Below are 68,362 nucleotides of genomic sequence, written 5' to 3'. Positions count from 1 at the left end.
TCCCAAAATAACTACTAGAGGGGCAAAAGGGGCTTGCTCCATTGATAGAATAAAGTTGGGAGCTAAGGTATGGGTAAAACGGAAGCCACATGATATTCCAAAGGCTGCAGAAGTCATAGCCCATGGGAAGAACAACACTGTAACAGTTGTCTATTCAGGGGAAGATAATTACCAAACCGTGCCCCTGAACCATATATTTTACCGTGAATAGGGCTATAATGTTAGATTCACGGACCCCACAGGTATGGCTGATGCTGGTAATTGACACAAGCCACTCAGAGGGAAGGTGACTTTGTGTGATTAACGGATGAAAGCTTGTACATCTGGGGAAAGTCTGGGAGGACAATCCTAGTCTATCTAGGATGGGATCCTCCTGGTTTCCCTTGTACATCTGGGGAAAGGCTGGGAGGACAATCCTAGTCTATCTAGGATGGGATCCTCCTGGTTTCCCTTGTACATCTGGGGAAAGGCTGGGAGGACAATCCTGGTCTCCATCTAGGGTGGGATCTTCTTGGCTTAGTTTCCTCATTGTGTTCCGTTTAAAAAGAAACATTTCCCATCTGAGTTTGGCTCTGATATTGGATCTCTGCATAACTGAAATTTCAACTAAACTGGAGATGATTTTATTTAAAGGATAATAGCCCATACTTGCCTACTCTTTTTGTTCTCTGTTTTAGTTAACCTTGTCGCTAGTTCTGTCTCCTGCAGGTTTAAGCACCCTGCAGTTTCCGGTGACTGCCTAAGTAATTAGCATTCTTGGAATTCCTGCCAGCTCGCTAAAGAACAGAACTCTGGAATGGGACTCTTTGGGGCAGGCACACCTCTACATCCAATTTCAGCAAGAAGAAGCTATAGAAAATGAGAACTTCACCCATTACCCCAAGATTTTGAGCCCCAATTGTTGGAGGGGGGGAATGATGATAGTGTTCTGTGTACTTATTTTGTGTTATCCTTGCTATATTGTTTTATTGTTGTTATTTATTGATATTATTGGTCCTATGTAATGGATACAAAGATCTAGGGGTGGACATTTGAATTATTAATAATTATTTTGGGATGATTGATTGAAGAGATTATCTGGCTGGGATCTAGGGGTGGATCACATTTGAATCGTAAACCAACATTTGGGAATGTCACTGAATGATATGTTTTGCTTTATTGTGAATGTTTTAGTTTCCTGCATAGTTGGATCACAATGTTCTAGGATATATAATTTAATTTGAATTATGATTGGATTGTGCATCCTAGAACATTGTGAGGGGTGGAGTTTAGCCAGAATGGCTTTGTTTTCTTTGAATGACTCAGCTTGCCTCGTTGAGCTTCCCTGGACGCTGGGGCTTGCTCTTCTGGGGCAGGACCAGAGCTTCCTGTGTGATGAGTCATGGGGCTGGCTGAGGGGAAGTGTGTTAATGTGGTCTACGCTAGGGGGAAGGGCCAAGTCAAGAACCAATCGGCCCTGGTCGTTCAGGCGGCGCTTGATGATGTCAAAAACTCTATAAGAGGGGAGAGGACAGCTTGAAGATCCTCCTTTCCTTTTCAGGTTGGAGCCAGAGACACCTACAGCCGAAGCTGAGCTGCCGGTAGCAGAGCTGACTAGAGGCTAATGGGTAATCTTCTTACCGTAGAGGGGAAGCATGTATACAATTTTGCCTTATACCATCTTGCTTCTCTGTGGCCTCCTGGTTACCCTTATAAGGCAGACTGATTGGGCCTGGAAGCTTTTGATGAAAATATCAAAATGGGGACGCTGGTTTGTGGACTTGTTATTGTGGAGTGTAAATACATGCTTTAGTTCTCCTGCCTTCTGCCTAGAGAATTCCTTATATCCTGCGGTTCCGGACCTTTTAAGCACATATGAGATTCTCTTTGAAATCATAAATTCTGCCTTCCTAATATACGTGGGCCAAAAGAAGTAGTTAGAATACTGGCCCAGCACATTTTAAACTGACCTAATTATAATACATGATTCCAAACTGTTTGTAAAACTTTCCCAAGAAAAATATGAATGGAACTTAGAATTTATATTTGAATAATTAAAAAGGGGTGTATATTGTTATTTGGCATTGAGAAATTTATTAACTATATAGCCCCAGGAAAATTCTATTGTGGTGATATTGGAGATCTATTGAGACTTACTGACTATGACATACTTATTGAGATTTACCGATTGTGACACAATTATTGTAATTTACTAATTGAGACCATCACTGTTATCGTTACTATAAATACTACTAATATATGTATACATATATGTAAAATTTGAGATTCTGCATTGTCAGAAAAGCAACTTCTTTTATAATCTAAATGTTGTTAAGCTAAGAATTGTACTGAGTTAGAAAACTTTTAAATCATTCTAGTTAACTATGTCATAATATTTTGTAGTGTTATAATTTAAAAAATCATAAATTACCAAATTTTGTCTTTGATTGTTTTACTATCATTTAGAGAATTTGTGAGATTGTTAATTAAGCCTAAGTCTACTATTTACAAAACTATATTTAGTCTTATTTTTTTTTCTCTTCAATTATGTAGAAAAGATTTGGTGATCGAATTTAAGAACTGTTTAATACTTAGAAATTAATAATAATATCAGGATAAATTGTAAGCTGTTTCTGAAAAAGGGATATAAGTTTATGGAGAAAAGTTTTGTAAAATCCTTTGCATGATTTTTAGAAAGCCTCGACCTTGAATAAGTGTGCTAAAAGAAAAGGCAAAAGATAGCAGACAGGCCCAAGGTTTTTCTATTAACCCCTTCCTGATATCCATGTTACTGCTCCTTATTTTGTAAAATTGCCAAGGCCCCTGGAAACTATCTGTATGGGCAAGGTCATCAGCTCCAGAGAGAGAACCTGTTTGATTTATGTAGGTCCTTAACTACGAACTTAGCTTGCGAAGAAGCTGCAAGTTTATGTATTATAGATAGAAAGGATTCTAACAATTGGCTTTTTCACCAGGACAAATTTAAATTTGAGAAGGAAAGATATTAAATGAAAGCCCTTATGCATGTGAGTCCTGATAAATCTTCATTGCTTACTGCAACTCTGTCTCTAACTCCAAGCTGTGATTGGTCAAACTTACTATTTTCGGCAAAAGGCACTTAGGACTATAACTAATTTTATTTTGAGTTTGGATTTGGGTATAGTTATCAGCATTGAAGATCTGTAACTAAATTTGAGCTTACACAGAGCAAGAATGTTTTATTCTATCATACTGGGTATGACACCTGTCTCTGCTTTTTCCTTCTATAGCAAATTTCTGTGATCAGAACAAGTAGTTAGTATAAGATATAAGCTCTTTTGTGTTATCTTACTAGGCAATCTAATCTTATTTTTATCTAGAACTAGAACATGTGCAGAAATTTATACAAACTGCTTAAGACTCACTTTAAGATGTTCTCTTTGTTTATAAGGATTCTAAGAGCAGTATACAACATCCTTTTGACTTAGAAACTTGTGATATTTAGGAATTCTACAATAACTAGAAACTTTTTTTGCTATAATGCTTTGGAATTAGTGTTACTCATGGACTTTTGCACCAATTTGGTAAAGCTTTATGAAGAAGGGTAGAAATGCATACGAGCCACAAAGGGCTCACTTTTTAACTGCTCCTTAAGCAATGTGAGAATGTTATTTTGTTATTTAATATCATGCTCATTGCTGGCTTAAAGTTTGTTGCAATTACTAATGATGACGATAGTAAGAAAAATCTTTTATGGTTTAGTTTGTAAATGCCATCAAAGGAACATAAAGATTGGGGATGGTGCTTTAACATTGTACTAAGATTGCTCTTGTAGGAGAATGGACAGAAAGCTGGTTCCTGCAAGAAGAAAAGGAGCTTCTGCAGAAGGGGGCCAAGGCCCAAGGGACCGGGGAGCAGCAGGAGTAGCAGCCGGCCCTTGAGGGGGGAGCAGGAGAGGCAGCAGGCAAGTGGGTGTGGCAGGAGGAGGAGAGATTACTGAGTGAACCAGAGGAGAAGAGGAGGAAGGAGGATTGTCAGCACCAGGAGCAGAAGGAATTGACAGAGGAGAAGGCCAAGGACGTTGCAGTGCCCCAGCTCAGCCCAGAGCTCATCAGTCAATTGTGCCAGTTTCTTCCCCCGAACCCGTACTTCGAGAGCTCCCGCAATCAAAGGGTCCAGGACATATTTGACAAAAGTAAACTGCAGGATCAAACACCTAAAACAACTCCAAAAGACTTATGAATGAAGCAGACCGTTGACTGTTTAAAAATATAAAAAAATAAAAAGGAGGGGGAGGGGAATTATGTGGAATATTGAAGTCCCTTCGCACTTGTAGGCATATCCCTTCTTGTACTCCTCCCTCTTTCTTCCACTTCCGTGCCCTGTCTGCATTCAACACATAGAACCAGGTTTCCCAAGCTCACACTCTCCAGGATCTTATGCATAACATCTCCTTAGGTTTTGAGAGCGCATTTAGGGTTAGGGCATTTTATCAGGCTATCAACACCCTTAGACAGGTGGTCATGAAACTAGGAGAGGATATAGAGCTGATAGAACTTAACCAACAATTGAAGTGTGATTATCGCTACCCCTCCTATTGTGTCACCCCCCCCAAATACTATGCCACTAAATGGGGCTGGGATAAGATCAAAAATCAATTACATGGGCTCAGGTACACTAATGTGTCCTTAGATATCACAGACCTCTATGAGCTTGCTACTTCCATGGGTGAGGCTAGTAACCAGGACCTGTCCCCTGATAGGTTTTCCAAAGAGTTCCTTAATTTCTTCCGGCATCCCTGGTCCCCATGGGGATGGCTGGAACGTACCTTAATCAGTGTTGCCTTAGGCACTGGCTGCATAGCTCCTTTTGTGTCTGCTGCCTTGCCTCCTGCATCAGCTCCTGAAAGTGCTGACATCCTCCGTCACCACTCTAAAGCATGATATTTGGAGACTACATGCTGAGCACTCGCCTCCTTCGGGAGGTGCTGCGTTGCAAATCGAAAGGGGGGAATTGTAGGGAGTTGCATCTTCCCTGACTCCCACCTCATCATTGCATACTGAGATAGGGATACTTGCTGGTCAAGGACCCCTAACAAGAAAGTGACTTGCTTGAGGTCAAAAGGAGAGTAAATAGTGGATGTGCACTTTGAGACCAGGTGCTCCCAGCTTCTAATCCAAGGCTATTCTCACTGTACCATGTTTCCATTCCCTTTCTGTAAAACCTGACCAAGGCCAGAAATGAATTTTTGCACAAAAATATTCATAAGAGTCATCTTTGGGGCAACAGAGAACTGGAAACGAACTGGATTCTCACCAGTAAAGGACAGCCAAAAAAAATGGTATAGGAATTATGTCATTTACTTACTTAAAAATGACAAATATGACGAATTCTGAGAAGCATTGGAAGATATGCATGAGCTAACACAATATAAAATAAGCAGGCCCAACAGAACATACAAAGTTTAAAAAGATATAATTATTTAATAAACAATGAAAAAGATGCCGTACTACGAGTAACTGGAAAAAAAAAGTTGAAATATTACTTATCAGACTTCTGGATACATAAACAATTTATGAATAAATAAGAGATAGGCAGAAGTCAGGAAAAAAATGGAGAATTTTGATGACATTGAATTAAAAACATTTTGTATTAATAAAACAAACAGAGCCAAGATTACAAGGAAAGGAGAAAATCAGGGAAAAATTTTTATACAGTTTATTAGATAAATAATACATAATATATAAAGAACTTTGTCATATCTATAAGGTTATGAATCATTCCCCAATTGATAAAATGGCCATAGGGTATGAACAGGAAGTTTTCCAATGAAGAAATCAAAACAATTCATAGTTATATGAAAATGCTCTAAATATCTGATATGGGAAATATCAACTAAAAACAACCTTGAGATATCACTTTACAGCTCCCAGATTGGCTAAAATGATAGAAAGGGAAAGTGAGAAATGTTGGAGGGGATGTGGAAAAACTGGAACATCATTTCATTGTTGGTGCAATCATAAAATGATCCAATTTTTTTGGAGACCAATCGGGAATTATATCCAAAGAGTTCCTAAACTACCTATACCTGTTGACCCAGCAATACCACTACACGTTCTATCTCCAAAAATGATTAGGAAAAGAACCTATATGTTCCAAAATATGTATAGCAGCTCTTTCTGGTGGTAATGAACTGGAAATTGCAGGGGTGCCCATAAATTGGCGAATGGCTAAACAAGTTGTGGTGTGTGATTGTGATGGAATACAACTCTAAGAAATGATGTGCCATATGATCTTAGAAAAACATGGAAACACCTGCATGAAATAGTGATGACCAAAAAGTGGGCAGAAGCAAGAGAACACTGTATATAGTAACAGCAATATTGTTTGTAGAACAACTTTGAGCAATTAAGTTATTTTATCTATTACAAATACCCAAATTAACCACAAAGGACACATGAAGAAAGACATTACTTGCATCCAGAGAAAGCCAATAAATTGATGCATAGAATACTTTTATATATATATATACATATATATATGTGTGTGTGTGTGTGTGTGTGTATATATATATATATATATATATATATATATATATACAGATATTATACACACACACCCCTACCCACCTCTATTACTTTCTAATGGTAGCCATCTTTAAGGTAGAAGGGAGATGGGAAGGAAAAAAAAGTGATAATTTTATTGTATTTTGAAAGGAATAGCAAGTTGTGCACAGCAGATACGCAGTTTCATGTGTCATCATCTTTTTTATTATACTGTGTTGTACGAATGCATGTTTTCTTCCTTAAGTTGAAAACCAAAATTTAAAAAAAAAATCACTTTTGATAGCAGAGAAGACAGAGATCGCTAGAGGATAATGTTCTATGAATTGTCAGGTAAAGTCACTATCACTGGTATTTTTACGCAACGACTTATTTGGTGCACAGGAGGTTTAATTCAGAGGGTGAATAAAAGAAGTCCTTTTCTGGAAACAACTGTGGTGAAATAGACAATGAAGAAACAGACAGGATGTGAAAATAATGAAGGCAATGTGTGGTGCAGATTGACGGACTGATCATAGACTTATCCTCTCCAAGGTAATATTCGAGTTCAACAAAAGCCAGGTCCCCAAAGCAAAATAACTACCAGAAGAATCAACGTCAACAGATCAGAGTACTTCTCTGGGCAGGAACAGTTTGCTGCTAACTTGGAGGGAAAGTTGAGTCAACACACAGTTGGCAACAGTAGAGCAGAAAAGGAGTGGGTAGCTTTTAGAGACTTGGTGCATAGCACTGCATCTACTCATCTGGATCAGAACACTCACAAACATCAACACTGGTTTGAGGAAAATGATGGAGAAATTCAGAAGCAACTAAAAGAAAAAAAAAAAGACGAGAACTCCAATAGGTTCTGTCTCCATTTACTTCCAGTATCTAATTCCTGGTGACAATTTTTGGGCTCTCATTCCTTGGTCCAAGTTCATCATTCTTCAATGGGAAAACAAAAGCCAAGGAAGATTTAACTTGTATAGCTTTCTCATAGGTATCACTTCTTATCACCATCATTCCATCAACTTTTAAACACGGTCTTCACTAATCTCTGATCATGCTTCCAAGCTAGGCTTTTAATATCTTTTTTGTAACATTTCTCACCAGAATAATTTCTTTCAGGCTTTGCTGTCTCTCCACTATGTTTTTTAATATTATTCTACTTCTTTTTTTATTCATCCTCAACTAAAAGTAAAAACATTTTTGGTCTCATGATTAGTTATGCTTCAAGTCAACTGCCTGTAAAAATCACACACAAATCTCAAATGCAAGCCTTCTGACACACAACCTAGTCTTCATTACTTTGTACTTGGCTGCCTCTTCACTCTCTAGTTTAATTCACTTTAACATAGCATTTACCAAAAAGCTGCTAGGAATCAAGAATTTGAGTCTTAAAGCCTTATCATACAATAGACAAAAAAGGTAGGACTTTTCAGGGAACCGGAAAGGAGGAATGCCCATATGAAGAGGGATTCTTCTCATCCTTCCTCCTTCAGTCTAAGGAAGGGGGGGCCACCCTTACCAATTATCTACTTTCTAGAACTCCCACTCCCCCCTCCACATTGAGGGTGATGAAATAGCAAAAGTCTTGTCATAACGAGTCCTAGACAAGGAAAACAAATTCCCACATTGGCCATGTCTGAAACATGAGGAAAGCTGAGTGCCACAGAATGGATACTTTTGAATTGTGGTGCTGGAGAATACTTTTAAGAGTCTCTTGGAAAGCAAAGAACTCAAATCTGTTAATATTTAAAGAAATCAATTAGGATTGTTTACTGGAAGGTATAATATAAAAGTCAATCACACAAATGTCAGAAGTTAGGTAGAATATATTGAATCACTTGAAAAAAATGGTCTGTCACTGTGTTGATCAGAGTTTTTAAGTCTTTCAGAGTTGTCTGTCTTGACAATGTTGTCATTTGATAAACTTTTCTCCTCCTCTGCTTACTTCATTCTGCAATGATTCATACAAGTCTTCCTTGGGTTCTATGAAAAAGTTCCTTGTGTGATTTCTTATATTAAAATATTTATCTATCACCTTTATATACCATAATATGTTCAGCCATTTCACAAATGGTGGGACTCTTCTCAGTTTCCAACTCTCTGCCACCGGAAAAAGAGCTGCCAGTAATGTTTTTGTACATATGGGAAGAATACTCTTTCTTTGATCCCTTTGCACTTAGTAGTAGCTTTACTGCCTTTAGGTAAACAGAAAACAGTGATGGTGACGATAAGGTCACAAGATGCACAAGTCTTCAGTAGTAAGTGACCATCGCTGTTGCCGTTTCCAACTCCATTCCTCCCTAGGACTCCCTGCCAATCTGGTCATCTGAGCCTACTCTAGCATTAAAGTCACCCAGAACTATGAGCTTGTCTTCTTTTGGCACATTGATGATACGAGTCTTCATAAAATTCTTCTTTGACCTCATCAGGGTTCGTCATGGTGGGAGCATAGGATGATGGGGGCTTGACATTTTCCTGCAAGTGGCAATCTCATTGTCCTGAGCCTGTAGTTCACTCTTTCTGGCAGTGGAATGTGGAACCATCAAGTTATAACAAATGGAGAAGTTCTGAATGTTGCGGATAAGTTCATTTATCTTGGTAATGTACCTTCCAGGGATGTACCATTGATAATGAGGTTGACGCACACATTGCCAGAGCTAGCTTAGTGTTTGGGAGGCTCCAAAGAAAAGTATGGGAGAGAAGAGCTATTACACTGACTACCAAAGAGAAGGTCTACAGAGCTATGGTGCTGACCTCATTGTCATATGTCTGTGAAAACTAGATTGTCTACCAGTGCCATGCCAGGAAATTGAATCTCTTCCATTTAAATTGTCTTAGGAAGATTCTGAAGATCACCTGGCAGGATAAGGTACCAGATACTGAGGTCCTTGCTGGAACTAACCTGCTAAGCCTTCAAACTCTACTTCAGAGAGAGCATATTCTATGGGCGGATCACACTGTTCAAATGCAAAACGTACACTTGCCAAAGACTATTTTATGGAGAACTCATACAGAAGCATTCACAGGGTGGTCAGAAGAAACCATACAAGGACACTCTCAAGGTCTCTCTCAAGAACTTTGGAACTGACCTGATGACACGGGAGACGTTGGCCAAGGACCACTCAGCATGGCATTCCCACATCAGAGAAGGTGCTGTGCTTGATAGGCAAAGTAGAACTGAAATAGCTCAAAGGAAGTGTGCAGGGCGCACAAATTTGGAGAATCCACCCCAAATGTTCTCGGGGACTATTTGTGCCCCACCTGTAGTAGACAATTTCGAGCTCATATTGGCCTGATCAGCCAAAGTTGGACACAGTGAATCCTGACTCAAGCATAGTGACATCATTTTTGGTCCTCTTTTGAGAACAAAGGACAACAACCAACAATCACCAACATTCCTTTCACTGTTTGATGCTGCTCACTCCAGGCTACTTACCACCCCCTAAGCCCATCAAGACCCTTTCACTGCCCTTTTTGTACATAAGACTCAGTGTCACCCCCATTAAACTGCAGGTTCCCTAACAATCTCCACTCTATGTTGGCCTTAAAATAAAGGTTGTTGTTTGACTGGAAGAAGGTTGGAGTGCAAGAATTCTTTCAGGGAAGGCTTCCCTGTACTTCGACATTTTGGGGTTCCCAGCAAACACCTCAGAAATGTTTTCTTCACTTCAGGTGCAAAATGAGAATCCTATTGTTTGCCTTCTCAATGGGTGGGGAAAGGACTAGAAGAAGGAAGAGTATTTGGAACTGAAAAGTTTATTTAAAACACCAAAGTAACTGTCAGCTATTTTTGTGTGTGTGTAGAGAGAATAAATTGGTGTCTATGGTGTCATTTAGGTCTAAATACGTGATTCCTAACGCCCACACTTTCCCCAGATTATGGCACAGGAGAAGGAACCGGATCCCAAGGCCTGATTTCAGGGCAGCAGCACGTGGCACTCACCTGTCCTGGCTTGGCTGTCAGCACAGGAGCCATTCCCTCTCACTCCAGGATCCCACCTGCCGGGGCTGGACAGAAGCCACAGGAGGCAGAGCTGGGGAGGAAAGGAGAACGTGAGGAGGGGCCACTGGGGGTGCCCTGCTCTGTCCTGGAGGTGGGGGGGAAAGGGAGGGGTGCTGGTGGAGGGGAGGGAGAGGCCCAGAAGGAAACAGTCATTTCTCTCCTGCGGGGGCGGGGAGAAGAAAACACTCATATGGGGGTGCAAATGGCAGAAGGAAACAGTTCTCTTTCCACGGAGGTGGGGGCGTCCTCAATATTTCTTCAGAGAAAAATACTTCAGAATAGACGGGGGCGGGGCGGTGTGGGAAGGGGAAGGAGGCATTGCGGAAGGCTTCCCGGAGCATGGACGCACACCAGGAGCACACCTTCCCCTGGGCACAGGGGAAGGACTGAGGCCTGGAGACGCAGGACCTGACCAGAGTAATGTGACTCGGCCTTGACTGAAGGAGGATTATAAGCCGCCCCCAGATCCCCACATCCGCCTGCTCCTCCTCGAGCCACCCCGCCCCCCGCACCGGCCGCCCCCAGACCCCTGGAAGCTTTCGGGGGCTTCCTTCCTCACCGGACGGACGCCCTTCCCCTTCCCTGTGAGCCCCCCCAACCAGTCCCAGGGACCCCGACCCCGGCCTACTCACGCAGCCGGCCTCCGCCTATGCCTGGCCTAGCTCTTCTCTGCCCCTCAACAGGGCACACGTGAGCTCTGGAGAGAGGAGAGGAAACCACCACCAGCAAGCACGAAACAGGTGGGGGGGGAGGGGGAGAGGGGGCGGAAGTGACGCCATAAGACAGACTCCAATCCTCGGCTTTGGGCTTGGAAAATTCCCAGACGCGCGCACGGCCTTCTGGGACTGGTAGTCTGGAGAGCGAGGTGTCTTCTGCACATGGCTTGGGCTCGGCCCACTCACCCAGTGACGAATGGGGTCCAGAGTCCCTAGCTGCCACGCCCCTCCCTTCCTTGAAGTCCCTCCTCCCAAGCCGCTCCCCTAACTTCGGGTGTGGTGTTCTTAGCCCCAGAGGCCACCGGGAATCACCAGGATTTGCGTCCCAGACTCCACCCCGCTGACTCTCCCACTCTGACAGCCATTTCCGACAGGCTGCAGCTCTAATGAAATGCTTCTTCTTAGCCGCCATGTTTCTGGCAGAAGTGACGTGTATAGGAAGGAAGCTGCGGCTCCGAGGATGGAAACCATGAGCTTGGGACTGGAGTCCTGGAGCCCTCGCTCAGCCTCGGGATCAAGAGGGCGCGGGGCACCAGCGAAGACCCGAGGGAGGATGGAAGGCTCCAGTTGAGGATCCGAGAAGGGCCACGCCTTGTGTGGGCTCCATGAGACAAGGATCATGGACGAGGGGAGAAGGCTTTAAGTCAAGAAATCGTCCTAACACTTGCAGCTGTCCAAAAGGTAGGTGAGAGTAGCTATGTGGTACTGATCCTGGAGTCAGGAAGACAAGTTCAGATCGGCCTCAGACACTTCTTCCTGGGTGACCCTGGGCAAGTCCCTTAACCCTTTTGCCTCAGTTTCCTCACCTGTAAAATGAGCTGGAGAAAGGAAATGGCAAACCACACTAGGATCTTTGCCAAGAAAACCCCAAATGTGGTGACAGAGAGGTGGTTGTGACTGAAATGACTAACAAGAACAAGTTAGATCACAGAACTGGAGTTCCCTGAACGGGGGCAAACACCAGTAGGAAGCAGGTCCCAGTCGTGAAGCCCTGCTATGTATGGACTTTTTGTCACTGGGTAAACTTGCCTCTTTGTTGGGTCATACCCCACTGCTGCTGTTACAACTCACTGCTTGATTCTTTGTCTAGCCACAGCTATATACATCAAGGCTTAGCCTCTATGCCTTGGGTCTCCTCAGGCCTAGGGCAGACCCCAGCATGTGTTTGGTTTCTTTCCTCCAATGGAATAAAGAAGGCCTTTTGCCTAGAACCTCTTGTTTAAAGTTGCATGAACACGACCTTTATAGTTAGATATATTTTAGTTGTAAGGATAGTGTTCAAACAGTGGTAGCGAGCAAAGAAATGTGGTAGGAATTCTTATGACACATTTAAGAGACAGTGAATGAACAGTTTGGACTAGAGGAACAGTAGAGTTTTGTACACAAAAAGTCCCAAGCCATACTTTCTCCCCTCCTTCTGAAGCACAGGTGGCCAATACCTTTTGAGCCTGAGGAGATGAAAGGGCTGGAAAGTGAAGTGATTCTGTTTTGTTAAGCATTAAGGGCAACACACACCCCTGGGTCTGAATATTCTTCATGCTGTGACAGGGGACCGGTGAAGAAGAGGGTCCTATGTCATTGGCCTCAGCACTGGGCAGCTGATGTCCAGCTTTCCATGCAAGGGCCATCCTGCTTTGCATGTTCCTATCCCCCATCTCTGTCCTGACTACTCAGAGCCCTTATTATCCAGCTTGTCTCCCGGGTAAGGAAGGAGCATACACAGTGGTCATGGGATCACAAACATGATTGGAATCTCATTTTTATATCATTCAGAGCTCATTTGTGAGCTTTCTACTCATTCACTTGTTAAAGTTATTAAAATTGTTTGTTTAATATCTTCCTCTGAGTTTACAAGTCGAGCAATTCGAGTCAAGCAATTACCAGCCCCACTGGTTTTTCTTGAAAGCCAATGAGTTTTGGTGAACTTTGTTTTGTTTCTCATTTTACATGCCAGAGGAGAGATTGTCATGACTCAGTCTCGTGTCTCCTTCTCTGTATCTCCAGGAGAGAATCACCATGTCCTGCAGGGCCAGTCAGAGTATGCACCCTAGCTCATCCAGCACACCCAGCCTGGCCTCTGGGGTCCCTGATGGGTTCAGTGGTAGTGGGCCTAGATTTTTCACGATCAGCAGAGTGGAGGGTGAAGATGTTGTAGTCTTCTACTGTTAGCAGTGGGGTCAATACCCTCCCGCCATCATTGTACATAAGCCTTCCCAGGCAGTTTTAGCTCAGGGGAGCAGCTGCTTCCTCCAATGTATATGTGTGTGTGTATATATATATATGTATCCAAAGAGTACATTAATCATATTAAGGAAAGGTACATTTATTCATGTTTTCTAGAGTTTTTAATAGAAATAGTTGATTTATTAAAATTCTACATCTATTGGAAATAGTTACATTTTTTGTTATCTGTATGGTTTATTGTTTTCTCAATATTAATCTAATACAAAAAACATGGAATGAATCCATCCTGCTCATAAAAATCATCCTTGTATTATTTTGGGGCCATTCTTCCTAAGATAATATTTTAAAAATTTTGCATCAATGTTCATTGGTGATGTTGTGTTGACATTTTGTTTTTCTATTGACTCCTGCGTGTTAAGTCCATATTTATGTCACAGAAGGAGTTTTTAAGATAATTTCTTTTGCTACTTCTGCCAACAACTTCTGTAATTTTGGAACTAATTAATTTTGAATGTTTGATAGAATTCACTTTTGATTACATCGGGTCCTGCAGTCCCCATCCTCACCTCCCTACTCTGACCCCATTAGGAGTTATTTATGCCTTCTTCAATTTCTTCTTCTGAGACTGGGTGGTTAAATTTTTCTATTTCTTCTTGTGTTAATTTGATTTTATATCTTTATGTTTATTTCCTATAGATTGTTGTATTTGACATATAGTTGGGCAAAATCATTTTTTCCCTTTTTCTTTTAATTCTATCAGATTCTGTATTCTAAATTTTCTCCTCCTTCCCCTCCCCAAGATGGCTAATAAATACAATAAAATCCTGTATTTCTTTAATATAAATTCTTCTTTTTGATTTTTGTTAATACTAATGTAATTTCCCCTTTCTTCTTTTAAATCAAATTGGCCAATAGCTTATTTACTTGATTGTTTTTCCACCTGAAATGTTCATAGTTTTATGGTTTTCTTTTTACTTTTAGTTTTAATGTCTAACTAAATTTCAGCATTTCTGTTGTTATTTAATTAGCGTTTTATATTTTTTTTTGTTTTAGTTGCATTTCAGATGCATTAATCTATCAGTCAACTGTCATTTTTAAGCACCTACTATGTGCCAGGCACTTTGCTAAGTGCTGAGGATACGAAGCAAGGCATGAAAACATAGTCCTCATTGCCCAGAGTTCTGCCCTTTGCATCAAACAAGGCAAGACTAATCCTTCCCCCCCCCCCCCCCCCGACTCCAGCCCCTCACATGACAGCCTTTCAAATACTTGTGTGGCAAAAAATTGGATTAGAACCCAAACCACAGAACATAAGGGCAATGCTGCCACCAGCCTCAGGGCCCATTACCTGGAAGTCCTTGGATTTTTGGATTTAAGCACTGATTGTTTATAAAAATATAGCTAGCATTTCTATAGTGTTGTAGTCATCTCATTTTATTCTCACAGCAGCCTTGGAAGGTAGGTGCTGTTATTATCTCCATTTTGCAGATTTTTAGAGAAACAGAGAGTTAGGTGACATTTCATGTTTGGCAAAATGCAGTCCAGAACTGGAAAACCAGGTACAGTCAGCAGGTAAGGGAATTTTAAACAATCAAAAAGGTGGTTCCCTGGGATGTCAGGAGCTCCTCTGCCAATGCTGGTGTTTCAGTTTTTTTTTTTTAATTCTTCTTGCCCCAAAGAATCCCTAAGTGGGTCCCAAATCAACCCAACTGGGAGGAAACAACTCAAACTGCTCTTGGTCTGCTCTGTAGTACCTCCATTGCTCACAACAGCCCTTGTTGCTATTGTGGGAGTGGGGGAGTTTAACTCAACTCTCCTGGGCTCCTTCTTTGCTTCCAATTAAAGATCTTTAGGGATCATTTAATAAAGGTCTGCTCTTTTATAGATGAAGAGCTAAGATAGTGTAATGGCAGAAAGGGTGGGACTTTTTGCTGTTTTTCCTTTTGGAGTGCTCCTCAGCAGTAAGGCAATGAAGTGCCTTTGAGCCTTGCCTTTGTTTCAATCAAGAGTCTTTGATGACATGCTTAAGTCATGGGAAGGCCTAGGTCACATGGGTTTGGTTCACATGGTTGTGACACCCTCTGACCCTGAAGAGTGTGTGTGTGCATGTGTATACACACACATATAAATATATAGATTTATAAATATATACACATATTTATAAATATATATATATATATATGCATGCTGTGAGGTTAGCACTTCTCTTGGGGGCTCACTCACTGCAAGAGTGTCATGTGATTTGGCCAGGTGAGACTCTGGGTAGTCATTGGAGCCCCCTAGTTTTGAAAACTCAGGTGTTGGTGCTTCTTTCTCTGGTAACTATGTAGGTATTGCTATGGACAGACTGATGTTATTTACTGTTTAATCTCTGCTTGTAATTTCTGTGTGTGTTTCCTCTGAAGCTCAGGGTGCTTTTTCCCCTGAACTAAGTGAATGATATATATATATATACATATGTTTAATTAAAGTGAGATTGTAAACCCCTGAAAATTCCTTTCCTTAGAAAAGCAGAGTGAAGGACCTGTTAGTAGCCTTCCTGCGTGCTGATGTTATTGGCCTTACACAGCCACAGTAGTGGCAAGTCACATTGTTCTTATAGCTAGGTTAAAGTAATTTGTCCAAGGTTCCACAGAGCAAAGGGTTAGAACAACATTCCAAATTAGCTGTTATCATTCAAGACCACACAAACTGGGCAGTCAAGCAAGCTCAGGAATCACTTATATGAAGGATCAGGGACTTCAAGGAGAAAGCTCTGGGCCAAAGGGTATTGTCCTCTGGATTTGTCAGGACAGAAATCTCTGCAAAGCGGATCAGGAAGGTAGGATAACAGTACAGATGTTACTAGATCTGCTAATCTCTCCAACCCATCACTCATTGTCAAGGTTATACCATGAAATCTCTTATCTCACCCATCTCCTTCTCCTCCCAAAGAGCTAAGGCATTATCCAACTAAGCTGAAGGGTCTTGAGTCTGAACTGGTTTTAAGATTTTCCAGAACAAGATATTCTAACAGCCTTTTATCCCCACTTAATATAATTTTATTTTACTTTTCAATTAAATGTAAACAGATTTTTCAACAATGACTTTTTTAAGGTTTTGAGTTCCATTTTTTTTCTCCCCCCACCCCCAAGATGATAAACAATCTGATATAGGCTATACATGTACAATTATATTAAACATATTTCCACATTAGTCATGTTGTGAAAGAAAAATCAGAACAGAGGGGGAAAACTATGAGAAAGAAAATACCAAAAAAGGTGAAAATAGTATACTTTGATCTGCATTCAGACTCCATAGGTTCTTTCTTTGGATGAGGATAGCATTTTCTATCATGAGTCTTTTGGAACTGTATTAGATCACTGCATTGCTGAGAACAGCTAAGTCCATCAAAGTCAGTCATCGCAAAATGTTGCTGTTACTGTGTACAAATTTTCTCCTGTTTCTGCTCACTTCATTCAGCATCAGTTCTTGTAAGTACTTCGAAGTTTTTCTGAAATCTACCTGGTCACCATTTCTTACAGCATGATAGTATTCCATTAAATTCATATACTACAGCTTGTTCAGCATTCCCCAGTGGACAGTCATCCCCTCAATTTCCAATTCTCTGCCATCACAAAAAGAGCTCCTATGAATATTTTTATACAAATAGGTCCTTTTCCTTTAATCTCTTTGGGACACAGACCAAGTACTGGTATTGATGTTAGTAGGCACAGTTTTACGGCTCTTTGGGCACAGTTCCAAATTGTTCTCCAGAATAGTTGGACTAGTTCTGAATTGTGCATTACTATCCCTATTTTTCCAAAACCCCCCGTGTAACAACCAATTCAGCTAGCAGCTGCTGTATGGGTGTAAGACCCAACAAGACCAGCAACAAGAGCTGCCAGCACAGGTTCTTTGATCTACTTTACTAAGGAAAGTAATGTTAAGGGGTTAACAATCTCACTTCAATCCAACATGCAAGTATAACTCATGCAGTTCAGGACAAAGAAGCCAGCAACCTGAGCTTCAGAGCAAATACAAACAAATTACAAAGCATACACAATATAAATAGACCAAATCACAATTCATAGCTACCAGGAAAGTATCGATATCTGGGTTGACAAGCCTCAGAACTCTTAACAATGGCTTTCCCTGAGTCTCCACATCAACACTTCTCCACTGAGTGAGAAACCTCAAACAAACAACTCTGTTCTCTCTTTTTATACAGTCCTTAGACATCATCCAATTGACTAGAATGTCATCTGATTGACCAGAACTTAGGCACATACCATTGGTTCTGGTCTTATCAACTCCCCTTAGGACCCTGAGGGCTTCACACCCACACTGGCTTAGCACCTAGTAATTATGTGTTTGGGGCCTACTTAGGAGCAAAGATCTAATGAGACCTCCCTTAATTGGCCCCTCCTGAAGCCTATTCAAATGGACATGGAAAGATTTTTTCATTTACCAATTGCCTTTACATCTCCAGAATGTCATGTTGTCCAATCTGAGGTAGTGTGACATGTTACTTCATAGATGTTGTCAGTTCTCTCAATAGCGATTTAGTAGACTTTTTCATTATTATTGATTGCTTTGATTTGTTCACTGAAAACTGTTAATAATCCTTAACCATAACAGGAAACTTACTCATCTTTTCCTGTGTCACTAATTAGATGACAAGGCATTTGACTACCCTGAAAAGGTCACAGCAAATCCTATTTACCTGCAAGTCAATTCAGAGGACAGGACAGAAATTACATGGCATTAACATCAGCTACTGGCCCTTATGATGCTTTGTTTTAATTAAGGTGATTCCAAATCTTTACACTCCAAAGTGGCTACCCAAATGAACAGGAGCAGAAGCAGCAGCAGCAACATCAGGAACATACCTTAGCTTACGAAATATACCTCAAGTAACGTCAACAATTATTCATCACACATTAGGCTCAGGCTCATCTCATGGCCAAGAGGTCATCCCCAACAGTCTTGCATGCCATGTGCCCAGGGATCAATGTTAATACTAAGGCACCCATCCACTCAGTAACTTCTGGCTCAGCCAGCATAACCTCTCCCTCCCTGAAGCTCCACAAAAGGGTAACACTAAATCTTTACCCCTTTACAAGCCTTTACAGAGGGGAGAGATAACTCCTCCTCCCATGGTGCCTAACTAAGGAATCTCTGAAGTGCAACTACGGACTAAGAATCACAGTCTAGTCAGCTGAGGGAATCTTTCCATACTCCTTACAATTATGAAGAACTACTCTAGTAGAAGTTCTCTGATGGATATAAAGTAGCATCCTTAATCTAAAGGCCTTCCCAAACTCAAAGGTTTCTCTCCAGAATTCATTCTTTGATGTTGAGCAAGTTGTGTCTTCAGTTTGAAGGTCTTCCCACATTCATTGCATTCAAAGTCTCTCTCCAGTATGAATGCTCTGATGAAGAGTAAAAGATACATTTAGGTGGAAAGCCTTCCCTTGTACATTACATTCAGAAGCTATGAATTATTTGAAGTTGAGAAGGATCTGACTTGGGATGGAAGGCTTTCCCGTAACACTGACATTCACATAGAATTTCTCCAGTATGAATTCTCAGATACAAAGATGCAGCTTCTTCCTGAAGGCCTTCCCACATTCACTTTCCATAAGGTTTTTTTCCAACATGATTTTTTGATATCTAATAAGATCGGAATTCCAAAGGAAGTCCTTCCCACACTCTTTACACTCATGAGGAATATCACCAGGATGAATTCAATGATGGACATAAAGTAGTGTCCTCTATCTAAAGGCCATCCTACATGCATTACACTCTTAAGGTTTCTTTCCTGAGGGAATTCTTTGATGGGTAAGTTGTATCCTCATTCTTAAGGTCTTCCCACACTCATTACATCCATCAGGTTTCTCTTCAGTATGACCTTTTTGATGCCAAATATATAGGAGAAAGCCTTACCACACTCCTTAAACTCATTAAGGATGTCTCCAGTATGGTTTCTCTGATGTACAGTAAGATATTCCTTTGTCTTGTAGGCCTTTCCACATTCATTATATTCATGTTTTCTCTCCAGTATTCGTTTTCTAACGTACAGTAAATTGTGTCTTACTCTTGAAGTCCTTTCAACATTCATTACATTCGTATAATTTCTCTCCAGTATTCATTGTTTGATGTCAAGCAAGATCTGAGTTCCAGAGAAAAGCTATCATACAATCCTTACATTCACAAGTTTTCTATTGAGTATGAATTCTCTGATGTACTGTAAGTTGTTTCTTACGCCTGAAGGCATTCCCACATTCACTACAATCATAAGGTTTCTCTCCAGTATGAATTCTCTGGTGCAGAGTAAGGAACTTCTTGCTCCTGAAGGCCTTCCCACATTCACTACATTCATAAGGTTTCTCACCAGTATGAATTCTTTGATGTACAACAAGTTCTGAGTTGTAGAGAAAACCCTTCCCACATTCCTTACATTCATAACGCTTCTCTCCAGTATGAATTGTCTGATGATCAGTAAGATGTGACTTCCTCCTGAAGGCTTTTCCACATCTACTACATTCATAAGGTTTCTCTCCCGTATGAGTTCTGTGATGTATCATAAGTTCTGTCTTATCCCTGAAAGCCCTTCCACATTCACTGCATTCATATGGGTTTTCTCCAGCATGAATTTTTGGATGTAGAGTAAGATTTGAGCTGTAGTGGAAATCATTTCCACACTCCTTATAGTCATTACATGACCCTCCAGTATGAATTCTTTGATGACCAGTAAGATGGTCCTTCCTCCTGAAGGCCTTTCCACATGTCTTACATTCATAAGGTTTCTCTCCAGTATGAATTCTCTGATGCACAGTAAGATCTTGCTTTCTGAAGAAGACCTTTCCACATTCAATACAACCAAAAGGTTTCTCTCCAGTATGAGTTCTTTGATGTCGAATAAGTTCTGAGTTGGAGATAAAAGCCTTACCACACTCCTTACACTCGTAAAGAACATGTCCAGTATGAATTCTGTGGTGCACTCTAAGTTGTGTCTTACTCCTGAAGGCCTTCCCACATTCACTACATCCATAAGGGTTCTCTTCAGTATGAATTCTGTGATGCATTGTAAGCTGCATACTATTTCTGAAGGCCTTCCCACATTCACTACATTCATAAGGGTTCTCTTCAGTATGAATTCTGTGATGCAATGTAAGTTGCATACTATGTCTGAAGGCCTTTCCACATTCACTACATTCATAAGGCTTCTCTCCAGTATGAACTCTGTAGTGCACTGTAAGTTGTGTCTTACTCCTGAAGGCCTTCTTGCACTCACTACATTCATAAGGTTTAGCGCCAGTATGAATTCTGTGATGCACTGTAAGTTGTGTCTTATCCCTGCAGGCCTTCCCACATTCACTACATTCATAACGTTTGTCTCCAGTATGAATTCTCTGATGCAGTTTGAGTTTTCCCTGCCTCATGAAGGCCTTTCCACATTCTCTACATTCATATGGTTTCTCTCTAGTATGAATTCTGTGATTCACAGCAAGACGCTCCTTCCTCCAAAAGGCCTTCCCGTATTCATTACATTCAAGAGGTTTATCTCCAGTAAATTCTCTGCCCTCTGAAAGGAAGAATAAAGAGCTGATTAACCCTGCCTTTTTTACCCTATCCCAAGGTTCTTAGTAGTTCAAAGGTTTCAGAACCATTCTCTTGCTTTCTCACTGGAAAAGGTTAGTCTTCGTAGTCTATCACCAAGAAATAATTCATATTATTTAAAAGTATGATGACTCAAAGGTAAGATATGTAAATAATCTGACTGCAGATGAAAGTACCCTCTATTTTAATTGGCTGACATTTGAAAAAAAAAAAAGACTATTCAGAAAAAAGAAAAAGGTGACTTTGAGAAATTGTAAATGTACCCTTAGCATCTGAGGTGAAAATGAGAGAAAAGATTTAACAGGAAGAAAATAAATAATAAAGCTTAGAGTGAGGAAGAAAAAAGATTGATGGAGTAAACAGAAGAAGAAATATCAGGGAAAAAATGTGATAACTGTTGCCATAAGTTTCTTCTAAAAATACAACCTATCTACTTGGTAAGGAATTCATTGATTGAAATTTTTAAGAAATCTAAGAAATTTTTAAGAGTAGACATAGAGATGTTTTAGCCAAGAAAAATTATTAACAAGTACCTGAAACATTACTCAAAACTCAGGTAATCAAAGAAGTAAAAATCAAAACATTTGCAGGCAGCAATCAATAGCCATCAGATTAGCAAAGATACTTTAAAATGATAACTTTTGGCAATTAGGTTGAAATAACTACTTATCAAACTGCTGCCACCACTTTTCTCCAAAGGAACAGTAATTTAAAAACTGTTCATATCCTTTGATACCATGGTCCTAGGACTAGGTCTACTTCCTCAGTGTGTTACCAAAAACGAACAAAGCGCTGCCAATAAAGTTTTCACAACAACTTTTTGTGAAATAGCAAAATATGGACAACATATAGGTTTCATAATAAGTTCATGGCTACAATACTCCTGTTATGTGAATGTATTAATGTGCCTTTATAAACATAATTTCAAAGCATAAAAAAATCACAAGATGACACATGATAGAATGAGCAAAGGAGAATGAGGTCAGGATTAAATATTTTTAAAAGTAATAGCAGCAAAGCAACATAATCATAAAATTAAAATAAGGGAAAATATCAGAAAAGAACTAAGAAGCAAAAAGAGCACATTACTTGATATCTCTAAGTAATATACTTATTTGAAAAGGTAGATTGAATTCACACAAGTGAAGCAGGAGAATGCCTGCTTAAGAGAAGAGAAATAACTGCCTTGTACTAAAGCAACAACTTCCTTTGAGAGTGGAGGTACATTTCAGTAAAGAGATACATAAAATACAGAATTTCTTGAGCTACAAAATGAAGTCTGAAAGTCTCAGTTCCTCTCAACAGGGCTGAGAAGCTTTGATAGGCCACTTTGTTCAACATTTTACAAGAGCTTTGACCTAAAATGACCAACAGATCCCGAGTTTACAATGACCCATCAGTTTGGTTTTTATGTAGTCACCTGGACAGCTGCTTCTGGGAATATCTGCCTCTGGCATCCAAGATGCTTCCTTCTTTTCCAACTGGTAGATCATATCTGGTTTGGATATTGCAAATCCTGTTCAAGGAAAATGAGAAAGTGCTAGGGAGTCATCTCAGAGTTTCATCATAGAACAAAGAGATGCAATATCCCTTCCATGCTAGGAAGACCTCAAGCATAGTACAAAGGACTACCAAAGGACATTCTATATTACAGTAGAATGGATTACTGAGTAGGACTTAGGGGAAAAAAAAGTTCAATTGACTCATTTCCTGCCTAGACAGTAGGAACACTGTCCTACATTGGTCTTAAAAAGAAAATCTTGGGGGACAGGGCCAAGATGGTGGCTGGAAAGCAGGGACTTGCATAAGCTCCCATCCAGGTCCCTCCAAAAACCTATAAAGAATGTCTTTGAACAAATTCTAGCGCTGCAGTACCCATGGAATACCAGAGAGAAACAGGGCTCCAGCCCAGGACAGCCTGGATGGTTACTAGGTAAGATCTACCCCATGAAGATGGGAGGGGAACAGGGCAGAGCCCAGCGTGGGCTGGGCCAGGACCAACCAGATGAGGAGCTGGGTGGAACAGGCCCTAGTGCCCTGAATCAGTGAGCTGTGGCAGTTACCAGACTGCTCAACCCACAAACACCAAAGACAACAGAGGTTAGGGGGAAAAGCTGTGGGTACAGAGTGAAAGGGGTTCGAGGTTCGGCCACCACCCTGGGGACAGCAGAGGTGGTGCAGCTCTGAGGACAGAACTACAGCTGCAGTTGCTTCCTGCCCCAGGCCCACCAGGTGGGAGGAATTAAGTGGCAGATCAGAGCAGGAGTGCAGAGCCTGCTCAAGATCTGAGTCTGGTCCAGGTTGGGGGTTCTTGGGGGAGGAGAAGCACTGGTGTGGCAGAGCTTACTGTTTAGAAATACCTCTGAAAACAACAGCACATCCCCTCAAGCTTGGAACCAAGTACTCTCTACTCTAGAAGCAGTCATACCCCGAGGAAAAACTCAAGGTTCAAGTACTTTCCTGGGAACATGGCCAGGTGGCAAAAACGGACTCAGATTCAGACTCAGACTTTGGAATCTTTCTTTAGTGACAAAGAAGACCAAAACATATAGCCAGAAGAAGTCAACAAAGTCAAAGAGCCTACATCAAAAGACTCCAAGAAAAATATGAATTGGTCTCAGGCCATAGAAGAGCTCAAAATGGATTTGGAAAAGCAAGTTAGAGAAGTAGAGGAAAAATTGGGACGAGAAATGAGAATGATGCAAGAAAACCATGAAAAACAAGTCAATGACTTGCTAAAGGCGACCCAAAAAAATACTAAATAAAATACTGAAGGAAACAACCCCTTAAAAAATGGACTAACTCAAACAGCAAAAGAGCTCCAAAGAGCCAATGAGGAGACGAATGCCTTGAAAGGCAGAATTACCCAAATGGAAAAGGAGGTCCAAAAGACCACGGAAGAATATACTACCTTAAAAATTAGATTGGAGCAAGTGGAAGCTAGTGACTTTATGAGAAATCAAGATATTATAAAACAGAACCAAAGGAATGAAAATAAGGAAAACAACGTGAAATATCTCATTAGAAAAACCACTGACCTGGAAAACAGATCCAGGGGATATAATTTAAAAATTATTGGACTGCCTGAAAGTCATGATCAAAGAAAGAGCCTAGATATCACCTTTCAAGAAATTATCAAGGAGAACTGCCCTGATATTCTACAGCCAAAGGGTAAAATAGAAATTGAAAGAATCCACTGATCGCCTCCTGAAAAAGATTCCAAAAAGAAAATTCCTAGGAATATTGTTGCCAAATTCCAGAACTCCCGGATCAAGGAGAAACTACTGCAAGCAGCCAGAAAGAAACAATTTGAGTATTGTGGAAACACAATCAGGATAATACAAGATCTAGCAGCTTCTACATTAAGGGATCAAAAAGCTTGGAATATGATATTCCGGAGGTCCATGGAGCTAGGATTAAAACGAAGAATCACCTAACCAGCAAAACTGAGTATCATGCTCCAAGGCAAAATATGGACTTTCAATAAAATGGAGGACTTTCAAGCTTTCTCAGTGAAAAGACCAGAGCTGAATAGAAAATCTGACTTTCAAACACAAGAATCAAGAGAAGCATGAAAAGGTAAATGAGAAAGAGAAATCATAAGGGACTTACTAAAGTTGAACTGTTTTGTTTACATTCCTACATGGAAAGATGATGTATATAATTCATGAGACCTCAGTATTAGGGTAACTGAAGGGAATGTACATATAGAGAGAGACAGAGCGTACAGGGTGAGTTGAACATGAAGGGATGATATCTAAAAAATAAAATCAAATTAAGGGATGAGAGAGGAATATATTGAGAGAGGGAGAAAGGGAGCAATAGAATGGGGTAAATTATCTCACATAAAAGTAGCAAGAAAAAGCAGTTCTGTTGGGAGGGAAGAGGGGGCAGGTGAGGGGGAATGAGTAAATCTTGCTCTCATTGGAACTGACCTGAGGAGGGAACAACACACACGCACACATGCACACACACACATACACAATTGGATATCTTACCCCAGGGGAAAGAAGGAGGAAGGAGATAAAAAAGGAGGAACAATAGAAGGGAGGGCAGATAAGGGGAGGAGGTAATCAAAAGCAAACACTTTTGAAAAGGGACAGGGTCAAGGGAGCAAACTGGATAAAGGGGAACAGGATAGGAAGGAGCAAAATATAGTTGGTCTTTCACAACATGAGTATTGTGGAAGGGTTTTACATAATGATACACATGTGACCTATGTGGAATTGCTTGCCTTCTTAGGCAGGGTGGGTGGGGACAGAAGAGGGGAAAGAATTTGGAACTCAAAGTTTTAAAAACAGATATTCAAAAAAGTTTTTTGCATGCAACTAGGAAATAAGCTATACAGGCAATGGGGCATAGAAATCTATCTTGCCCTACAAGAAAGTAAGGGAAAAGGGGATGGGGGAGGGGTCACAGAGGGGAGGGCAGCCTGGGGAATGGGGCAATCAGAACATATGCCATCTTGGAGTGGGAGGAGGGTAGAAATGGGGAGAAAATTTGTAATTCAAACTCTTGTGCAAATTAATGCTGAAAACTAAAAATATTAAATTTGGATTTGAAGTAACAGAGAGGGGAAGATACATTCCTAAGGGTAACAACAAATGAAGACATCAATTTCCAGGCTTACTAATCAAAGGCCATTTTTCCTGGAAACAGGTACGTCCCTTGGCTACAAAAGCATTAGGACTAGTTTACTCTTGTATGCCAAAGAATAACTGTTAAGATCTTGAAAGTTGTCATAGTATATATTAAGACTCCAAAGGGGTAATTGTTCTTACCCAAAGACACCAAGCTCCTATAATTCTCCAGCATCACATCCCTGTACAACTTTTTCTGAGATGGGTTCAATTGTCCCCACTCCTCTCGGGTGAATTCCACAGCCAGATCCTTGAATGTTACTGATTCCTGAAATACCAAAAACATTTATGCTTACCCAGCTGTAGCTCTAAGTGTTATGAAGTTCAAATGTAAACTGCTTGCTAGCAGACTGAAGGCATTGAGGGTATTAGGACAGCAAGTGATACAGGAATTGAGGCAATTGAGTCAACCACACTGACTCCATTTTGTGACTCCATTCTGGAGGTAGCTCAGTTCTTTTTCTGTTCAATTTTAGGTCTAGTCAACTTCTGTTTTGTGAGGAAAAAAACATTCAATCATGGGAATTGGGAAAAAACCTTATTGCATTGTTTGAACCTAGCCCTGCATGGCTGAGAAACCACACCACCTCTATCTGCTGTTTAGAGACACTTAACAAATGACCTAGGTTATGCTTACCAGAAACCCAGTCAGATCCAAAAAGACTGAGGTAAGGTGTTCTCACAATTCTACATCTCAAGCAACCCCTATGTCTTCTCTGAAAACTGGCCCCACAGTGGATCATTATTGCTTCCATGTTCCTTTGTTTCTACATAGAGAAGTGGGGCAAGTGGGACATCTCTTTTTCTGAATTCAGGGTATTGAACCTGTTACCCTCATCCCTTAACATGGAAAGTCCCTTTTCTTTCTTCCAATTACAAATCAGATTCCCTAATATTGTATTACTTGCTTTTAATTAATTGGTCTGAAATAAGACTGATGATGGGGGCTTGACATTTTCCTGCAAGTGGTAATCTCATTGTCATGAACCTGTAGTTCACTCTTTCTGGCAGTGGAATGTGGAACCATCAAGTTATAACAAATGGAGAAGTTTTGAATGTTGTGGATAAGTTCATTTATCTTGGTAATGTACCTTCCAGGGATGTACCATTGATAATGAGGTTGACGCACACATTGCCAGAGCTAGCTTAGTGTTTGGGAGGCTCCAAAGAAAAGTATGGGAGAGAAGAGCTATTACACTGACTACCAAAGAGAAGGTCTACAGAGCTATGGTGCTGACCTCATTGTCATATGTCTGTGAAAACTAGATTGTCTACCAGTGCCATGCCAGGAAATTGAATCTCTTCCATTTAAATTGTCTTAGGAAGATTCTGAAGATCACCTGGCAGGATAAGGTACCAGATACTGAGGTCCTTGCTGGAACTAACCTGCTAAGCCTTCAAACTCTACTTCAGAGAGAGCATATTCTATGGGCGGATCACACTGTTCAAATGCAAAACGTACACTTGCCAAAGACTATTTCATGGAGAACTCACACAGAAGCATTCACAGGGTGGTCAGAAGAAACCATACAAGGACACTCTCAAGGTCTCTCTCAAGAACTTTGGAACTGACCGGATGACACGGGAGACGTTGGCCAAGGACCACTCAGCATGGCATTCCCACATCAGAGAAGGTGCTGTGCTTGATAGGCAAAGTAGAACTGAAATAGCTCAAAGGAAGTGTGCAGGGTGCACAAATTTGGAGAATCCACCCCAAATGTTCTCAGGGACTATTTGTGCCCCACCTGTAGTAGACAATTTCGAGCTCATATTGGCCTGATCAGCCAAAGTTGGACACAGTGAATCCTGACTCAAGCATAGTGACATCATTTTTGGTCCTCTTTTGAGAACAAAGGACAACAACCAACAATCACCAACATTCCTTTCACTGTTTGATGCTGCTCACTCCAGGCTACTTACCACCCCCTAAACCCATCAAGACCCTTTCACTGCCCTTTTTGTACATAAGACTCAGTGTCACCCCCATTAAGCTGCAGGTTCCCTAACAATCTCCACTCTATGTTGGCCTTAAAATAAAGGTTGTTGTTTGACTGGAAGAAGGTTGGAGTGCAAGAATTCTTTCAGGGAAGGCTTCCCTGTACTTCGACATTTTGGGGTTCCCAGCAAACACCTCAGAAATGTTTTCTTCACTTCAGGTGCAAAATGAGAATCCTATTGTTTGCCTTCTCAATGGGTGGGGAAAGGACTAGAAGAAGGAAGAGTATTTGGAACTGAAAAGTTTATTTAAAACACCAAAGTAACTGTCAGCTATTTTTGTGTGTGTGTGGAGAGAATAAATTGGTGTCTATGGTGTCATTTAGGTCTAAATACGTGATTCCTAACGCCCACACTTTCCCCAGATTATGGCACAGGAGAAGGAACCGGATCCCAAGGCCTGATTTCAGGGCAGCAGCACGTGGCACTCACCTGTCCTGGCTTGGCTGTCAGCACAGGAGCCATTCCCTCTCACTCCAGGATCCCACCTGCCGGGGCTGGACAGAAGCCACAGGAGGCAGAGCTGGGGAGGAAAGGAGAACGTGAGGAGGGGCCACTGGGGGTGCCCTGCTCTGTCCTGGAGGTGGGGGGGAAAGGGAGGGGTGCTGGTGGAGGGGAGGGAGAGGCCCAGAAGGAAACAGTCATTTCTCTCCTGCGGGGGCGGGGAGAAGAAAACACTCATATGGGGGTGCAAATGGCAGAAGGAAACAGTTCTCTTTCCACGGAGGTGGGGGCGTCCTCAATATTTCTTCAGAGAAAAATACTTCAGAATAGACGGGGGCGGGGCGGTGTGGGAAGGGGAAGGAGGCATTGCGGAAGGCTTCCCGGAGCATGGACGCACACCAGGAGCACACCTTCCCCTGGGCACAGGGGAAGGACTGAGGCCTGGAGACGCAGGACCTGACCAGAGTAATGTGACTCGGCCTTGACTGAAGGAGGATTATAAGCCGCCCCCAGACCCCCACATCCGCCTGCTCCTCCTCGAGCCACCCCGCCCCCCGCACCGGCCGCCCCCAGACCCCTGGAAGCTTTCGGGGGCTTCCTTCCTCACCGGACGGACGCCCTTCCCCTTCCCTGTGAGCCCCCCCAACCAGTCCCAGGGACCCCGACCCCGGCCTACTCACGCAGCCGGCCTCCGCCTATGCCTGGCCTAGCTCTTCTCTGCCCCTCAACAGGACACACGTGAGCTCCGGAGAGAGGAAAGGAAGCCACCACCAGCAAGCACGAAAGAGGCGGGGAGGAGAGGAGGCGGAAGTGACGCCATAAGACAGACTCCAATCCTTGGCCTTGGGCTTGGAAAATTCCCAGACGCGCGCACGGCCTTCTGGGAATGGTAGTCTGGAAAGCGAGGTGCCTTCTGCGCATGCCTTGGGCTCGGCCCACTCACCCAGCGACGAATGGGGTCCAGAGTCCCTAGCTGCCACGCCCCTCCCTTCCTTGAAGTCCCTCCTCCCAAGCCGCTCCCCTAACTTCGGGTGTGGTGTTCTTAGCCCCAGAAGCCACCGGGAATCACCAGGATTTGTGTCCCAGACCTGCAGAGACCCTGGTGCTACCAGTCTAGTCCACCCCGCTGTCTCTCCTTCTTTGACAGCTAGTTCCGACAGGCCGCAGCTCTAATGAAATGCTTCTTCTTAGCCGCCATGTTTCTGGCAGAAGTGACGGGTATAGGAAGGAAGCGGCGGCTCCGAGGATGGAAACCATGAGCTGGTGACTGGAGTCCTGGAGCCCTCGCTCAGCCTCCGGGATCAAGAGGGCGCGGGGCACCAGCGAAGACCCGAGGGAGGATGGAAGGCTCCAGTTGAGGATCCGAGAGGGGCCACGCCTTGTGTGGGCTGCATGGGACGAGGATTATGGAGGAGGGGAGAAGGCGGAGCCAGGCCGTGCCCACTTTGTGCCTCTTTACTCTGTCAAGTAGACTGCCGGAACCAAGGGAAACTAGAAGAGCGCGAGGGAGTTTAGCTGCGCTTGTTAAATGCCCGTGGCTTTGTAGATGGAATAAAGAAAAATAAGAGCTAACATTTAGCCGGAGCTTCCCGTGTTCCAGGCCCTGTTATGTACTTTACAAGGATTGTCTCATCCGGTGCTCACAGCAACCTCATTTTTTTAGATATGGAAACAAACCTGTAGTGACTCGCCCAGGGTCACACAACTAGCTAGTGCTTGAACTTGGATTTGAACACAGGTCTTCCTGATGCCACGGCCAGAACTCGATCCACTGCATAGGGAAACTCTGAGGGTCTTCCCTTCCCAAATTGATTCTTTTGTGAAGACAAACCAGGCCGTCTTTGCCTCAATTCTTACCAAGCTTTTGATTACTGAATGGGTGTTGCCTTGGACAAACTGAGACCTGATAAAGGCTAAGGTCTCCCACTTCATCGAGAGCCATCAACAGCTGCCCTGACCTGTGTCTTGCCACTGGACTCTGGTGAATTTGGAGGAGAATGTGAGGCTGAAGACTTTGCAGGGCTCTGCCTCACTCCAAGCCAGTTTACTTGCAAGTGTAGAGATCAGCCTCCTGATGTTATTGATCCTCTTCCAGATGGAAGGACAAACAACAATCCATTGTACCACCAGCTGCCCCTACTTTCTCTCTTAGTGTTGAAAGAACTGAGGGATGTGATTGCTGAGCCATTGCCTGCGATTTTTGAAAGATCACAAGAGGAAAGGAACAAGAGGAGAAACAGAAATGTTCAAATTTTCAAAAAGAGAAGAGAATAGAACCAGGAAATTGTAGTTGCAGTGTTGTTCCGTCCTGTTCAATACTTCCTGACCCTATATGGAGTCTTCTTGGCAAAAATGCAAGAGTTCTTTGCCATTTCCTTCTCTGGCTCATTTTAGAGGTGAGGAAACTAAACATTAAACACGTTTAAATGACTTGTCCTGGGTCACAAAGGTATTAAGGGTTTAAGGCCAAATTTGAACTCAGTCCTGCCGACTCCGCTCTATCAACTATTCCACCCAGCTGTTCTCATAGGCTCAGTGAGTGCTTTTAGTCCCTAACAAAATTCTAACTTCTATTTTCAAATGTTATTGATGTGTCTATTGTTACATTGTCTCCCCCTCCCAAATATATTTTTCCCCTCCCCTATACAAAGAATCATCCCTTGGATTATAACAAGGAATAAAAGAGAAAGCAGTTCAAGAAATCTCATCTAAATCTTGATTGATGCAGACACTGTAATTCACATTCCACTAATACAAGCCACCACGCCTGCAAAGAGAGGAAGAGGAAGAATTCAGAAAGAAGGGAGGGGGAGGGTGTGTCTTCCCTTACTAGTCAGAGATATTCTTATTTTGAAAATCACAGAGGCAAGAATTACTGCATTTGACAGTACTTATTCCTTGAGGAGAAAGTGGCCCCAGGCAAATTAAAAGGTAGTCAGATTTACAAAATGTATTATATTAAATGCGTTTATATCACAACATAATTTTACTGCAGATTTTTATTTTCAATGAGATGAAAGGGAAATAATTGAAAATGCCTTCTCACTTCTGACATCCTTTTCTGATGCATTACTCAAGTAGAAGTTGTAAAATACAAGAGTTTGCTTACCTCTTAAGTGATAAATATGTATTTATTTCTTTATTGTTTCCTAGATCAGAGAATATGGGTTTTTTTCCTCAAAACTGCAGGGTTTTTAAAAAATCTTTCAAAAGATATATTTTAAAAAAGCAAAAACCTATATTTACTTTGCTGCATTGTGATTCCAAGAAATAAAACTCCTTCACTCACCTTCATTTATCTGAAACAATATTTTATGTGTATTTTTTCCTATATAAACTTTTCCTAATATACTTCAGATATGTTTGCTGTCTCTGAGTATGTTTGATTATATCCTATACCATCAAGATATAGGCAGTGTGATTTTTCATTTAGATGTACAAATTTATTTGAAAATTATTTTTGGCAGAATGTAAATTTGCACATAGGCCTTAGGATACTTTTAAAGTTAGGAAGAAAAAGTGCTTAAGGTAAAATTTTGATATAATGTATATTCATATTAAATTTATCAGGATATATCTGAAAATATATTATTAATACCCGATAACAGGATATGAGAATATATACTTTGATGCTATAAATTCTTTTACTTTAAAATCAAACTACAAAAAAAGAAAACAATCATGTGGAGAAGAGAGTGGACATTTCCTATTTGGTCCGAGAAATGCCAAAAGCAGGAGCAGTGGGTAATGGTGCAAAGTGGTCAATTTAGGCTTCAAGACAAGAAATCTTCCTAATGGTTGTAGCTGTCCAAAAGGTGGATGAGGGCAGCTATGTGGTGCTGAACCTGGAGTCAGAAAGACAAGCTCAGATCTGGCCTCAGAGACTTCCTAGCTGGGTGACCCTGGGCGAGTCCCTTAACCCTTTTGCCTCCGTTATCTCATCTGCAAAATGAGCTGTAGAAGGAAATGGCAAACCACACTAGGATCTCTGCCAAGAAAACCCCAAATGAAGTGACAGAGAGGTGGTTGTGACTGAAATGACTCATTAACAAGAGCAAAAAAGTTAGATTAAGTTACATTGAGAGTTAGTGGTGGATTTTCTCTCCATGGAGGTCTTTCAAGCAGAGACTGAACTACCTACCATTTGTCAGGATCCCCAGGCCAAGGACACTCCTCTCTCTTTATTTTTAGGAGACACCTTGTTTTCCAGGGCTGAGGCTCAGCAAGCAAGCTGTGTCCTGAGCTTGGCATAACAACAGTCCTTTGTGCTCACCTTCTGGATGAACTCTTTGGCAGCTAAATCACAGAACTGGAGGTCCCTGAGCTGGGGCAAACACCAGTAGGAAGCAGGTCCCAGTCGTGAAGCCCTGCTATGTATGGACTTTTTGTCACTGGGTAAACTTGCCTCTTTGTTGGGTCATACCCCACTGCTGCTGTTACAACTCACTGCTTGATTCTTTGTCTAGCCACAGCTATATACATCAAGGCTTAGCCTCTATGCCTTGGGTCTCCTCAGGCCTAGGGCAGACCCCAGCATGTGTTTGGTTTCTTTCCTCCAATGGAATAAAGAAGGCCTTTTGCCTAGAACCTCTTGTTTAAAGTTGCATGAACATGACCTTTGTAGTTCAGATATATTTTAGTTGTAAGGATAGTGTTCAAACAGTGGGAGTGAGCAAAGAAGTGTGGTAGGAATTCTTATGACACGTTTAAGAGACAGTGAATGAACAGTTTGGACTAGAGGAACAGTAGAGTTTTGTACACAAAAAGTCCCAAGCCATACTTTCTCCCCTCCTTCTGAAGCACAGGTAGCCAATACCTTTTGAGCCTGAGGAGATGAAAGGGCTGGAAAGTGAAGTGATTCTGTTTTGTTAAGCATTAAGGGCAACACACAGGGTCTGAATATTCTTCATGCTGTGACAGGGGACCAGTGAAGAGGAGGGTCCTATGTCATTGGCCTTAGTACTGGGCAGCTGATGTCCAGCTTTCCGTGCAAGGGCCATCCTGCTTTGCATGTTCCTATCCCCCATCTCTGTCCTGACTACTCAGAGCCCTTATTATCCAGCTTGTCTCTTCCAACCCCAAGAATCAGCACTGGTCAGAGCACAGCAAGGAGAGGGGTCAGCAGCTCAGCTCCTCTGCCTCCTACTGCTCTGGCTCCCGGGTAAGGAAGGAGCATATACAGTGGTCATGGGATCACAAACATGATTGGAGTCTCATTTTTATATCATTCAGAGCTCATTTGTGAGCTTTCTTCTCATTCACTTATTAAAGTTATTAAAATTGTTTGTTTAATGTCTTCCTCTGAGTGTACGATACTTCGAGTCAAGCAATTATCACTGGTTTTTCTTGAAAGCCAATGAGTTTTGGTAAATTTTGTTTTGTTTCTCATTTTACATGCCAGAAGAGATTGTTATGACTCAGTCTCGTGTCTCCTCCTCTGTATCTCCAGGAGAGAATCACCATGTCCCGCAGGGCCAGTCAGAGTATGCACCCTAGCTCATCCAGCACACCCAGCCTGGCCTCTGGGGTCCCTGATGGGTGCAGTGGCAGTGGGTCTGGCAGAGATTTCTCACTGACAATCAGCAGAGGTGAAAATGTTGTGGTCTTCTACTGTCAGCAGTGGGGTCAATACCCTCCCACAGCATGCCATCATTGTACATAAGCCTTCCCAGGCAGTTTCAGCTCAGGGGAGTAGCTGCTTCCTCCAACGTCCCCCAGGGAAAGGAAGCCACTGCATTGTGTTCTATAGTGAGCTGGGCTGAGAATCCTGCATCTCACTAATGCATTGTTGGTGGAGTTGGGAACTAGTCCAACCGTTCTGGAGAACAATTAGGAACTATGTCCAAAGGGCTATGCAAATGTGCACACCCTTCGACTCAGCAATACCACTACTAGGTCTGTATCCCAAAGAGATCAAAGAAAAGGGAAAAGGACCTATCTGTACAAAAATAATCATAGCAGCTCCTTGTTTCAGGATCTCCCAGGGAAGAGAAGCCATTGTTCTGTGTTCTGGAGTGAGCACAGACAGAAGTCCTCATCCCACCGTGCCTTAGGAAATTCATTCATTGGGATAATCTCCATCCCATAAGATCTCATCACTTTTGGGATTCCACTGAATAACTCACTTAGCTCTCTCTTTGGAGGGTGGGGCCCTGAACTCCATTTCTCCACTTAAGAAGAGAACCTGGCTCAGACATTGCTTCATTTCTCACCTGTACTAATTTGGAATTTCCTGACTGAGTTCTCCACCAGGTCGCTGCATAGGGTACCTTTCCCACAAACTTCTGCTTTTCAGCTGTTTTTTCTCTTTTGCCTTCTATTACATCGAAGGGCTGCTAGGTGGGGCAGTGGATAGAGCACTAGGCATGGAGTCTGGAAGACCTGAGTTCAAATGCTGCCTCAAACACTTGGTGTGTGACCCTAGGCAAGTCACATAACACTGTTTACTTCAGTTTCCTCATCTGTAAAATGAGCTGGAGAAGGAAATGGCAAACCACTCCAGCATCTGTGCCAAGAAAACCCCAAATGGGACAGGAAAACTCAGACACAACTGAAAAGTGACTGAACAACAATATGAGATTGAAAATTCCTTGAAGTCAGGGCTGTCTTCTTCTTTATATTTATACCCCCTGCTTATTACAGGGCCTGGCAAGGAATAAGTGCTTCGTGAAGACTGATTGATTGATTTTAGTCCCCACCTTCCTACCTCAGGAATTCACACACCACCTTCTACAACTAAGGCAGTGCAGAGAGGTAAAATGGTAATGTGGGACATTCAGGGAAATGTAGGATTTGCTAATATTGAGAATTTGCTTCAAATGCTTTATTCTGGATCTCCATACTTACATTGGGGGAGGTGAAGCATTAGCTGATTTTGCAAGGATGACAAAGGCTTAGTTTTTTACCCAAAGATGTTGTACTTTACAGGCAAGGGTCTACCCAGCATCATGGTAACAGTCATAGGCAAATTCTGTGTGATCGAAAAGATGGGAAAATGTCACTTTTAGCAAATGTCCTCCTCAATCCAAACCTTGAAAAGGAAGTAATTTTGTGCTAATAACAGCCAAATTAAAGTTGATTACAAAAGCTAAATAGAACTGTCAGAGGAGGTAAACAGCCTATGAATTAAGGATGGAGAACTCTAATACTTAGGGCTCTAACTAAACACATCTCAAGTGCACACACAAGCCATGGAGAGCACAGGGAAAATCTCAGATTTGTGCCTGAGGGCCACTCAGAAGCACACACTAGAGTTAATCAGTCAATAGGAATTCATGTAGCCACCTATTATGTGCCAGGCACTGTGCTTAATGCTGGAAATATTTTATTGGGCTTGACATATAGGGGAAATCAGAAACCAGCTGGGATCAATCCAGTCACTGAAAAGGTTACTTAGGGAAAGGGGTCTGTCATCTCCCTATCCCCTAACACAAGAAGGCTGAGGCAGTATTTTAGAGAAGCCTTGAGTCTGTGCATTAGTGGGAGGAGAGAAGATAAACTACACAAAGAGATCCTAAAAAGAGAAGGAAGAATGAATAAAACCCAAAAGTAAAACAAAAAACATGCTTAAGCAATTGAAAGAAAGGGAATTAATAGTGTCAAATGAAAGGCAGATTTTTGGATTCCTTAGAGATGATAGAACATCATTTAGAAAATCCAGGATCTAAAGAGAAATAAAATTCAAACAAGAGAAATGAATTTGTGTTAGCAATTAGAGCCTCCATGCAGCAATTAGGGCTTTGCATAAGGAACTCTGTTACTTTTTAATTCTTTTCTTTGCTCTCAAAAAAAAAAAAACTTCCTTTGATTTTGCTGGGAGTTCCAGTTGAGCGTATGTTCAACCTGCATTTTTACTTTGAGGCTTTGTTTATACTTGGGTTCACATCTTCTGTATTTGCCTTGAGCTTCCCTGTCCCCACAGTAACTTTTTATGGTCAGGTTCTTTTTTATGTTGTTTGTTCATTTTTCTAACTTACCTCTTGACTTTGGACTTTATGTTAATGTTAGGCTCTACTCACCTGTGGGGAGGGGAGAATATCTGGTGTGAGCTTCTGTCTTTTATGTCCTTCTGCTGCTTTCACAGCCAACACTCCCTCAGTTTCCAAATTTTTACCCACAGAAGGAGAAGCTACCCATATTTTTGGACGTATTATTCCTTTTCTTTTTCCTTTGATCTCTTTGGGGTGTAGACCTAGTAGTGGTATTGCTGGATCAAAGCATATGCAGAGTTTAATAGCTTTTCAGAGTTCAAAATTGCTTTCAAACATGGCTGAACCAGTTCAGTTTCACCAACAATGCAATAATGTACATCTTCCCACAGCCCTCCTGTTGTGCCAAAAAAAAGCGTGCGAGACCGGGATATAAATTTGGTTGTGGATTTATTCAAGCGCTTGACTGTTCGGAGTAATAACTCAAATCAAAAAGCCTGGAGCAGGGGAAGAGACAGGGTACTTAAAGGGAAAGAACACAATTTGATTTCCGTGGAGATGGGGACACAAACAGTGGGGTCCGTGGAGATGGGAGTAAAAACAGTGGGGTGATATTTGGGAGTCTATTTGCCAAGAGAAACCCAGGACCTATATGAACATAACTATGAAACACTTTTCACACGAATAAAATCAGATCTAAATAAATGGAAAAATATCACTTGCTCATGGTTAAGCCGAGCTAATATAATAAAAATGACAATTTTACCTAAATTAATCTATCTATTCAGTGCCATACCAATCGAACTACCAAAAAATTATTTTACTGAGCTGGACAAAATAATAACAAAATTCATTTGGAAAAACAAGAGGTCTAGAGTGTCTAGGGTATTAATGAAAAGACATGCTAGAGAAGGCGGCTTAGCCACACCAGATATTAAACTGTACTACACAGCAGTAGTCATCAAAACTGCCTGGTACTGGTTAAGAAACAGGGGTGTGGATCAGTGGAATAGGATAGGTACACAAGTAGGAGAAATCAACAAGTTTAGCAATCTACTCTTTGATAAACCCAAAGAGGCCAGCTTCTGGGCTAATAATTCACTATTTCACAAAAACTGTTGGGAAAATTGGAAAATGGTAGGGAAAAAACTGGGCATAGACCAATATCTTACACCATATACCAAAATAAATCAAAATGGGTTCATGATTTAGGAGTAAAAGCTGATACTATAAGTAATTTGGGAAAGCAAGTAATAGTTTACTTATCAGATTTATGGAAAAGTAAAGAATTCATAACCCAACAAGAGATAAAGAGGATTACAAAATGCAAAATGGATAATTTTGATTATGTCAAATTGAAATGTTTTTGTACAAAAAAAGCCAATGCAACAAGAATTAGGAGGGAAGCAGAAAACTGGGAGAAAATCTTTGCAACTAGTATCTCTGATAAAGGCCTCATTTCTAAAATATACAGGGAACTGAGCCAAATATATAGGAATAAAAGCCATTCCCCAATTGAAAAATGGTCAAAGGATATGAACAGGCAGTTTTCAGAGGAAGAAATTAAAGCTATCTATAGGCATATGAAAAAATGCTCTGGATCACTACTGATTAGAGAAATGCAAATCAAAACAACTCTTAGATACCACATCTATCCTGTCAGATTAGCTAAAATAACAAAACAGGAAAATGATAAATGCTGGAAAGGACGTGGGGAAACTGGAACATTGTTGCATTGCTGGTGGAGTTGTGAGCTGATCCAGCCCTTTTGGAGAGCGGTTTGGGGCTATGCCGAAAGGGCTATAGATATGTTCATACCCTTTGACCCAGCAATACCACTTCTAGGGTTGTATCCCAAAGAAATCACACAAGCGGGAAAAGGACCCATATGTACAAGGATATTTATAGCAGCTCTTTTTGTGGTAGCCAAGAATTGGAAATCAAAGGGATGCCCATCAATTGGGGAATGGCTGAACAAGCTGTGGTATTTGAAGGTGATGGAATACTATTGTGCCATAAGAAATGGGGATGATGCAGACTTCGTAACAACCTGGAAAAACCTACACGACATAATGCTGAGTGAGCGGAGCAGAGCCAGGAGAACGTTGTGCACAGCCACAGATATATGGATTCCATGAGGACCAACCCTGACATACTACGCTCTTCTCAGCAACCTGAGGTGCAAGGACAACTCCAGGGGACTCACGATGGAGAATGCTATCTTCACCCAGAGAAAGAACTGTGAAGTTTGAATATAGATCGAGGTGCACTACATGCTCGCCTTTTTTGCTTCTCTTTTGTTTTTGTTTTTGGGTTGTTTTTTTTTTTTTTGGTTCTGTTTCTTCTTTCTCATGATTCATTCCATTGGTCATAATTCTTCTCCACAACTTGACTAGTGCATAAATTAATTCAGTGCGAAGTTATACATGATAGTTATATGAGACTCCATGCCATCTTGGGGATGGAGGGGGGAGGGAGGGGAGAAAATCTGGAACTCAAAACTATGTAGAACCGTGTGTGGTAAACTAAAAATAAATAAATTTAAAAAAAAACAGTGGGGTGAGCTGGGGCAAGATGGAGAAACTGGAGAGGGGGACAGGGCATAACACTCCAGAATTTGTCATTTGCCTTTTTTGTCAATTTTATGCATCTGATGGACAATGTTTCCATCAGTGTTACTTCTAGAATGCAAGACTTGAAGAGTCAGAAGAGGGTATTGGTATGGGGGTTAGGGTAAACAGTTAAGAAAATGGTCTCTCAGAATGGAGTATGGAATTCTTGACTGTAGCAGTAATGATCAAAAGCAGTAACAATGGGCTCTTGGTCAGGGATTCACAATGTGACTTGGTAGAAATATCTGTGTCCAATGTGCCACAAACTTAAAAAGGATGGCAGTGAAAACCAACTGTTTACAATGCACCTTTGGAAATTTTATCAAGTGTAACTTGAAGGAAAGAAAAGTAATAGAAGCAATGCTGAGTAACCCATATTCCAGGAGACTAAAGCCAGGAAAGGATCCAGCAATGAAACCCACAGCCTGAAATGTGGCTATGTAAGTGCACAAAGCACATCAGAGAAGAAAGGGAAACTAGAAGCCTTAACACAATCAGGCAAATTCAGCCTTGTAGGTGTGACTGAGACTTGATAAAGTGGGACTCATAACTGAAATCAAATATTCTTCTCTCCCTCCTTCTGCCTCACAGGTCCATGCCTGCTCTTGTTTCTTTCTCTACTTCCTCAGTCCCTCCCTGTTTACCCAGTTCATCACCCTGACTGTGGGTTCATGTTGTCCCCCCGCCACCCCAGAGTCTGACCCCACAGGCAACCACACCATCTCTACATTGTGCTATCACTTGGAATCCCTTGCCCCCATGTCCCATTACAAGTGATGCCTCCTGAAATCCTGGTTTGCTGTTACCTCCACTATCTGCCTTCCCAAAGTCATAGGAATTTCCTGTGCCATTTATTTAATGCTACTGAATCTGAGGTCCCTGCCTGCCTCAGCCCTTGGCCATGGTTCCAAGACAGATTTCCCTCCCCCACTAACAGCCTGGAGAATGATGATGTTGTACATTACTCGTGTCAACAGGACTCCACCAAATCTCCAACAACGCTCCAGTATTCATTCATTCAATAAACACTTATCAATAGCTACCATGTGCTCTTTAGAGCTCCCAGTAAAATGAGGTGCAACTGGTAAACGCTTTTGTACAAACAGGATATGTACAGGATAAACGGGAGTAACCTCAGAGGGAAGGAGCCAGGATGAAGGGGAGCTGGGACTTTAGATGAGACTTGAGGGAAGTCAAGGAACATTTGATTTGCCTATTGGGGAGGGGTAGGAGGGTGTATCAGCAAGGCGATAACCACAATGTAGATGCTAACTGTCAATATGCCTGTATAGTTCTGTATCACAAAACATAAGAGGTGTATTCATTCATATGTTTTCTATAATTTTTAATAATAAAAAAATTCTACCTCTATTGGTAATATATTATTTTCATTTTTTGTTATTAATATTGTTTATTGTTTTCTTAATATTAAACTAATACAGCAATCATAGGATGAATCTATGCTACTCATAAAAATGATCCTTGTACTCTTTTGGGGGGCATTCTTGCTAAGATTTTACTTAAAAATTTTGCATCAATGTTCATTAGGGATATTAATTTCAGGTTTTGTTTCTCCATTGACTCTTCCTATGTCTCGAGTCCATGTTTATGTCACAGAAGGAGTTTTGTAAGACACTTTCTTTGCTATTTCTGCAAACAACTTCTGTAATTTTGGAATTAATTAATTTTGAATGTTTGATAGAATTTGCTTTTTTTTTTTTTTGCTTTTGGGCAGGGCAATTCGGGTTAAGTGACTCCCCCAAGGTCATACAGCCAGTACATGTGTCATGTCTCCAAGGCCGAATTTGAACTCAGGTCCTGCTGACTACAGGGCCAGTGCTCTACTCACTGTATCACCTAACTGCCCCAAGAATTCACTTTTGATTACATCTTATCCTACAGCAGCCATCCTCACCTCCCCACTCTGACCCCATTAGGAGTCATTTATGCCTTGTTCAATTTCTTCCTCTGAGACTGGGTTGTTGAAATTTTCTGTTTCTTATCCTGTTAATTTGAATATTTTATATTTTTATAAATGTTTATTTCCTGTAGATTGATGTGTTTGACATATAGTTGGGCAAAATAAATTTTTTTCTTTTTCTTTTAATTAATAAATTGTACAAGATTTCGAGTTATAAATTTTCTCTCCCTTCCTCCCCACCCCCTCCCCAAGATGGCCTGAATAATTTCTAATAAAATCCTTTATTTCTTTAATATAAATTAATTTCCATTTTTGTTAATGATAATTTAAGCCCCCTTTCTTCTTTTAAATCAAATTTGCCAATAGCTTATTGTAGTATGAGGGCAGAGTTTATAATTTCAAAGAGGTTCATATATATGTCTGAAAGGTTCGGAACCGCCAGATATAAGGAATTCTCAAAGTAAGAGGCAGAAGAATCAAAGCATATATTTAGGCTCCATAGTAACAAACCCATGAACCAGCATCCCCATTTTGATATTTTGATCAAAAGCTTCCAGGCCCAATAAGTCCGCCTCACAAGAGTAACCAGGAGGCCACAGAGAAGCATGATGGTATAAAGCAAAATCATATACATGCTTCTCCTCTATAGTAAAAAGATTACCCACTGGCCTCAAGTCCTTTTTCAGCACTCCTCAATTCACACATAGGTCAGCTCTGCTACCGGCAGCTCCTGCTTCAACTTCAGCTGTAGCTGTAGCAGCCTCTGGCTCCAACAGAAGCTGCTTTTAACCATCTGGCTAGCAGCTTCTGCAGGGGTGTAGCCAGCACGCCGGGGAAGCACAGGTTCTTTCGATCTGCTTAAGCAAGGTGAAGGGGTTGACCAGGAAAGCACAGGTTCTTTTGATCTGCTTAATCAAGGGAAGCAAGGTGAAGGGGCCAACAAGCTTACTTTAATCCAGCATTCAGTCAGTTCAGGGGAAAAAACCAGCACCCCGAACTTCAGAACATTCATTTAATTCAGGGGAAAAAGCCAAACTATTCAAGGGCACTTGTTGACTAAGTGCTAAGGAGCCCATTTTTGGTTACCAACACACTTATTTACTTGATTGTTTTTCCCCTGAAATGTTCATAGTTTTTTCTGTTTATTCATTTTTTTACTTTCAATTTTCTTAATGTCTAACGTAATTTCAGCATTTCTGTTTGGGTATTTAATTAGCATTTAAAAATTTGACAGTTTTATTTTTTTGCTTTTTACTTACACATCAAATTCATTAATATGTCAGTCAGTCAACTGTGATTTTTTAAGCTCCTACTATGTGCCAGGCACTTTGCTAAGTGCTGGGGAGACAAAGCAAGGCATGAACACACAGTCCTCGTTGCCCATAGTTCTGCCCTTTGCATCAAACAAGGCAAGGCTAATCCTTTTTTCCCCCATATAATAGCCCTTCAAATACTTGTGTAGCAAGAAATTGGATTAGAGCCCAACCACAAAACATAAAGGCAATGCTGCCACCAGCCTCAGAACCCATTACCTGGAAGCCCTTGGATGTTTGGATTTAAACACTGATCATTTACAAAAATGTAGCTAGTACTTCTGTAGTGGTGTAGTCATTTCATTTTATCCTCACAACAAAGATTCTGTTATTATCCCCATTTTTCAGATTTTTAAAGAATCTGAGACATTTATAAATAAGTGACATTTCATGTTTGGCAAAATGCAGTACAGAAAGGAGAACCAGGTACAATCGGCAGGTAAGAGAATTTAAAACAATCAAAAAGGAGGTTCCCTGGGGTGTCAGGAGTTCCTCTGCCTATGCTGATTTTTTTTAATTCTCCATGCCCCAAAGAGTCCCTAAGTGGGTCCCAAAACTTAACCCAAACTTCTCCAAGTCTGCTCTGTAATACCTTCGACAACCTTGAAGGTGGACAAGAAAGTTTTATCGCATTGAACTGGGAGCTGAGCACATTCCAGCTTGGGCCACACCAGCACAGGCAGGGTTGGAGTAAGCCTCAGGGGACTGAATCATTTGGCAGCTGTAGTGGTTTCCAGACTTCTCAATGCACAAACACCAAGGACAACATAGAAGGTAAGTGGGAAAACTCTGTTGGACCTGGGTGAGAGAGGAGTGTGGTCTGGCCCCAGCCCCAGGGCAGTGGAGGTGGCATTGGCAGCAGCAGGAGCACCAGTGGCTGTTTCTGGAGCTCCCGGCCCACAGATGGTGGGTGGATAGAGCACCTGATCAGACAGGGATTGCAGGGATCCCTTTACTGGCATTAAGGTGGGATTCTCTTGCTTTGCTCTGCTTAGATCTGGATCACAATACTACGTGGTGGTCCTGGGGTGAGGAGGAGTGGTGGTGTGACAGAGCTTGTGGCAGCAGTGGAGAGGGAATCCTCCTCACAGTTTCAAGGCAGGTAAGAATGCTTGTGGTCACTCACAGATCACAGCACAGGCCAGGAAAGGAGTAAACAGCTCTCCTTTGATCATACCACGTTGGAATAACTGAAAATTTACAGGCTCCTAGAAGAATTTCTGAAAACAACCACACAAAACCCCTGAAATTTGGGACAGGGCACCCTACACACTGGAAACAGAGACCTTCCTTAACAAAGAGCTAAAGAGTCAAGTAATTGGCTAGGAAAATCAGCAAACTTCAGGAAAATAATTGGACTATGGAATCATACTTTGGTGACCAGGAAGATCAAAACATACAACCAGAAGAAGACAACAAACTCAAAGCTCCTAAATCAAAAGCCTCCAAGAAAAGTATGAACTGGTCTCAGGTCATGGAAGCACTCAAAAAGGATTTTGAAAAGCAAGTTAGAGAAGTAGATGAAAAATTGGGAAGAGAAATGAGAGTGATGCAAGAAAATCATGAAAAATGAGTTAAGAGCATGCTAAAGGAGACCCAAGAAAATACTGAAGAAATAACACCTTAAAAAATAGGCTAACTGAAATGGCAAAAGAGGTCCGAAAAGCTAATGAGGAGAAGAATGCCTTAAAAAGCAGAACTGGCCAAATTGAAAAGGAGGTCCGAAAGCTCACTGAAGAAAATAATTCCTTAAAAATTAGAATGGAGCAAATGGAAGCTAATGACTCTATGGAAATGAAGAAATTATAAAACAAAACTAAAAGAATGAAAAAATGGAGGATAATGTGAAATATCTCATTGGAAAAAAGATCCAGGAGAGACAAGTTGAAAATTATTGGACTACCTGAAAGCCATGATCAAAAAAGGGCCTAGACATCTTTCAAGAAATTATCAAGGAATACTTCCCTGATATTCTAGAACCAGAGGGTAAAATAGAAATTGAAAGAATCCACTGATTGCCTCTTGAAAGACATTCCAAAAGAAAAACTCCTAGGAATATTGTAGCCAAATTCCAGAGTTGCCAGCTTAAGGAGGAAATATTTCAAGCAACCAGAAAGAATCAATTTGAGTATTGTGGAAACACAAGCAGGATAACACAAGAACAAGCAGCTTCTACATTAAGGGATTGGAGGGCTTGGGATATGATATTCCAGAGGTCAAAGAAGCTAGGATTAAAACCAAGAATCACCTACCCAGCAAAACTAAGTATAATACTTCGCGGGGGGGGGTAGGGGGGGGGAGAATGCACATTCAATGAAACAGAAGACTTTCATGCATTCTTGATGAAAAGACCAGAGCTGAATAGGAAATTTGACTTTCAAATACAAGAATCAAGAGAAGCATGAAAAGGCTGTTGTGTGTGTCCTTCGTTCTCAAAGAGGACTATTACATCAGGGAAATGATGACTTGCAGTTGACTTTGATTTGAGTGAAGGCGGGCTGTGCAAGGTCACCAGCCTCACACATGAAAAGGTAAACAGGAAAGAGAAAACATAAGCGACTTATTAAAGTTGAACTGTGTACATTCCTACATGGAAAGATGATATTTGTAACTCATGAGACCTTTCTCAGTATTAGGGTGGTTTGAGGGAAAATATATGCATGTATGTATGTGTATATATACATATATATGTATATCTGTGTGTATATACACACATACACAGAGGGCACAGGATGAGTTGAATATGAAGGGATGATATCTCAAAAATAAAATTAAGAGGTGAGAGAGGAATATATTGGGAGAAAGAGAAAGGGAGAGATAGAATGGGGTAAATTATCTCCCATTAGAGAAGAAAGAAAAAGTTTTGAAAATGGAGGAGAAGGGGGAGAACTAAGAGTGAATGAGTGAACCTTACTCTGATCAGATTTGGCTTAAGGAGGGAATAACATATACACTCAATTGGGTATCTTACCCTACAGGAAAGTAGGGAGGAAGAGGATAAGGAGAGGGATGGGTGGTGATGATAGAAGGTAGGGCAGATTGGGGGAGGGGATAGTCAGAAGCAAACACTCTTGAAAAGTGACAGGGTCAAAGGAGAGAATAGAATAAATGGGGGAGTGGGATTGGATGGAGGGAAATATAGTCTTTCGCAAAATGACTATTATGGAAGTGTTTTGCATAACTACACATGTATAATCTATATAGAATTGCTTGCCTTCTCAATGAGGCTGGATGGGGAGGGTAGAAGGGAGAGAATTTGGAACTCAAAGTTTTAAAAACAAATGTTAAAAATAGTTTTTACATGCAACTGGGAAATGACATATATAGGCAATGGCGTACAGAAATCTATCTTGCCCTACAAGAAAGTAAGGGAGAAGGGGATTGGGGGGGGCATTAATAATCAGAATGCATGTCATCTTGGGGTGGGGGGAAGGGGAGAGACAGGGAGAAAATTTGGAACTTAAAACGTTGCAGAAATGAATGTTGAGAACTAAAAATAATTCTAAAAAAAAAAGACCTCACTTCTGAAATATGTAGAACAAAACTTTATAACAACTCATTCCCCAACTGACAAATGGTCAAAGGATATGAACAGGCAGTTTTAAAAAGAAGAAATCAAAGCGTTCCTTGGTCATATGAAAACATGCTCTAAATCTAATGATTAGAGAAATGCAAATTAAAACAACTTAGAGATACTGCCTCATACCTATCAGATTGGCTAATATGACAGAAAAGGAAAACAATAAAGATTGATAGGAGGGGAATGGGGAAAAACTGGTATACTAATCCACTGTTATTGGAGTAATGGACTGCTCCAATCATTCTAGAAAGTAACTGGGCACTATTCCCAAAGGGCTATCCAACTGTGCATACCTTTTGACCCAGCAATATGTTTGCTAGGTCTGTATCCCGAAGAGATCAAAGGAAAGAGAAAAGAACCTCTATATACAAAAATATTTATAGCAGTTCTTTTTCCGGTAGCAAAGAATTTGAAAAAAAGGGTCACCCACCAATTGGGGAATGGCTCAACAAGTTGTAGTATATGATGGTGCTGATAGAACTCTTGTGTTCTAACAAATGATGTGCAGCATAGTTTCAGAAAAAGCTGGGAAGACTTACATGAACTGATGAAAAGTAAAGCCTGCTGAATCAGACCACTGTACACAGTAACAGCAATGTTGCACAATGATTACCTGTGAATGACTTGGCGGTTCTCAGCCATACAATAATCTAAGACAGTTCTGAGGGATTTATGATGAAAAATGCTATTCCCATCCCAAGAAAGAACTTATTAACTCTGACTCGAGATGTAATCATATTTATTCAAGCACATGGCCTGCCTTTCTATCAGTCTATGGGTGTTCTCATCAAGACCTACTGAAAGGTCAAACTAGGTCTGTCAAAGTCTACTCATTAGCCCATTTCTCAAACAATGGAATTCTGTATTTTGTGTCTTGAGGGTCAAGGGCAAGGTCTATCAACCAGTGAGTTTGTTTTTTTAATTTTGCCTCATCTGTATTGTCTGGGTATCAAGCACTACAAAACTCAGGTGCTGGAGCAAGGGGGCATCTCAGATTGTGAGGAAAAGATGAGGTCCATTTCTTTAGAAGGAAACACAGACACTTTAATAAAGTGCCACTGGCTCAGAGCTCTGCCTCAGTTACTTTTATTGTAGGTTGGACAATTTTACACCTCATAACTTACACTGGAAATAAAATGCAAAGACACACAAATATTATAAGAAGCAGAGTTGAGCAATACAAATTCCCACATTGACTGTACCCCAAATTGAATGTCTCATCCCCGTACTTCTCACTGGTCCATTCATTGTCTCATGGAAGTGAGCAGCGTTCTTACTTATTGATATCCTAGAATCATGGTTGATCACTGTGTTAAGAGAGTTCTTCAGTTCTTCAGTATGTCACAGCATTGATTATTATAGTATAAATTCCCTCATTCATCTCTGCATCGCCCCCATTTAAGTTCTCCCAGGATTTCTTTAGAACTGCCTCTTCATTTTTGAAGAGAAAAATAATATTCTATTACCTCAACATACCATAATTTTTCTGTCTTTCCCCAATCGAAGTATCCCCTCCCCCTTTATTTTCCAGTTCTTTGCCACTACAAAAAAAACTGACACAAATATTGAGATTTTGTCTTTTCCCTCTTTGAGCTCTCTGGGATCCAGTCCTACTAATGAATCAAAGGTTACATAAAGGTTAGTACTTCCTTGGGCATAGTTACAATTTGTTTTCCAGAGTAACTGGAGCAATTTACAATTCTCCCAATGGAGAATCAGTGGGTCTATTTTCCCACTACTTTTTTGTCAACTTAAACAATGCAATGGGTATGTCCTGTTCTGTTACTCTGAGCATTTTGCTTCTCATGATTATTCATCCACTTCATTTAACTTGTTGGTTTTTTGTCATAAAATTCAACAAAATACTTCTGAAAAATATTCTTTATTTCTTCATTAGTTGTCATTTTTCTCTTTTATACTTTGACACTAGTGGTTTGGTTTTCTATTTTCTTTTCAGTCAAGTTAGATAATGATTTATGCATTGTTTTGTTTTCAAAAAGCTGTAACTCCACCTTTTAACATATCGGTGTGGTTTTTTTTACTCAGTTTTGTTGATCTCTTCTTTTATGTTTCAATTTTCTATTTTGGTGTTTTATTTTAAAATAATATCTTATTCCCCCACCCCAACTACATGGATAACAATTTGAACTTTCTTTTTTTAAATTTGTAAGGTCCAAGTTATATCCCTTCCTCCCTTCCTTGCTCTCTGAGGTAGTCAGTAATATGCCATAAGTTACACGTGTGCAATCACATAAAACATATTTCTATATTATTCATTTTGTGGAAGAAAGCAGAAGGAAGCACGGAAGGAAGGAAATAAAGAAGGAAGGAAAAAGAAAGAAAAAAGAAATGAAAAAAGGAAGAAAGGAGAAAGAAAGGAGGAAAGAAAGAAACAAGAAAGAAAAAGAGAAAGAAAGGAAGAAAGAAAGAGGAAAGAAAGAAAGAGGAAGAAAGTAAGAGAGAAACAAAGAAAGAGAGAGAGAAAGAAAGAGAAAAAGAAAGAAAGAAGTTAGGACACTTCATCAGTTCTTCCTCTGCTTGCAGATAGTACTCTTCATTATAAATCCTGTGGGATTATCTTAGATCTGTGTATTAAGGACAATAGCTAAGTCATTCATGGTTGTTCATTATATATTATTTGCTCTTACTGTATACAATGTTCTCCTGCTTCTGCTCACTTCACCCTTCATGAGTTCATGTAAATCTTCCCAGGTTTTTTTTTAAATCATCCTGCTCATCATGTCTTATAGCACAAAAATGATCCATTACAATATAGTGCCAAACTTGTTCAGCCAATCTCAAATTAATATGCATTCCTTCATTTTCCAATTCTCTGCCACCACAAAGAGAACTGCTATAAATATTTTTGCAAAAATAGGTTCTCCCCCTGCCTCCACTTTTTTTTTTCTCTTTGGGCTACAGACATAGTAGTGGTATTGCTGGGGCAAAGAGTATGAACAGTTTTATAGCCTTTTGGCATAGCTCCAATTTGCTCTCCAGAAAGGTTGGATTGTATAATTCACATCAAATTGGATTTCTGGAGGGGAGTGAGGAAATTTGGAACTCAAAATTTTTTTTAAATGGAGGGGTGTAACCAAGATGACAGTGTAAAGGCAGGGACTTACCAGGGCTCTCCTCCAACCACCCCACCCCCACCCCAAATAACTTTAAGTAGTGACTCTAACCAAATTCTAGAGCAGCAAAACCTAGAAAAAGATGGAGTGAAACAGTTTTCCAGCCCAAGAAAAATTAGAAGGTTGACAGAAAGGGCCTCTTGCACCAGAGTAAGAGTGGAACAAAGACCACTGCAGGCTAAGCAGCACTGGGTCTCAGTCCCAGGGTGAAGAGGAGCACTAGCACACTAGCTTGGGACCACAGGGGACCTGGGACCTGGTCACAGCTCCAGGGTAGAAAAGAGTGTTTGTGGTTATTCACAGAGCAGTGCATAGTACAGGACAGTAGTAAACACACTTCTCCCTAGATCATACCAACTTGGAAGAACTGAAAATGTACAGGTCCCTGGAATTACCTCTAGAAACAGCTGCACAAAAATCTTGAACTTTAAATGTTCTCCCTTCCCCAAAGAGTTTCTAAGCGGCTCCCAAATCAATCCACCTGGGAGGAAATTTAATCCAAACTGCTCCAGGTCAGCTCTGTACTACCTCCTTTGCTCACAACAGTCCTTGTTGCTACTGTGGGAGGGAGAAAGTTTAACTAAACTCTTCTGGGCTCCATTAGTGTCCTTGCTTCCAACAAAAGATCTTAAGGGATCATCTAAGAAAGGTCTGCTATTTTATGGATGAAGAGCTCAGAGAGGTAAAGTAGCTTGCTCAAGGTTCCATAGAGCAGTTGGTGAGAACACCATTCCCAATTAGCTCTTATCCTTTGAGAGGACACAAAAGAGGCAGTCAAGCAGGTTCAGGAATCACATAAAAGATCAGGGACTTCAGGTGTGGAAGTGGAATGGGAAAAGAGAAAGCTCTGGGCCAAAGGGCAATGGCCTCTAGATTTCTCAGGACAGAAATGTCTGCAAAACTAAAGTACAGGAAGGTAGGATTCTTCATAACAAGATGCTATGGGGCAGCTAGGTGGCGCAGTGAGTAGAGAACAGTCCCTGGAGTCAGGAGGACCCGAGTCCAAATCTGGCCTCAGACACTTGACACACTTACTAGCTGTGTGACCCTGGGCAAGTCACTTAACCCCAACTGCCTTCCCTTCTCCCCTCCAAAACAAAACAAAAAGATGCTATATCAGCCTTTTTTCCCCTCTCACTTCATTGTATTTTCTTTTGTGCAATTACAAGTAAAGATAGTTTTCAACATTCACTTTTTCAAGATTTTGAGTTCCAAATTTTTTTCTTCCACCCTTCCCCAAGTTAGTAAGCAATCTGATATAGGCTACACATGTACAATCATATTAAGCATATTTCCACATTAGTCAGGTTGTGAAAGAGGACTCTGAACAGAGAGGGAAAAGCACAAAAAAGAAAATACAAAAAAAGTGAAAATAGGAGACTTTGATCTGCATTTAGACTGCTTAACTCTTTCTCTGGATGTGGATGGCATTTTCTATCATGAGTCTTTCTGAATTGTCTTAGATCGCTATATTGCTGAGAAGAACTAAATCTATCAAAGCTGATCACAGCACAATGTTGCTTACTGTGTACGATGTTTTCCTGGTTCTGCTTACTTCATTCAGAATCAGTTCATGTAAGTATTTCTAGGTTTCTCTGAAATTCACCTACTCACCATTTCTTACAGCACAACAGTATTCCATTACATTCACATACCACAGCTTGTTTAGCCATTCCCCAGTGGACATGCCTCCCTTCAGTTTCCAATTCTCTGCCAGCACCAAAAGACCCACTATAAATATATCTGTACACATAGGTCCTTTTCCTTTGATCTCTTTGGGATACAGACAGTAGTGGTATGGCTGTGTCAAAGGGTATGCACAATTTTATAACCCTTTGGGCACAGTTTCAAATTGTTCTGCAGAATGGTTGGACTAGTGCTGAATTGTGAATTACTGTCCCTATTTTTCCACACCCCCTCCAGAATGTCATTTTCCTTTTCTGTCATGTTGGCCAATCTGAGGTGGTGTGACATGTCACTTCAAAGTTGTTTTCATTCCTCTATAAACAATAGAGGTTTAGGGGACTTTTTCATTATTATTGATCACTTTGATTTCTTCATTGAAAACTGCCCATTTTTATTCCTTAACCAAAATGGGAATCTTATTCATCTTTTCATGTGTGTCACTGATTAGGGGATGAGGCATTTAGCTACCATGAGGTCATCGTAAAGCCTGCTGTTTATCTCCATTTCAATTCAGAGAACAGGGCAGAAATCACCTTGCCATCCAAATCTGCCACAGGCCCTTGTGATGCTTTGTTTTAGTTAAGGTGATTGCAAATCTTTATGGTCCACAGTGGCTACCCAAATGAATAGGAGCAGAAGCAACACCAGCAACATCAGGAACACAGCTCAATTATGAAATATTCCTCAAACACCATCAACAATTATTCATCACACATTAGGCTCAGGTTCATGGCCAAGAGGTCATCCCCAAGAGCCTTGCAGGCCATGTGCCCAGGGATCAAAGTGAATACTAAAGCTCTCCTAATACCACCATCCACTCAATAACCTCTGGCTCAAATAGCATAACCTCTCTCTTCCTGAAGCTCCACGAAAGAATAACACTAAATCTTTATCCCTTTCCAGGCCTTTACAGAGGGGAGGGATAGCTCCTTCTCCCATGGCGCATAAATTAGGAATCGCTGAATTGCATTGAAGGACTCATAATCAGTCTAGTCAGCTGGGGGAAATCTTCCCACACTCCTTACAATCATGAAGAATCACTCTAGTAGGAATTCTCTGATGGATATAAAGTAGCGTCCTTAGTTTAAAAGCCTTCCCAAACTCAAAAGTTTCTCTCCAGAATTCATTCTTTGATGTTGAGCAAGTTGTGTCTTCAGCCTGAAGATCTTCCCACATTCATTGCATTCAAAAGGTCTCTCCAATATGAATGCTCTGATGTTGACTAAAAGATACATTTAGGTGGAAGGCCTTCCCCTTGTATATTATATTCAGAAGGTATGAATTATTTGAAGTTGAGAAAGATCAGAGTTGGGATGGAAGGCCTTCCCACATTACTCACATTCATAAACAATTTTTCCAGTATAAACCCTCTGATACACAGTAAGACGTGGCTTCTTCCTGAAGGCCTTCCCACAGTTACTACATACATAAGGTAATTCTCCAACATGAAATTTTGACTTCTAATAAGATCTGAATTGCAATGGAGATGTTCCTTCACTCCTTACATTTAGGAGGAATATCACCAGCATGAAATCTCTGATGGACATAAAGTAGTGTCCTCCATCTAAATGCCTTGCTACATGCATTACACTCTTAAGGTTCCTTTCTTGAATGAAGTCTTTGGTGTTGTGTATATTGTACTCTCACTCTGAAAGTCTTCCACATTCATTACATTCATGAGGTTTCTCTTAAGTATGAATTTTTTGATGTCAAATAAAATCTTAGTTGTAGGGGAAAGTCTTCCCACACTGCTTACATTTCTGAAGGATGTCTCCAGTATGAATTATCTGATGTACAGTAACATACACCTTCTTCTTGAAGGCCTTCCCACATTAGCTACATTAATAAGGATTCTCTTCAGTATGACTTCCCTGATACACTGCAAGTTGTGATTTGTATCTGAAGGCCTTTCCACATTTCCTACATTTATAAGGTTTCTCTCCAGTATGAATTCTGTGATGTACAGTAAAGTGTGTCCTACTCTTAAAAGCACTTCCCACATTCACTACATTCATGAGGTTTCTCTCCAAGATGAATTCCGTGATGGACTGTAAGTTTTGTTTTATTCCTGAAGGCCTTCCCACATTGACTACATTCATAAGGTTTCTCTCCACTATGAACTCTGTGATGAACTGTACGTTCCTTTTTAGTATGGAAGGCCTTCCCACATTCACTACATTCATAAGGTTTCTCTCCAGTATGAATTCTGTGATGGACTGTAAGTTCTGCACTACTCCTGCAGGCCTTCCCACATTCACTACATTCATAAGGTTTCCCTCCAGTATGAATTCTCTGATGCACAGTAAGATATGACATATCTGAAGGCCTTTCCACATTCACTACATTCATAAGGTTTCTCTCCAGTATGAATTCTGCGATGCACAATAAGAACTGACTTATCCCTGAAGGCCTTCCCACATTCACTACCTTCATGAGGTTTCTCTCCAGTATGAATTCTCTGATGCACAGTAAGATGCTCCTTTCTCCAGAAGGTCGTCTCACATTCATTATATTCAGGAGGTTTATCTCCAGTAAATTCTCTGCTCTCTGAAAGGAAGAATAAGGAGCTGCCTTTTTTCCCTTTCCCAAGGCTTTTAGTTACTCAAAGGTTTAAGAGCTATTCTCTTGATTTCTTACTTGAGAAGGCCAGTCTCCCTAGTCTTTCACCAACAATCAATTGTTCATATTTGAAAGTATGATGACTCAAAGGTAACACATGTAAATGATTTGACTCAGGATGAATTTACTTGGAGGTATGAATGATCTTTTACTCTTCTTTAATTGGATGACATTAGAATGGAGTAAGACTTCAGAAAAAACCAGATGACTTTGACACTTGCAAATGTATCCTTATCATCTGAGGTGAAAATAGGAAGAGAAAAGATTGAAAAGGAATAAGATAGAGAATTGAGTTTAGGATGAGGAAGAGAAATAGACACACAAAATAAAAGGAAGAAAGAAGAAATATGAGGGGAAAATGTGACAAGTGTCGCCATGAATTTCCTCTAATTCGAGCGTATCTACTCTGTAGGGAATTGACTGAAATCCGTAAGATTAATACATACAGGGGTGTTTGACAAGAGAAACTATTAATCATTACCTGAAACACTATTCAAACTCTGGTAATCATAGAAGTGGAAAGGAAAACAATTTGGAGGTAGCAATAAAGTCAATAAAGATTAGAAAATTTAACTTCAAATGATAAATGTTGGCAATTATGCTGAAATAGCTACCTGTTTAGCTGCTGCTGCCATTTTCCTGAAAAGAACAGCAGTTACAGATAGAGCTACCAAACTGTTCAGATACTTTGACGCGATGTTCCCAGGACCAGGCCTGTCTCCTCAATATGTTACTGAAAGCAAACAGAGCACTCTCAGGAAAAATTTTCACAATAGCCTTTTGTGAAATAGCAAAATACTGAAAACCTATGAGTCCGGTGGTGGGGTTATGGCTACATGAGTCCCATGAACATAATATGAACATATTAATGTGTCTTTATAAATATAATTTCAAAGCACAAAGAAAAACAGCATGACATAATATGTTAGAATGAAGAAAGGGTAATGATGTTAGAATTAGATCTTTTTAAAAGTAATAGCAGCAAAGCAACATAATCATAAAAACAAAACAAAAGAAAATATCAGAAGAGAACTAAGGAGCATAAAGAGCATATTACTTAACATCTTAAGTCAGGGATGTCCAAAGTGCGGCCTGCAGTGCGATTTATGTGGCCTGCCTACAAGCATAGAAATTTATATAAATGCTTTAGTAAGTGAAGCCAAGTTACTGCATAGCTCTCACTAAAATGGCAAATCAAAATATATTGTCTATTGTTTCAATAAAAACCTTAGGTTGGACAGTCCTGTCTTAAGTAGTGCACTTATTTCATTTTTTTTGGAGGGGAGAAAGCTGGGCAATTGGGGTTAAGTGACTTGCCCAAGGTCACACAGCTAGTAAGTGTGTGGAGAGCCTGTTTAGGCCTCATTAGACCTCTTCAAAGCAGACTCTTAGATCTTTGCAGGGCAAGGTCAATTGAGAATGGGTCTGTGAATGGCGAAGGCCAGTTTAAGAATAAGAAGACATGGCAAAGAAAACCCGCCTTTGTAGCTGATTATCTACATGGGAGATGACAGAAATATTTCAGTGTGGTTATCTATATGGGAGAGAACATAAATGTTTCAATTGGGTTAGGGTTGAGGAAAAATAGTGTTTCACTCCGAGGAACAAGAAGATAAAAAACTTATCCAATGTTTTGTTGTACTCTATAGAAGTCAGGATGACTCAACAATTAACCTGTATAAAATACTGTCAGTAACTCCATTAAAATCAGTCTATAGCCAGATTATACGACTCACCTGTCCCCAGGTTTGTGTCTTTTTGTGTCAATTACTTCATCATATATTCACACCACTGTCAAGTATCTGAGGCAGGATTTGAACTCAGGTCCTCCTGACTCTAGCGCCAGTGCTCTACTTACTGCACCATCTAGACGCCCCATAGTGTACTTATTTTAAAAGGTTGAATGAATCACTCAAAGAAAAGCAGGAGAATGCTTAAGAGAAGATAATCTTCAAGGAACAGAAGAGCAATAACTTTCTTTGACAGTGGAGGTACATTAAAAAGGAATTTCTTGAGCTACAAAATGAAGTCTGAAAGTCTCAGCTCCTCTCAACAGGCCTGAGAAGCTTTGATAGGCCACTTTGTTCAACATTTTACAAGAGCTTTGACCTAAAATGACCAACAGATTCCAAGTTTGCAATGACTCATCTGCTTGGTTTTTATGTAGTCACCTGGACAGCTGCTTCTGGGAATATCTGCCTCTGGCATCCAACATGCTCCCTTCCTTTCCAACTGGTAGGTCACATCTGGTTTGTAAACAGTAAATCCTGTTTAAGGAAAATGAGAAAGGGCTAGGAAGTCATCTCAGAGTTTCATCATAGAACAGAGAGATGCAACATTCCTTCCAACTCTTGGTGGAAAGGTGGGGCAGTAAGGGCACTGAATATATCTTAGGCCACCAAGGGCACTCGGTTAGCTGATTTTGTCTGAGACTTTCGTTTTTAAAACAGGTGAGGGCCAATGAGCTAGGTGGAGGGAGAAGTAGGGTTTTTTCTTTTTCCTTGCAGGTGTCAGAGAGAGGCAAAATCACATTTTGAAAAAAGCAACCACAAAACTTAATAAAAGAATTCAAGGGGGCGGAGCCAAGATGGTGGCTAGAAAGCAGGGACTTCCATGAGCTCCCACCCAGGTCCCTCCAAACACCTATAAAAAATGTCTCTGAACAAATTCTAGAACTGCAGAACCCACAAAATAGCAGAGGAAAGCAGGGTTCCAGCCCAAGACAGCCTGGATGGTTGCTGGGTAAGGTCTATTGCACGACCTGGGAGTGGAGTGAAGCAGAGCCCAGCGTGGGCTGCGCCAGGACCACCAAGACTGGGAGCCAAGCAGAACAGGCCCTAGCTCCCTGAATCGGTGAGCTGTGGCAGTTACCAGACTTCTCAACCCACAAAAACCAGAGACAACAGAGAAGGTTAGTGGCAAAAGCTGGGAGGACAGAGTGAAAAGAGTTCTCCATTGGGCCACCACCCCAGGGGCAGTGGAGGCGATGCAGCTACAGAACTACAGCTGCAGTTGCTTCTGGCCCCAAGCCCACCTGGTGGGAGGAATTAAGTGGCAGATCAGAGCAGGAGTGCAGAGCCTGCTTAGATCTGAGTCGCAGTCAGGGTTGGTGGTTCTTGGGGGAGGAGTAGCGCCGGTGTGGCAGAGCTTGCTGTGTAGCTCTGAAAACAACAGTGTAGTCCCTCAAGCTTGGGACAAAGTACTCTCTACTCTACAAGCAGTCATACCCCAACGAAAAACTAAAGGGTCAAGTAAGTCGACTGGGAACATGGCCAGGCAGTGAAAACAGACTCAAATTCAGACTCAGACTTTGGAATCTTTCTTGGGTGACAAAGAAGACCAAAACATACAGCCAGAAGAAGTCAACAAAGTCAAAGAGCCTACATCAAAATCCTCCAAGAAAAACATGAACGGTGTCAGGCCATGGAAGAGCTCAAAAAGGATTTGAAAAAGCAAATTAGAGAAGTAGAGGAAAAATTGGGATGAGAAATGAGAGTGACACAAGAAAACCATGAAAAACAAATCAATGACCAGCTAAAGGGGACTCAAAAAATACTGAAGAAAATAACCTATTAAAAATAGACTAACTCAAATGGCAAAAGAGCTCCAAAAAGCCAATGAGCCAATGAATGCCTTGAAAGGCAGAATTAGCCAAATGAAAAAGGAGGTCCAAAAGACCACTGAAGAAAATACTACCTTAAAAATTAGATTGGAGCAAGTGGAAGCTAGAGAAACCAAGATATTATAAAACAGAACCAAAGGAATGAAAAAATGGAAGACAATGTGAAATATCTCATTGGAAAAACCACTGACCTGGAAAGTAGATCCAGGAGAGATAATTTAAAAATTATTGGACTACTGGAAAGCCATCATCAAAAAAAGAGCCTAGATATCATCTTTTAAGAAATTATCAAGGAGAACTGCCCTGATATTCTAGAGACAGAGGGTAAAATAGACATTGAAAGAATCCACAGATCGCCTCCTGAAAAAGATTCCAAAAAGAAAACTCCTAGGAATATTGTTGCCAAATTCCAGAGCTCCCAGATCAAGGAGAAAATACTGCAAGCAGCCAGAAACAATTTGAGTGTTGTGGAAACACAATCAGGATAATACAAGATCTAGCAGCTTCTACATTAAGAGATCAAAGGACTTGGAATATGATATTCCGGAGGTCAATGGAGCTAGGATTAAAACCAAGAATCACCTCCCCAGCAAAACTGAGCATCACACTTCAAGGCAAAATATGGATTTTCAATAAAATAGAGGACTTTCAAGCTTTCTCAATGAAAAGACCAGAGCTGAATAGAAAATTTGACTTTCAAACACAAGAATCAAGAGAAGCATGAAAAGGTAAACAAGAAAGAGAAATCATAAGGGACTTATTAAAGTTGAACTGTTTTGTTTACATTCCTACATGGAAAGATGATGTATATAATTCATGAGACCTCAGTATTAGGGTAGCTGAAGGGAATATACATATGTAGAGAGAGACAGAGGGTACAAGGTGAGTTGAATATGAAGGGATGATATCTAAAAAAATCAAATTAAGGGATGAGAGAGGAATATATTGAGAGAGGGAGAAACGGAGAGATAGAATGGGGTAAATTATCTCACATAAAAGTGGCAAGAAAAAGCAGTTCTGTTGGGAGGGAAGAGGGGGCAGGTGAGGGGGAATGTTCTCATCGGAATTGACATGAGGAGGGAATAACATGGGAAAGAAGGATGAAGGAGATAAAAAAAGGGGGGACGATAGAAGGGAGGGCAGATGGGGGAGGAGGTAATCAAAAACAAACACTTTCGAAAAGGGACAGGGTCAAGTGACAAAATTGAATAAAGGATAGGAAGGAGCAAAATATAGTTAGTCTTTCACAACCTGAGTATTGTGGAAGGGTTTTACATGATGATATGCATGTGGTCTATGTGGAATTGCTTACCTTCTTAGGGAGGGTGGGTGGGAAGGGAAGAGGGGAGAGAATTTGGAACTCAAAGTTTTAAAAACAGACATTCAAAAAAAAGGTTTTTTGCATGCAACTAGGAAATAAGCTGTACAGGCAATGGGGCATAGAAATCTATCTAGCCCTACAAGAAAGTAAGGGAAAAGGGGATCAGAAGGAGTGGGGCAACAGAAGGGAAGGCTGACTGGGGAACAGGGCAACCAGAATATATGCCATCTTGGAGTGGGGAGAGGGTAGAAATGGGGAGAAAATTTGTAATTCAAACTCTTGTGAAAATCAATGCTGAAAACTAAAAATATTAAATAAATAAAAGAAGAGGAAAAAAAGAATTCAAAACTACTTTAAGCCCTCTTTGGGAAATAAGCCCTCTTTGGGAAAAAAGTAGACATGCTAGGAAGAACTCAAGCATAGTACAAAGGACCACCAAAAGACATCCTATAGTATGGTAGAATGGATTACTGAGTAGGACTTAATAGTTCAGTTGACTCATTCCCTGCTTAGACAGTGGGAACACTCTGTATGATGCAACCTACATTGCTCTTAAAAAGAAAATCTTGGATTTGAAGCAACAGAGAGGGGAAGATACATTCTCAAGGATTACAACAGATTAAGAAATCAATTTCCAGGCTTACTAAGCAAAGACCATTTTTACTGGAAATTGGCAGCACAAGTTATCTGTCTTGGCTACAAATGCATTAGGAATAGCTTACTCTTGTATGCAAAAGAATAACGGTTGAATTTGAAAGTTGACATAGCATATGTCAAGACTCCAAAGGGGTACTGTTCTTACCCAAAGACATCAAGTTCCTATAGTTCTCCAGTATCACATACCTGTATAACTTTTTCTGAGATGGGTTCAATTGTCCCCACTCCTCTCAGGTGAATTCCACAGCCACATCCTTGAATGTTAGTGATTCCTGAAATATCAAAAACATTCGTGCTTACTCATATATAGCTCTGAGTGTTATGAAGTTCAAATGTAAACTGCTTGTCAGTAGACTGAAGGAATTGAGGGTTTTAGGACAGCAAGTGGTACAGGTCATTGAGGCAATTCAGTCAACCACACTGACTGATTTTGTGACTCAGTTCTGGAGGCAACACAGTTCTTTTTCTGTTCAATTATAGGTCTAGTCCAAATTCTGTCTTGTAAGAAAAAATTATTCAGTTTTTGGAATTGGGAGAAAACCGTATTGCATTGTTTGAAACTAGCCCTGCATGGGTAGGAAACCAGAACCTCTCTACCTGCTGGTTAGAGACCCTTAACTGAGGACCTAGATTATGCTGACCAGAAATCCAATCAGGTACAAAAAGATTGCTGTAAGTTCTCACAATTCTACATGTCAAGCAATCTGTACATCTTTTCTGAAAATGGGCCCCATAGTGAATAATTACTAATTGTTTACGTGTTTCTTTCATTGTGTACAGACACTTGGGGGGAGTGGAACACATCTTTTTCTGAATTCAGAAAACTGAACCTGTTGCCCTCAACCCTTAACATGAAAAGTACCCAATCTTTCCTCCAATTATAATTCAGATTACCTAATGTATTATTTGCTTTTAACTAATTGGTCTTGTTTGATTATTTTTAAAGTACAAAAATACATCTCCAATATTCTGGGTCCAGCCCTAAGCTAAGGAAAGGGCCTGGTCCCAGTCTGTGCTCCAGCTGTCATGCCTTGCTTAATATAAAATTGATATGTCCAAAAAACTGAACCTTTGTTTCCTCAGCCATTTCATCTTTCATTTACCACAAGGAATTATTTCAGGGATTGTTTCATTTATTTATCTGTATCCCACTACAATGTCTGGTATATACCAGCATTTAAGAATTCCTCAACCGGAAAGAACTGATAAATAGAAGTATGTATACAATGATTTTATATTCACACACACACACACACACACACACACGGAAACACACCTTTCTATCTAATAGTAGCCATCTCTATGGTTGTGGGGGGAGAGAAGGGAAAAAAATAAGTTATTCCATAAGTTAAAAATTAAATGAATAAAAATTTTTAGAAAAGTATTCCTCCCTAATTTAGTGTGATAGAAGTGGAAAGTGACAAATGTTGGATGGGATGTGGAAAAACTGGGATGCTATTTCATTGTTGGTGCAATTGTAAAATGATCCAACTTTTTTGGAGACCAATCTGGAATTTGCCCAAAGAATTATTAAATTACCTATACCTTTTGACCCAGCAATACCACTACATGGTCTATCTCCAAATTTGATTAGGGAAAATGGGAAAGAACCTATATGTTCCAAAATGTTAATAGCAGCTCTTTCTGGTGGTAAAGCACTGGAAATTGCAGGGATGCCCCTAAATTGGGGAATGGCTAAACAAGTTGTGGTATCTGATTGTGATGGAATAATACTTTGCTGTAAGAAATATGAGCTATATGGTCTTAGAAAAACACGGAAAGACTTGCACGAAATAGTGAAGACCAAAAAATGGGCAGAACCAAGAGAACATTGTATATAGTAACAGCAATATTGTTTTTAGAACAACTTTGAGCAAAGGAGTTATTTACCTATTACAAATATCCAAGTTAACCATAAAGGACACATGAAGAAAGATGTTATTTGCATTCAGAGAAAGAGTCAGTAAATTGATATATAGGATACTTATAAATATATACACACACACACACACAGATATAATGCACACAACACATACACATACATGCACACACCCCTACCCACCTTTGTTTGTGTCTAATGGTAGCCATCTCTAAGGGGGGAGGGAAATGGGAAGGAAAAAAAAGAAATTGAAGTGATAATTTTATTGTATTTTGAAAGGAATAGCAAGTTGTGCACAACAGATATGCAGTTTCATGTGTAATCATCTTTTTTTATTATACTGCATTATACAAATGCATGTTTTCTTCCTTAAATTGAAAATCAAATTAAGAAAATATCACTTTTGATAACAGAGAAGATGGAGATCACTAGAGGATAATGTTCTATGAATTGTCAGGTACTATCACTGGTATTTTTATGCAATGACTTATTGGGTATAAAGAAGGTTCAAATTCGGATGGTGAAGAAAAGAAGCCCTTTTCTGGAAACAACTGTGTTGAAATAGACAATGAAGAAACAGACAGGATGTAAGAATGATGAAGGCAATGTGTGGTGCAGATTGACGGACTGATCATAGACTTATCCTCTCCAAGGTAATATTCAAGTTCAACAAAAGCCACGTCCCCAAAGCAAAATGACTACCAGAAGAATCAATGTCAACAGATCAGAGAACTTCTCTGGGCAGGAACAGTTTGTTGCTAACTTGGAGGGAAAGTTGAGTCAACACACAGTTGGCAACAGTAGAGCAGAAAAGGAGTGAGTAGCTTTTAGAGACTTGGTGCATAGCACTGCATCTACTCATCTGGATCAGAACACTCACAAACATCAACACTGGTTTGAGGAAAATGATGGAGAAATTCAGAAGCAACTAAAAGAAAAAAAAAAAAACGAGAACTCCAATAGGTTCTGTCTCCATTTACTTCCAGTATCTAATTCCTGGTGACAATTTTTGGGCTCTCATTCTTTGGTCCAAGTTCATCATTCTTCAATGGGAAAACAAAAGCCAAGGAAGATTTAACTTGTATAGCTTTCTCATAGGTATCACTTCTTATCACCATCATTCCATCAACTTTTAAATATGGTCTTCACTAATCTCTGATCATGCTTCCAAGCTAGGCTTTTAATATCTTTTTGTAACATTTCTCACCAGAATAATTTCTTTCAGGCTTTGCTGTCTCTCCACTATTTTTTAAAATATTATTCTACTTCTTTTTTTATTCATCCTCAACTAAAAAGTAAAAACATTTTTTGGTCTCATGATTAGTTATGCTTCAAGTCAACTGCCTGTAAAAAATCACACACAAATCTCAAATGCAAGCCTTCTGACACACAACCTAGTCTTCGTTACTTTGTACTTGGCTGCCTCTTCACTCTCTAGTTTAATTCACTTTAACATAGCATTTACCAAAAAGCTGCTAGGAATCAAGAATTTGAGTCTTAAAGCCTTATCATACATTAGACAAAAAGGTAGGACTTTTCAGGGTACCGGAAAGGAGGAATGCCCATATGAAGAGGGATTCTTCTCATCCTTCCTCCTTCAGCCTAAGGAAGGGGGGCCACCCTTACCAATTATCTACTTTCTAGAACTCCCACTCCCCCCTCCACATTGGGGGTGAGGAAATAGCAAAAGCCTTGTCATAACAAGTCCTAGACAAGCAAAAAAATTCCCACATTGGCCATGTCTGAAACATGAGGAAAGCTGAGTGCCACAGAATGGATGCTTTTGAATTGTGGTGCTGGAGAATACTTTTAAGAGTCCCTTGTGTATCCTATAACAAGGGGTGGAGTGTGTTGGTAACCAAAAATGGGCTCCTTAGCACTTAGTCAACAAGTGCCCTTGAATAGTTTGGCTTTTTTCCCTGAACTAACTGAATGCTGTTTGTATGTCGGATTGGAGTAAGCTTGTCAGCCCCTTCACCTTGCCTCCCTTGATTAAGCACATTGAAAGATCCTGTGCTTTCCCCGGCGTACCTTACACCCCCGCAGAAGCTGCTAGCCAGATGGTTAAAAACAGCTTCCATTGGAGCCAGAGACCGCTACAGCTATAGCTGAAGCTGAAGCAGGAGCTGCCAGTAGCAGAGCTGACCTACGTGTGGATTGAGGAGTGCTGAACAAGGACTTGAGGCCAGTGGGTAATCTTTTTACCACAGAGGGGAAGCATGTATATGATTTTGCTTTATACCATCATGCTTCTCTGTGGCCTCCTGGTTACTCTTCTGAGGCGGACTTATTGGGCCTGGAAGCTTTTGATCAATATATCGAAATGGGGATGCTGGTTTGTGGGTTGGTTACTGTGGAGCCTAAATATATGCTTTGATTCTTCTGCCTCCTACTTTGAGAATTCCTTATATCCAGCGGTTCCAAACCTTTCAGACATATATATGATCCTCTTTGAAATTACAAACTCTGCCCTCATATTACACCTTGGAAAGCAAAGAAGTCAAATCTGTTAATATTTAAAGAAATCAATTCAGATTATTTACTGGAAAGTCTAATATAATAATCAATCACACAAATATCAGAAGTTAGGTAGAATATATCATCATGCATTCTCTTGAAATAAATGGTCTGTCACTGTGTTGATCAGAGTTTTTAAATCTTTCAAAGTTGTCTGTCTTTACAATATTGTCATTGGATAAATTTTTCTCCTGCTCTGCTTACTTCATTCTGCAATGATTCATACAAGTCTTCCTAGGTTCTATGAAAAAGTTCCTTGTGTGATTTCTTATATTAAAATATTTTTCTATCACCTTTGTATACCATAACATGTTCAGCTATTTCACAAATGATGGGAATCTTATTATTTTCCAATTCCTTGTCACCAGAAAAACAGCTGCTAGCAATGTTTTTGTACACATGGGAGGAATACTCTTTCTTTGATCGCTGTGCACTTAGTAGTAGTTTTACTGAGTTTAGGTAAACAGAAGACAGTGTTGGCGATGAGAAGGTCATGAGATGCACAAGTCTTCAGCAGTAAGTGACCATCGCTGTTGCCATTTCCAACTCCATTCCTCCCTAGGACTCCCTGCCAATCTGGTCATCTGAGCCTACTCTAGCATTAAAGTCACCCAGAATTATGAGCTTGTCTTCTTTTGGCACACTGACGATACGAGTCTTCATAAAATTCTTCTTTGACCTCATCAGGGTTCGTCATGGTGGGAGCATAAGACTGATGATGGGGGCTTGACATTTTCCGGCAAGTGGCAATCTCATTGTCCTGAGCCTGTAGTTCACTCTTTTTGGCAGTGGAACGTGGAACCATCAAGTTATAACAAATGGAGAAGTTCTGAATGTTGTAGATAAGTTCATTTATCTTGGTAATGTACTTTCCAGGGATGTACCATTGATAATGAAGTTGACGCACACATTGCCAGAGGTAGCTTAGTGTTTGGGAGGCTCCAAAGAAAAGTATGGGAGAGAAGAGCTATTACACTGACTACCAAAGAGAAGGTCTACAGAGCTATGGTGCTGACCTCATTGTCGTATGTCTGTGAAAACTAGATTGTCTACCAGTGCCAGGCCAGGAAATTGAATCTCTTCCATTTGAATTGTCTTAGGAAGATTCTGAAGATCACCTGGCAGGATAAGGTACCAGATACTGAGGTCCTTGCTGGAACTAACCTGCTAAGCCTTCAAACTCTACTTCAGAGAGCGCAATTCCTATGGGCGGATCACACTGTTCAAGTGCAAAATGTACACTTGCCAAAGACTATTTTATGGAGAACTCACACGGGAGAAGCATTCACAGGGTGGTCAGAAGAAACCATACAAGGACACTCTCAAGGTTTCTCTCAAGGACTTTGGAATTGACTGGATGACTTGGGAGACATTGGCCAAGGACCACTCAGCATGGCATTCCCACATCAGAGAAGGTGCTGTGCTTGATAGGCAAAGTAGAACTGAAATAGCTCAAAGGAAGTGCAGGGCGCACAAATTTGGAGAATCCACCCCAAATGTTCTCAGGGACTATTTGTGCCCCACCTGTGGTAGATAATTTCGAGCTCATATTGGCCTGATCAGCCAAAGTTGGACACAGTGAGTCCTGACTCAAGCATGGTCATCTTGGACTCCTAATTTAATCAAGGAAACAAAGGCCAAACTCTTCAAGGGCACTTGATTGAATAAGTGTTAAAAGCCCATCTTAATTACCAATGCAACTGGGCAGTCCTCATTTCCCCCTAATCTTCCCAAATCTTCCAGTTTGCTTAAAGTGTTGCTGCTGGAGCTTTAGGCCTTCCTTTAAGGATTTGAGGCCTATTAATGTGCAAATTGGTCCCTAGACAAAGGCTAATACTTAAGGTTGTTAGCTAGTCATTTTTACTTCTTATACTAATGGGAATGAAGAACTGGAAATTAAGGAGAGAACTTAGCACTTAGATCCCTAGGAGAAAGTCAGGATGGCCTCTGAACAGGTAAGCTAGGACTCAGAAAACTTTACCTACCCTACAAGTTTGTCAGAGATCCAACCTGCCTAAAAGAGAACAGGGTAGGCCCTTTGCTATGGGAAAGACAGAAGGCCCAGGAGAGGCAGTGTGGGTGAAGTCTCAGACTTTTCTGCTCTAGAACCAAAGAGCTCCTGGAAAGTCCTGGAGCCTTCTCCTCCCTTCTCCAAAGGCACCTGCACTCTCCAGATCTAGTCTCCTCTGTTCTGTAGGTGTCAGGGCGAAGAAGGACCGAGGGCTGGTAAACATCTTTTCTCCCATTGTGATCTCCAAGGCAGGAATATTTAATACCTATGAGCACTTGTTGCCTGAGAAAGCCCACTGTTTACCAGGTAAAACCCACTAGTTCTATACCCCCCATGATGACTCATCTTAAAGCAAGTCAGCTGAGTTTGGGAGAAAAGCTTTCCTCTGCTCCCTTTCTCAAGTGTCCCATAGTCTCTGCTTACTTAGGAAATGTGAGAATACCTATTCCGATTTCTGACTCCCCATGAGCCCATTGCCAGGTGAGGGATTTGTGTTTTGGTTAAAGCCTGGGGGGGTGGAGGGGGCAGGGCAACATTTTTTTCTGTTGCTTTGTTCCTCCATTTTTCCAGTCCTTCTCACCCCCTCCTTGATAATATTGGCTGCTTCCCAACAGTTTCTCCCTTCTTTCCCCTTGCATGCCTATCTTAGTGGAGAGAGGATGGGATTTGTAGCCAGCATTTGGGTTTAAATTCTGGCTTTCCTGTTCACTAGCTCTGTATGTCCATGACATTCCAAGAAACTTTGAGGGTTCTCTATTGCCTCTGAGATAAATGACAAACTCATTCAAGCAGTAAGCATTTATTGAGCTCCTCCTATTTGGGAATACCAGTATAGTAAATGAAATAATCCATACTGGCAAGGAGCTTAGAAGACAAGTATTTATATAAATAGAAAGAACATACATGCAAATAAATACAAAGTACTTAAATACAAGGTAATTAGGGAGAGAGGATGGGCTCAGAGTACTTAACTCTATCCTGAGATGCTACAGAAGACCCCAAAGATCTTGTGCTCTGAACCTCAAAGTTAAGAAGTGTTGAAGCCCTGGAGGGGCAGCACAAGGATTCAGGGGACCTAGGGCAACAGCAAGTAGGGCTGACAACCCCACACAAAAGCATAGCATAGGAGCAAGAAACCAGCCTTGGAATAAAGCTCCAATTCTGGAACTAAAACTGGAGAGAGGAGTAGATTAAAGACACACGGGCGCGCGCGCGCGCACACACTCACACACACTCACACACACTCACACACACACACACACACACACACACACACTCATTGCAGATCAAGCTCAACAATTCCTGCAGGTAGAGAGACAAAGGAAAAAGTGGATTTCCATGAAAAAGTGGATTTTCCACAAGAACTACAAGAAGATGTAGAAGAAAACCATAAGTGAAAACTTCCCAAATCCCTAGAAAGAAGTGGGAATAGGCTGAAGAATCCAGCCTCCTGTCCCCCTACAGAGAGGGGATGGACCCAGGATGAGGAGTCAGCCATGCTTTCTGGAGCCCCCCACTATGTGGATCGGCTTTGCTCAGCTATGCTTGGTTAAGCAGGGGCTTAACAACAGTGATGCCAGAAAGGGGAGAGGAGGTAGCAATGTAAATTTTTTTAAAAATGCACAGAAGTGAAGGAAGCACAGACAAGTAGAACAGGTTAGAGTAACACATAGAATTTATTATACGCCTTAAAAAAGGGGGGGCCATGAAGTAGAGATTCACAGGTTCATAGATACTCCTCTTTTTTGTGTTGTGCTGTTTGTATGTAAATGGACTTTTGGGGGTGTTTAAGTTGGGGATAAAAAATTGAAGTTGCAAAAACCAAAAATAAACTAAAAAACCCCAAAGTAATGAGGTTTCAACAAGCAAAAGAAACAAAAACAAAAAGATAGACACTATATGGACTATTAGAAAAGGACTACCCAGTTTCATGCATGAAAGTAAATTTCGTTCTTGATTGCCTCACAGTTGGTAAATTATTTTGTCTAAGGAATTCATGTGAGTATAAGAATCTGTGGGCTAAAGACAGTGATTTGGTTTGCCTGACATAATTTACACAGCTAGTTAGGGCACTAGGCTTTGGCTCGGGACACCCAGATTCCAATTCTAACTCTGCCTAGATGAATGATCCTAGTCTCAGACTAATATTCTCAGGAAGTACTTCTCACAGGCCACAGGTCTTTTAGGAGAGGAAAAAAGAGTTTGCCGCCACTCTCTGAGAAGATCCTTGTGGAGAAGTGCTTGCATTAGCCATTGAGTGATATTATCTTAGATTTCAATAGAGACTACATCACATAGTCCAACGTTACTCCCTTAGTCCCTGCCAGATTGTAGGTTTCAGGGGCTTTCAGAAAGACCACAAATCAGCTTTTTGTCCAAACCAGTTTATCTCCATTCATTCCTATTGTATGCCTTGGACATGCTTCGTTTAGCTCAGTAAAAGAAATGCTACTTGCCATCATTTATATAAACTGGTTCTTGTGTATGGCAAAGTATCTTATAGCAAAACAATGCTTATGCATCTTAATTCTGGTTACATCAACTTCGTGTTAAGATTTGTTTGATTATAATACTGAATTGTGCATGCATGTCATCTGCCTAATTTTCATTTAAAAAAGCATTATTAATGCATTTTACTTGTTATGCGAATTGATTTCCAGTATTCTCTCTCCTACATGGGAACTTCCCCCCCCCCCCAAACTTTCCCTTTAAGAACAAAAATCTTCATTAAACCTTTAGGTGGCTAAAATATGCAACATTGTACACCCTTCACCCATTACCTTTTTACCAAGAATTCTGTTATTTAGTCATTTTCAATTGGCAAAGATACTGGAATAGTTTGCCATTCCCTTCTCCAGTTCATTTTATAGCTGAGGAAATTGAGGCAAATAGGGTTAAGTGACTTCTTCAAGGTCACACAGCTCTTAAGTGTCTGAAGCCAGATTTGAACTCAGAAAGATGATCTACTGTGCCACTGAGCTGCCCACATATTTACCAAGAATGAGTATATTCACAGAATTCCAGAGTTAGACGAGACTTCAGTGGCCCTCTAGTCCAACCTTTACTAGAAAAAAAAGCTCATTCTCCAACAAACTTGATTAAGTAATCATTCAGCCTCTGCTTAGAAACTTCCAATAAGGAGGAACACACTACCACATTACAATGGCAGTCCATTTCATTTTAGCAGTGTCCACCTGAAGGTTTGTTTAAAGGAGGCAAACAGGCTCGGTGATATGTAAATCTATATTGTTTATTCCCTTAAAGCTAGCATTCCCTTAAAGCTAGCAGCATACATATATACATGTATGGGGCCAGACAAAATCTGAACAGAAGAATGAGAAAGTTTAAATACATTCTTAGAATAGTCATAACTCAGCATGTCTGTGTTACTCAATTTTATGATCTCCATGTATTGTTTGACCATGATACAAGAAAGAATTTTCTAAATTGAATAGGTTGTAAATAT

General features: G+C 40.8%; 1 protein-coding gene across 1 annotated transcript; it reads right to left on the bottom strand.

The window, feature by feature from the left end:
• Window positions 1-19,201: 19,201 nt before the first annotated feature.
• On the bottom strand, window positions 19,202-28,862 carry LOC118842864 (zinc finger protein 420-like). The gene is made up of 8 exons (XM_036750157.1): window positions 28,777-28,862; window positions 28,085-28,175; window positions 25,799-25,925; window positions 22,438-22,533; window positions 20,796-20,982; window positions 20,244-20,555; window positions 19,789-20,135; window positions 19,202-19,305 (listed from the first exon to the last, which is right to left on the bottom strand). Exons 2-8 carry the CDS (start codon window positions 28,115-28,117, stop codon window positions 19,202-19,204), a joined length of 1,206 nt encoding a protein of 401 aa, XP_036606052.1. The 5' UTR covers window positions 28,118-28,175; window positions 28,777-28,862.
• Window positions 28,863-68,362: the final 39,500 nt, after the last annotated feature.

Source organism: Trichosurus vulpecula, chromosome 3, assembly GCF_011100635.1.
Source record: "Trichosurus vulpecula isolate mTriVul1 chromosome 3, mTriVul1.pri, whole genome shotgun sequence".
NCBI lineage: Eukaryota > Metazoa > Chordata > Mammalia > Diprotodontia > Phalangeridae > Trichosurus > Trichosurus vulpecula.
Note: the sequence above shows the minus strand (reverse complement) of the source record. Positions and strands in the feature narration are given on the sequence as shown.

Coding starts and splice junctions, on each gene's coding strand:
- LOC118842864 (XM_036750157.1), bottom strand. CDS start 28,117: ATGGCTCCTGTGCTGACAGCCAAGCCAGGACAG. Junction 20,556..20,795: donor CATCAGAGAATTCATACTGG/AGACAAACGTTA, acceptor ATTGCATCACAG/AATTCATACTGAAGAGAACC. Junction 19,306..19,788: donor ACATCAAAGAATTCATACTG/GTGAGAAACCTT, acceptor GGCATCAAAAAG/GTCATACTGAAGAGAAACCT.